Genomic DNA, 72,089 nt, shown 5'->3' on the forward strand with positions numbered 1-72,089 from the left:
TCCTTAGGCTTCTTTTGTTCCTGAAACCAATGTCTTTTCTATCTCCAGTACTTTTCAGTTTGTTTTTTCTTTCAAGAAACCTTAATCTTATTTACACTCTTAAAATTACCAATTTAGTGTCCTTTATCATAGAAAACTTCTCCAATATCTAAAGTGCCTCCAAGTTTTGCTTAATGTCACTGTACTCTATCTTTTTTTCCCAGTGGATCTATTTTCATCTGTAATTAGTCCTGACTTTATTTATATAGCTTTCGATCTTATCCACTAAACTAAGACTTAGGAGTCCAGAACTACATATGTTCATCTTCTTCTTTGCTACTTCCTCAGTGCCAATTATATAATCAGTAATATTTTGAATATATTTCTAAATAGGTATCATCTGATGACTAAATTCTTTAAAATATATTATCTGTGAGTTTTGGTCAATTTCGAGTATTTTTGCCTTCAGGAAAAACATCATGGGAAATAGAACCAGTTTCTAACTACCTATAGAAAATTAAAGTTAGGAACTTATTTCAACTTTTCCATGTTAAGTAATTTCCTACAAACATTTGATTGACTAGTCGCCATCTTTCAAATAAATAGTAGTCTGTAACCAAAGATACAATGATAAGAGCAACATGAATCTGTACTAGTTGATTTGTTCTTTTTTATCATCTCTCTGCATAATATTTTAGAGAGACTTAAGCCTCATAGTTCAAAATCAGTTGGAGAGATTCTTATAAAGAATTCTGATTAGCAAGGATTGGTTTGCTTTATTTTTGGAAACCATCCTTCTGCCCATAAAGATGAAGTGAAATAATTGCAAGTCTCATCTAGAGCCAAAAGTTTGGAGTGAAGAAGGAGCAGTTGCCCAAACAGAGGATGTAGATTCTTGGGCAAAAGGGGGAAGAAAGACATTGCTCAATCAAAAACTTTTCATTATAAAATATTATGCATTATCCCTTCCAAGTGCTGAGACTATTCAGAATAGGAAATGAAATATATCTACCAAAACAGCAGTGTTGTTATCTACATTTAAACAGAGATTTGCCAAAATCTCTTATTACATTTTTACAGAAAGATGACGGAATAATAGCTCGAAAATAATTAGATATATTCATAGCTGGCAGGGACTCCTAATTACAAATTGTTAATAAAGATTTCTAGTGAAGTGTCAGAGGGCTCTACCTATGGCTCTTAAGCGTTCCTACAAGTATGAATGATAACCTTAATAGGTGTTCTTGGCTGTAGGTTTGTTATTGTTAAATAAATCATGCCACTCCCTTCTGGCCTGCAGAATTTCTTCTGCAAAGTTAGCTGATAGTCTCTTGTGAGTTCTCTTGAATGTAACTGGTTGCTTTTCTCTTGCTGCTCTTAAAATTCTCAATGTTGCCAATTTAATGATTGTCTTTGTTTGGACTTATTTAGGTGATCTTATTTGGGATTCTGCTTCTTGGACCTGGATGTGTTTTCTTTTCCAGGTTAGGGAATTTTTCAGCCATTATTTCTTTAAATATTTTTTTCTGCTGTTTGTTTTGTCTCCTTCTAAGATACATATCAGTTCAGTTCAGCTCAGTTGCTCAGTCATGTCTGGCATTTTGCAACCCCATAGACTGCAGCAAGCCAGGCTTCCCTGTACATCACAAACTCCCGGAGCTTGTTCACACTCATGTCCATTGAGTCAGTGATGGCATCCAAACATCTCATCCTCTGTCGTCCCCTTCTCCTCCTCCCTTCAATCTTTCCCAACATCAGGGTCTTTTTCAAGGTGTCGATTTTCATATCAGGTGGCCAAAGTATTGGAGTTTCAGCTTCAGCATCAGTCTTTCCAATGAATATTCAGGATTGATTTCCTTTAGGATTGACTGGCTTGATCTCCATGTAGTCCAAAGTACTCTCAAGAGTCTTCTCTAACATCACAGTTCAAAAGCATCAGTTCTTCAGCACTTAGCATTCTTTATAGTCCAACAGTCACATCCATATGTGACTACAGGAAAAATTACAGTTTTGAAAAGTGGACTTTGTTGGCAAAGTAATGTTTCTGCTTTTTAATATGCTGTCTAGGTTGGTCATAGCTTTTCTTTCAAGGAGCAAGTGTCTTTTAATTTCATGGCTGCAGTCACCACCTGCAGTGAGTTTGGAGCTCAAGAAAAGAAAGTCTGTCACTGTTTCCATTGTTTTTTCATCAATTGGCCATGAAGTGATGGGAACAGATGCCATAGTCTTAGTGTTCTGAATATTGAGTTTTAAGCCAGTTTTTTCACTTTTCATCTTTCACTTTCATCAAGAGGCTCTTCAGTTTCTCTTCACTTTCTGCCATCAGGGTGGTGTCATCTACGTCTCTGAGGTTATTGATATTTCTCTCAGCCATCTTGATTCCAGCTTGTGCTATATCCTGCCCAAAATTTCTCATGATGTACTCTGCATATAAGTTAAACAAGCAGGGTGACAATATAAAATCTTGACGTACACCTTTCCCGATTTGAAACCAGTCTGCTGTTCTGCATCTGGTTGTAATTGTTGCTTCTTGACCTGCATACAGATTTCTCAGGAAGTATCTATAATATGAATATCAATATGCTTGATGTTCCAGAAGTCTCAGACTATACCCACTTGTAATTTTTTTTCCAGCTTGGATTATTTCTACCACTTTGTCTCAGTGGTCTTTAATTAAAATGATTGAATTCTAGTGTTTGATATCAAATTACTAAGAGATACTTTGACAATAGACTCCAGTGGGGTTCAAGTTTGGGAACGCATGTACACCCATGGTGGATTCATGTCAATGTATGGCAAAACCAATACAGTATTGTAAAGTAAAATAAAGTAAAAAAAAAAAAAATAGATAAAAAAAATAAAGAAAATAAAATATCTTCGTCGTTAATTGATCAAATCACTTTAATGAAAGCCAGAAGTAAACGCTTATTCCAAAGTAGGTACTTTTTATTATTTTCTGGTATTTTTAATATAAAATTTTAGTCTAATTTGCATTTTCTGTCTTCAGAGTGAAAATTTGAGACCCATTGTAGAATAAGTAGCAGAGTTTTTTTTGTTTGTTTTAAGAACAACCAGAGATACGCCAGGAATTTTTAAATACATATGCTTATCCATGAAATAGATGAATTTTGTGCAATATATTATATGCAGGCTGCTGATGAACTAAACTTTATTCAAAAGTGGGTAAGGTAACTGTCACGAGTTCCAGAGCTTTGCATATAACAACCCAAGTTCTCATTCTAAAAATGGGAGGTTTTAGGGATATGTGAGAGTCCTGGGCTTCCCAGGTGGCTCAGTGTGTAAAAAATCCTAACTCAGTGTAGGAAACACAGGAGACACATATTTGATCCCTGGGTCAGGAAGATCCCCTGGAGGAGGAAATGGCAGCTCACTCCAGTATTCTTGTCTGGAGAATCCCACGGACAGAAGAGCCTGGTAGACTACAGTTCACGGGGTTGTGAAGAGTTGAACATGTCTGAGGCAACTGAGCACATCATATCTGAAAATCTCCTTTGTGGAAGAGGCCATAGTGTTACCAAACCAAGTTCATTTGCGAGACACGCAGTGAAGCCAATTGCTGGAACTCTGAGTGTTGCAGCAAAGAGTTTATTTACAAAGGCAGCCAAGTGAGGAGATGAGGGGGGATCAAGTCTCTAATTCCAGCTTGCAAAAGTGGGAAGCTTAGGATTTTTGTGGGTGAAGAGTATAAGATGATCATAGGTGAGAAGACAGAAGACAGGAGGTAGGGAAAAGGTGAGGTAATCTGTGTTCTGTGCAGGAGTATCTGAGACACATGCTGTTTCTTGGGATGTATGTTCAGAAACGGTGGCGCTTCGCTGTGAGGGTGGAGTTTTTGGCCCTCCAGTGTCAGAAGGTCATTCATTTGACACTTGTGCAAGCCTGGTTCTGTGATCCCAACTAGTCCTGTCCAGCGCAAATTGGACAAGAGCAGACTTCAAGCTTCCTGAAAAAGAACTTAAGCCCCGCCCTGCCATTGCCATAGTTATCATACCTCAGATGTTATCTATACTACCTGTGAAGTTTGGAGGACATTAAATTTACAAAATAATAAACATGAGCTTGCTCAGTGAAGGCAGGCTATAAGCAGAGTGTTTTCTAAGAGGCTGTTCCTTTATCTGCTGGTCTGTAAAAGAAACTCAAAAGATGTGTTAGTCACCAATTTCTGTTACCCTTTTGGAGCACTGTTTCAAGTTATTTATTTATTTATTTTTAACCCTATTGAGGATGTTTTCAATAAGTTTTAAGCACCATCACTTCAAGTGGGAAAAAATAGTGTACATTTCAGGTGGAGCGAGATGTAACAGCATCACTAAAAGAGTTTTTATATAATAATTAGGACAGTTAAGAGTTGCTGAGTATTCCACAGGGGGACCTTGATAGTCAGCAGCACTTAAGTGCTGATTTTGTGGATATTGTACTATATATTCTTAATACTCAGGTCTCTGCAATTCTATGACTAGTCCTAGTATATGCTGGAAACAATGTAAGTGAGACAAAGAAATGATTAATGTATAGATCATTTCAGCCAGACATGCAGTTCCTCATTGATTAAAGCTTTGTTGTCACCATCTAGAAACGGGTTAACTCATCATTGAAAATTACCTATCCTAAGTTATCTCTTCTTGATTTTCAACCATCCATCTCTAATTGATCTTTTTTAAAATTTATTATTATTTTTTTTTATTTTACTTTGCAATATTGTATTGGTTTTGCCACACATCAACATGAATCCACCACGGGTATACACGTGTTCCCAATCTCGAACTTCTTAAGCCCCTTGGTTCTAATAAACTGTGGTACAACACTGGCTCTAAGTGAAGCTATCAAGAATCCTGGCTCATTCCAGTTACCAGCTGCCTGATCTTGGATAAGTAAGTTAATATCACTAATTTCAATTAGAGCAATTGAGGAAATAGTCGGTTCATAGTCTCAGGATTGTTGTGAAAATGAGTAAGATATATCTGTATGTAAAGATTACAGTGCCCAAATTCTTTAAAACATAGTTAATATTCCAAAGAGATTAATCTAGCATCTGTGTAACCTGGTAAAATAATATCTGTTAAGTTAGACTTATGAATGTTGTCAGGATACATATGTATAGCATGTTTTTTTAGTAACATATTGTTATCTGATAATTCAGAATTATCATAAAGTGATAACTTCAAGTGTTTGAATGCTGAGTGTCACAGAAGATACCACATATGCCATGTTTTGGAGTGTGTGTGGGGTGCTTTCAGTATTTTCAAAAGCAATACGTTATCTTTGGAGTTTCAACGTTGCTTGTGATAATACTAGTTATAAGTACAATTAGCTAGATTTGTTTTACAGTCCTAAAATCAATTTTGAAATCATTCCAGTTGGTTCATGGTATAAATTCCATAAAATTTTGACTTGAGCTGTCTGAATATACTCGTTATAAATGTTATATCAATCAGTATATATATTTATATATATATATATAAAATTGGAAATGTTTACTACTGCCATATTTCTATAGTGTCTTGTTGTATAAATCTAAAATAAGTCAGCAAAAATGAACAAGAAGACAAAAATACAGTGCTGTTCATTACCTCAGTAAAACATCTTTTCCTGGTTTCTTTTTTTTAGTGTAAATTTATTTATTTTAATTGAAGGTTAATTACTTTACAATATTGTATTGGTTTTGCCATACATCAGCATGAATCCACCACAGGTATACACGTGTTCCCCATCCTGGACCCCCCCTCCCTCCTCCCTCCCCGTACCATCCCTCTGGGTTGTCTCAGTGCAGTGCACCAGCCCCAAGCATCCAGTATCATGCATTGAACCTGGACTGGCATTTTGTTTCATATATGATATTATACATGTTTCAATGCCATTCTCCCAAATCATCCCATCCTTTCCCTCTCCCACAGAGTCCAAAAGACTGTTCTATACATCTGTGTCTCTTTTGCTGTCTCACATACAGGATTATCGTTACCATCTTTCTAAATTCCATATATATGCGTTAGTATACTGTATTGGTGTTTTTCGTTCTGGCTCCTGGTTCCTTAAGTCTGCAAAAATAGCTCGATCCTACCATTGATAGCCACTCAACCTGTAACTTATCTTCAGGAATACTGTATCACTCTTCATTACCCAATACGCTGCTGCTTTCATATGGAACTTGTCAGACTGGTAGAGAATGAGTTAATATGCATTGTATTTCTGCTCTAGTCTCTATGCTAATTCCTATGAAAAATTTAAAAATAAAAACTTTCAACATTTTTGAAATTCTGAACAATAGGTGATGTTCCCACTTTGCAGATGGATATAATAATCAGAGAAAAGATAATTGAGTTCACCTTAATGAGGGTCAGAGAGGTTTTGGAAAAAGGTCTTTCTGATGTTAATGTCCTCCTTTTCTTACCACTTTCCTACAGCCCGATGATGTTTCAAGTAGTACAGTCATCAGTGCTTCACATTTGGAAATTGCATCCCTAAAAACTTAAATGTATGAAGCCCCATTTAAATGGAGCCCCTAATGATTGTGAGCTCCCCAGTTGGCGCTAGTGTAATGAACCCTCCTGCCAATGCAGGAGACGTAAGAGGCTTGGTTTTGATCCCTGGGTTGGTAAGATCCCCTGGAGGATGGCATGTCTATGCACTCAAGTATTCTTGCTTGAAGAATCTCAGGGACAGAGGAACTTGGCAGGTTATAGTCCATAGGGTTGCAAAGAGTCCAACATGACTGAAGCGAGCTAGCATGCATGTACCGTGTTTGTACCGGAACTCCTGTGGAATATTATTCTACCATCCTATAAACTATTACTCTAAAATACTACCAAATATTATTGATGTTATATACATTTCACTTCATGTTATACATAATCTGCTACAGTCATGTATGTTCATGACTAACTCTCATTGTAGAAAATTTGTTTACATGTATTAAATCATGAAAGTGAAGTCGCTCAGTCGTGTCCGACTCTTTGTGACCCGTGGACTGTAGCCCACACCAAGCTCCTCCGTCCATGGGATTCTCCAGGCAAGAACACTGGAGTGGGTTGCCATTTCCTTCTCCAGGGGATCTTCCCGACCCAGGGATCGAACCCAGGTCTCCCACATTGTAGGCAGACGCTTTAACCTCTGCACCACCAGGGAAGCCCATATTAAATCTTAGGGGCAACTAAAATAACCTTGAACATAGCCAATGCATGATTAATTTTTTATTGCATTTTAAGATTTTTGTTCCTTCTGATTCATGGTCAGAACTTTTAGACTTCATACTTTCCCATTACATATTTGGGCTAGCCATTATTGGATGAAATGAAAAGCAAAATACAATAGCTCTGGAATAACACATTTTTACACAAAATTATATCTTCTGTTCATGAAAACATATTGTGATGAGTAGTTATCCTAGAAGTTTCATGAACTCAAAAATCAAGATATTTATTGAAACATTAACTATTCTCTGTGTTTCCAAGGACAACTAGTAAGCATCAGCAGTTATTTGTGCATGTTTTCTTTCACAGAGGTTAGAATTGATTCACAGCCATTGCTTGGAAAACTAGAAAATAGATATTCAGCATAAACAGAATGAGTTTCCAGAGGGTTTTTAATCTGTATTTTTTTCTAATTGTATGATTCTACCTTACTTGAAAACAAAAGAAAGCCCTCTTAAATGTGTCATATTTTAGTGTTTCAGGGAATAAATAAATCTGTAGCTTATCTTTTGACCCTCTAATAGCTTTTTTGAGGCATAATGACATACCATCAGTTTCAGGTATAAAACATTGATTTAATATTGGTATATATTGTGAAATGATCGCCACAATAAGTCCAGATACATCCATCACTATAGTTACAAAAATTTTCTTCCTATGATGAGAGCTTTTAAGATTTACTCATTACAACTTGCAAATATGCAGTTTATTATTAGTTATAGTAATTATGCTGTACATTATACCCCCCATGACTTTATTTTATATCTAGAAATAAAGTCTTTATCTATTTACCTTCCTCACCCATTTCCCCACCTTCCACCCCTCACCACACCCTCTGGCAACCAACAATCTGTCATCTGTAAACTTGGCTTCAGTTTTTATATTTTGGAATCCACATGTAAGTAATATATATATATATATTTATGTCTGACTTATTTCTCTTAGCATAGTGCCTTCAGGGTCCATCTGTGTTTTCGCAAATGGCAGATTTTCAGTCTTTATGAACATAATTTTCCATTGTATATCTACTACATTTTCTCTATTTACTCATGGGCATTTGGGTTTGTTTCCATATCTTGGCTATTGTAAAGCTGCAGTGAACATGGGGGTGCAGAAATCTTTTTGAGTTACTGTTTTCATTTCCTTTGATTACATATCTACAAGCGGAATTAGTAAATCATATAGTAGTTATATTTTTGGCTCTTTGAGGAGCCAAGGTGTTGTTACTCCTAGTGACTTCACCAAGTTACATTCCTTCCAACAGCACACAAGGGTGTTTCCTTTTCTCTACATCCTCACCAACATTTTGTATCCCTTGCTTTTTAGTAATAGCCATTCAGAGAAGTGGGACATGATATCTCGTGGTGATTTTTGACTTGTGCTTCCCTGATTAGTGATGCAGATAATCTTTCATGTGTCTGTTGGCCATCTGTATATCTTTGGACATATGTATTCAGATCCTCAAAAAATCAATACAAGATGGCAGAGTAGAAGTATAGGCACTCATCTTTTCTTGTGAGATGCCCACAACTAGCTGCTGAACAGCCATCAACAAGAGAATGTTGGAACCCACCAAAAAAAGATACCCACATCCATGGAAAAAGGAGAAACTGCAACGAGATCGTAAAAGGGGCACAGTCAGTTGAAATTAAGCCTCATACCCGCCACAGACTCTGGGAAGATACAAACAGAACGTTATGTGCGCTAGGACCCAGGAAAAGGGACAGTGACCCCCACAAGAAACTGAGCCAGACCTGACTGTGAGTGTTTGAGGGTCTCCTATAGAAGCATGGGTCAGCAGTGGTCTGCCGCAGAGACGGGGCACTGGCAGCAGCAGTCCTGGGAGGCCCAGTTTGTGGCATAAGCCCTCTTGGAGGAGGTCTCCATTAGCCCTACCACAGAACTGCCAGGTGGATGATCCACAAACTGGAGAATAATTATACCAAAGAAGTTCTTTCACTGTTGTGAAGGTTCTAATTCCCGCAACAGACCTCTGCCCATTTTTAATCAGATTGCTTGGATTTTTGTGTGTGATTTATTATATTAGTCCTTGATGTATTTTGGATATTAACTCATTATTAGATATCATTTGCAAATATTTTCTTTGATTCAGTTTGTTGCCATTGTATGATTTTCTTTTCTGTGCACAAATCTTTTTATTTGGCATTTATTTATTTATTTATTTTGCTTGTGTTGCCTTTGCATTTGGGGTCAGACCCATCCTTTGCATTTCTAGAAATGGCTCACTGCAAAGAATCATCTTCTCCTATGACTTAGATAAGATTCATGGATGCCCTCCTGTATGCTTATGAGATGACCTTCAATTTGTGTTCTCTGCCTTATAACTATTTAGCTGAACTGCTTGTCCTCACTGATCAATAGGAATAGAATGCTTGTCAGCCAAGTTTGGTTAATATTCTCTCTTTCTTCTAGGATCCTGAACTTCAGCTCGTTCACTTAGCATGAGCCAAAAAAATAACCCTTCTGAAAATTGGCTGGCCTTAGGGGAAAACATTCTCTGATTTGAGGGACTACCCTGTCATCTCACTTCTCCACACTGAGTTTTTTCTAGCTTTGTTTACTGCTTTCTTTTGATAATTTGGAACTGTGGTGCTGGAGAAGACTCTTGAGAGTCCCTTGGACTGGAAGAGATCAAACCAGTCATTTGATCTTCATTTTTGGCCATGTAGTGAGACCATTTTTTTTCAGTCATCTAATTCACATTTCCTAATGAAAATCAACCATGAATATGCATTGCAAGGAATGTTGCTGAAGCTGAAGCTACAATACTTTGGCCACCTGATGGGAATAGCCGACACATGGGAAAAGATTCTGATGCAAGGAAAGATTAAATATAGAGGAGATGGAGGAGAAAGGGTCGACAGAGAATGAGATGGTTGGATGGCATCATCAACGCAATGGACAGGAGTTTGAGCAAACTATGGGAGACAGTGAAGGACAGGGAAACCTGGAGTGCTTCTGTCCATATGGGCACAAAGAGCAGGACACGACTTAGCAAATGAACACTGACAACAACAGAAAACCTAGGAAAATACCACCAGATAATTGGGCATCTCTATGTCAGTTAACTTTACTTAAGGAGACTGATTTCGACAATAATTGCAGGCTTTGTCTCACCACAAGGACATAAGGGTTTATTATGAAATTGTCTTCAATTAATGGAATCATACATAATTTTATCTTAACTTTGAATTTAGAATAGTGATGTAATTGTGCTTTTAGGATCTCTTTAAATACATTTTAGATAATGTGATACTTTTCTATAAACTTTTTTCAGCTTTTCTAAATATTTTTCTTGGTTTATAGATTTTTGTATACTCTAAATACCAGTTCTTTATTTCAAGACATAGCAAATGTATTCTTTATTGCCTGGCCTATATCATCTTTTAATATAATTCTTAATTTTGAAGTAATCAAATCTAACAAAGACCCCACATCTTTTGTACATTTTAGGGATTTTAAATGAATTTCACTGTGATGCAAAGATGATTTTCAGCTTTGCCTATTAGGCCACAATATATCCTTTTTGTATTTAAGTCTATAAACTTCAGGCTCACTTGTATTATGTGGGAAAACACAGGAACTTCATTTTTGACCATGTAGTGAGACCATTTTTTCCAGTCATCTAATTTACATTTCTTATCATGCTAATTATAAGTTTCCATGTATATCAGTTCAGTTCAGTCGCTCAGTCGTGTCCGACACTTTGCAACCCCATGAACCGCAGCACGCCAGGCCTACCTGTCCATCACCAGCTCCTGGCCCACACCCATGTCCATCGAGTCAATGATGCCATCCAACCATCTCATCCTCTGTAGTCCCCTTCTTCTCCTGCCCTCAGTCTTTCCCAGCTCCAGGGTCTTTTCCAATGAGTCAGCTCTTGGCATTAGATGGCCAAAATATTGGAGTTTCAGCCTCAACATCAGTCCATTCAATGAACACCAAGGACTGATCTCCTTTAGGATGGACTGGTTGGATTTCCCTGCAGTCCAAGGGACTCTCAAAAGTCTTCTATGACCCAGAGAGATTATGGGGAGGGAGGTGGGAGGGGGGTTCATGTTTGGGAACGCATGTACACCCGTGGTGGATTCATGTCAATGTATGGCAAAACCAATACAGTATTGTAAAGTAAAATAAAGTAAACAAACAAACAAACAAACAAAAGCATCAATTCTTCGGCACTCAGCTCTCTTTATAGTCCAACTCTCACATCCATACATGACCACTGGAAAAACAATAGCCTTGACTTTAGCGACCTTTGCTGGCAAAGTAACGTCTCTGCTTTTTAATATGCTGTCTAGGTTGGTCATAACTTTCCTTCCAAGGAGTAAGTGTCTTTGAATTTCATTGCTGCAGTTGCCATCTGCAGTGATTTTGGAGCCCAGAAAAATAAAGTCCGCCACTGTTTCCACTGTTTCCCCATCTATCTGCCATGAAGTGATGGGACCAATGCCATGATCTTCGTTTTCTGAATGTTGAGCTTTAAGCCAACTTTTTCGCTCTCCTCTTTCACTTTCATCAAGAGGCTCTTTAGTTCTTCACTTTCTGCCATAAGGGTAGGTGTCATCTGCATATCTGAGGTTATTGATATTTCTTCTGACAATCTTGATTCCAGTTAGTGCTTCCTCCAGCCCAGCGTTTCTCATGATGTACTCTGCATATAAGTTAAATAAGCAGGGTGACAATATACAGCCCTGAGGTACTGCTTTTTCTATTTGGAACCAGTCTGTTGTTCCATGTCCAGTTTTGACTGTTGCTTCTTGATCTGCATACAGATTTCTCAAGAGGCAGGTCAGGTGGTCTGGTATGCCCATCTCTTTCAGAATTTTCCACAGTTTATTGTGATCCACACAGTCAAAGGCTTTGGCATAGTCAAGAAAGCAGAAATAGCTGTTTATATATTATGTTTTAAACCTATTTCATTAGAAATATATATATTAGGAATATTTTAGAAAAAATAGTGATTATTTCTATTTAATCCAAAACTATAGTGTTTACATAGCATCATCTTTAGAATGTCACAATACATGGGTGGTCCCAAACTGCTTTCCTTGCCGCCTTTTTGAAAGTTCAGTTATTCTTTGACTTTACTGTATAGATTTTCAACATTAAGTTTCTCAGATTACCAAATTATAATGTCATGCAGGTTAATTTATACATTCAGTGAGAATTGACAAAAAGAACATCATACATTAATCAGAACCAAGAAAACCATACTTTTCCTTTTATGATCTGCTTTTTAGCTTATAACAGATTATTTAAAATTTTCCCTTTAATTTCTATTACATTGTTTTTCTTTCCAAGAAAATATTATTTCATTCTCATGATAGATTAATCATTACAATATTTCCCTAAAACAAACTTTCCTACATCAATATTCATGGATCACTTGTATAACAATTTAAAAATATTTTTGTGGAATTTGTCATGTTACAGAATAACAGTGCTTATCAAACTAAATATGAAATTAGAGAAAAGGACAAGAATCACTTATACTATCCCTGAAAGCCACTTTTAATATTTAAATTTCATTTCCATCATTTTTTTTCTTCTGTATATTTTCCAGTGATTTAGAAGGTGCATTTTTTATATTTTTCTGAGTTTTACATCTTTAAAACTTTCAAATTCTGTAATCTGTATTTGTTTTATTATCAAGACAAAGATAACATCTTTTCAGGTTTCACATGCTTAAATTATAGAAAGTGCTGTTTCTGAAGTGAATAGATATATGACTATTTATATTCTACATATTTTCTGAAGTAGAGTTCTGATAAACAAGATGAACAGCCTCAGATTATGTTGAAAGGAAATAGTTAATGTATTATAAATATGCAAAGTCTCCTATCTGGGGCACAGTTTATCATTGTTTTTATTAATTTAATGTGGAAAATGGAAATTGTTAAGAAAGCTTATTTTTTCTCTTCCTTGTACCCATAAAAGCATTGCATTCAAACCAGTGCAAATCCTCTCATATGGATAAGAGATTATCTGATTATGTTATTTGCAGTGGATCAAATAGCATTAAGAAAAGACAGTTTATCTCTTTGATTTTAGTAGGCAAATTATATTTATTCATGTATGTATATATATATGAAAATTGATAGGGGAGAATTGTGAGAGATTTGTTGCCAATCTCAGTCAGTAAAGTTTTCTCTATCTTCCCACAAAATAAATTGATCTGTTTGTTATGTTAGTGTAATGGAATTCTCACAGAGTACAGTTTTCTCACTTTCCTTTACTTTGTAATATGTTTAAAGTTTTTATCCACCTATTTATGCATTGAAAGTGCAATCTGGAGAAATTAGGCCAGTAACCTGAATGGAGTTGTAATTTAATTTAATATGAGCATTTTATGTCTGACACACTTTGTGAAACTAACCTGTGGTTTCCAAGAAATCAACAGTACTAAATCAAAATCTTTAAGCATAAAATTGCTTTATTAATTCTCCTTTACTAATATTGCAAACAATAAAGTTTTCAAGTATTTTCTTCTCCAGCTCTCATTTTCTATTTCTGTGCTATAACAAAAGAAAGTCTGAGAGAGACATCATGAAAACATGCATAGGAATTCTAATAATTATGTAGTATTTTATCAGGTTAAGTGTTACTTATCTGAGTCCTGTCGTGTTGTGGGTTGAACTGCACCCCCTCCATTAAAAAAAAAAAAAAAGTCATGTTTGGAAGTTCTCATTCCCACTACCTAGTAATGTGATCTTATTTAGAAATAGAGTCATTACAGATACCATTAAGAAGGGGTCATGCTGGAGTCGAGTAGGGACCTAATCCACTGTGACTGGTGTCTTTATAAAGAAAGAGGACCTTTGGAATGAACACACATGGGGAGAATATCAGATGAAGATTGGAGTTATAATCCACAAGCTAAGGAACTACCAGAAACTAGGAGGGAGGACTAGAACTAATGCCTTCACAGGTGACATGGCTGTGCTGATGCTGTGAGTTTTGAAATTTAAGTCTCTAGAACTGTGATACAATAAATTTCTGTTATCTTAGCCACCAAGTTTGTCATGCGTTGTTACCTGAGCCCTAGCAAATTAATACAGATTTTGGTATTAGAGATTAGGGAAGTGGTCCCCAACCTTTTCGGCCCCAGGGACTAGTTTCATGGAAGATGTTCTTTCCACTGACTTCAGCACTGGGGTGTGGAGGGAGGTGATTCAGGATGATTCAAGCACTTTACATTTATTGTGAACTTTATCTCTACCACCTAAGATCATAAGGCACTAGATCCCAGAGGTTGGGGACCCCAGGATTAGGGAACTATTCTAACAAATATCTAAATGCTGGCTTTGGATTTGGGTAATGGGTAGAGGCTAGAAGAATTTTAAGGTACACGGCAGAAAAATCTTAAATTTCCTTGAAGAGATGGATGCTACAAATAGGAATGTCAGAGATGCCTCTGTTAAGGTCTCAGACAAAAATGAGAAATGTTTCTGGAAATGTTCTTTTTTGTAAAGTGGAAGAGAACTTGGCTAAATTGTTTTCTCCCATTTGATGCAAAGTGTATCTGATGGTGAAATGGTTTCTCATTACCACTCACAGTCAAATAAGTGAGGAGAGAATAAAAATGGAATTGTTAAACAAAGAAACTGAACTTGAAGATTTGGAAAATTCTCAGCCTATACATACTGCAAAAGAAAGAAAGCATGATTTGGAGAGACAGGCAAGGGTATAGTTTGATGAGGTCCTGAAGACAGTAGGCTTTTGACACGTGGATCCATTCAGCCATCTCAGGAGAGATGGCTTAGAATGAAGGAGATACCTGTAGGATAACATGCAAGAGCAGTGTGGGACCTCTGGGAGTTTTGACCCATGAAATGGGCCCTTCCTTGTGGCTCAGATGGTAGAGAATCCGCCTGCAATGTGGGAGACCTGGGTTAGATCCCTGGGTTGGGAGGATGCCCTGGAGAAGGGAATGGCTCCCCTCTCCAGTATTCTGGCCTGGAGAATTCCATGGACTGTAAGAGTCCATGGGGTCGCACAGAGTTGGACATGACTGAGCGACTTTCACTTTAGGGCTCTCCATCTGTGAATTTGTGTTGACCTTTAAGAAAAGGAGGAACAATGCAAAGGAGACTCCTCCTTGGTTACCAAAAGTGGGGCTTCCTGGTTGGCTCCAGCAGACAGAGCCAGGACTGACATGATGTGAACAAACTAATTGCAAAAGTTTATAAACTCTCATTATCTCAGGATACTCCTTTTTAAGAAATACCATTCAGGGTACTTTTTATTCAGAGTACTGGGTGCCTTTGTATTAGATATAGGTTAGGAGGAAATGTTTTGGTCTCTTGTGCAGGTACTTCCTCTATCAGCAGATGGGAAATAGCTTTAAAACCTAGAGCTAGGATTATTCTAGATAGCAGTAGGAGAAAACAGTTAATAGTTAATCTTGAGATGACTCAAGTTAATATACTGAACAAAAGGATTTTGAGTGTATGAACAATGACAATGTAGAGCTAGAAATATTGGATATCAAAACTATTTTTAAGGTTGGGGTGAAATGAAGATTTTAAGCATTGAATGCAACAACAAACTTAATTGGGAACAGAAGTTTGGGAACAGAAGTTTTGCTTAAACCTGAGGGAGGAAATGCTTCCCTTGGGAAGCCTGTGTTTGTCACCGTTATTTTTGTCTGAGGTATGCACAAGAAATACACACTATAAATTAAAATGCCGGGGAACTTTCAACTGAGTATTAAACCTCATTTTAAGGTGACATTTAAAGCTCATACAGCACAAATTAGAAAGGAGATAGCACAGATGGCTATTCAAAAAATAAATGTAAAATATATTTAAAATATCTGAATTACTGTGTGTTGTTATATCATTGAGTAACTTTAAAATAAAAGCTCAAGAGCAATACTTTGATTTGCTGGCTAAACCAAAAAAAAAAAAAAAAAACAAAAACATTTTTCTTCGAGTCAAAAATATAATAATTAACAAAAGTTTGTTCCAATTAAACACGTATAAAAGACTACACTAAATATATATAGCAATATCCAATGCAGTGTCAGTCTGTGGACTAAATTTTGGATTGAAGATCCATGAGGAGTCAAGGAACATTCTATGGTATAAAACTTAGAATAAAATTTTGCAGTGTACTGAGTAATTCCTCAGGATTCATCACTAAATTTTCACAGGGCATCATGAATTTATCTAGCTAATAGGGTATGTCTGAATATTTTAACAACTCTTTTGGGGGGCAGTTTCTAAGGATTGTGGATCTGTGTAACTTTAATTCTAGAGTGAAGCTTAATCTTTTCTTCTGAAGGACTTTTATGAAATTTAAAGGGACCATCATCTGACAAATACATAGTTTAACAGTACTCTTTATATTACTCACATGCTTATCACCGTAAGTTAACCCTTCAAAGTTGATAGACAGTATCAGTTCAGTTCAGTTCAGTCACTCCAGTCGTGTCCGACTCTTTGCGACCCCATGAATCACAGCACGCCAGGCCTCCCTGTCCATCACCAAATTTTGGAGTTCACCAAAACTCACGTCCATCCAGTCAGTGATGCCATCCAGCCATCTCATCCTCTGTCATCCCCTTTTCCTCCTTCCCCCAGTCCCTCCCAGCATCAGAGTCTTTTCCAATGAGTCATCTCTTTGCATGAGGTGGCCAAAGTACTGAGGTTTCAGCTTTAGCATCATACCTTCCAAAGAAATCCCAGGACTGATCTCCTTCAGAATGGACTGGTTGGATCTCCTTGCAGTCCAAGGGACTCTCAAGAGTCTCCTCCAACACCACAGTTCAAAAGCATCAATTCTTCCGCGCTCAGCTTTCTTCACAGTCCAACTCTTACATCCGTACATGACCACTGGAAAAACCATAGCCTTGACTAGATGAACCTTTGTTGGTAAAGTAATATCTCTGCTTTTGAATATGCTGTCTAGGTTGGTCATGACTTTTCTTTCAAGGAGTAAGTGTCTTTTTAATTTCATGGCTGCAGTCACCATCTGCAGTGATTTTGGAGCCCAGAAAAATAAAGTCTGACACAGTTTCCACTGTTTCCCCATTTATTTCTCATGAAGTGACGGGACCAGATGCCATGATCTTCGTTTTCTGAATGTTGAGCTTTAAGCCAACTTTTTCACTCTCCACTTTCACTTTCATCAAGAGGTTTTTTAATTCCTCTTCACTTTCTGCCATAAGGGTGATGTCATCTGCATATCTGAGGTTATTGATATTTCTCCTGGCAATCTTGATTCCAGCTTGTGCTTCTTCCAACCCAGAGTTTCTCATGATGTACTCTGCATAGAAGTTAAATAAGCAGGGTGACAATATACAGCCTTGACATACTCCTTTTCCTATTTGGAACCAATCTGTTGTTCCATGTCCAGTTCTAACTGTTGCTTCCTGACCTGCATACAGATTTCTCAAGAGGCAGGTCAGGTGGTCTGGTATTCCCATCTCTTTCAGAATTTTCCACAGTGTATTGTGATCCACACAGTCAAAGGCTTTGGCATAGTCAAAGACTTTGGATAGACAGTATGACTCATGCCAAATGTTTTTTAGGCAAAAATTTTGTAAAATGCTAACGTGATTTAGCTAATTTACCAAAGGCCTTGGGAGCTTTTATTCATTCTGCCTCTGTTGTGAGGATACTAATTAGATGTGTCTTATTTCAGTAGGTTTAATTTCAATAAATTCCTACTTCAAAATTAATCTTTTGTCTTGGTTTCATCCTTGTTTTCTTTTTAAATTGTACCGTTACTTTCCAATTTTAGAAATGTCATTCTAATTAAGGCACTAGCCTAAATAGAATACATACTATTTGTTCAATTAGTAAGATATATATACATATGTTAAAAAGTTGAACAAGGAAATTATTGTCCTATATATTTGGATAATTGCTTGCATAAATAATCTTTGACAGCTTACTGGTGGAAAATAATCGTGATATAGCTGGGTATTCACTTGTTGATTTTAATACTTTTAATTTGAGTCATTAACAGTAAAATACTAAAAGTATATATCCTAATATTTTTAAAGGTTTTCAAACTTTTTGGAGATGATAAAAATATTTCAACAAAATTCTATTTTCCTCTTAATGTGTAAACATTATCTATCACTATACATATCTCACATAGTCCTGCATTTTAAAGATACCCTATACTTCATGATTGTTGCTAACATAAAGACTTAACTATGATGTTCTGTGTTGCAATTGAACCAATTAACTTCTTGCTAAAGAAAATTTGAGATATCATTTGTATCTATTAAAAATTATTCTGGTTTTGTGGGTCTGTTAAGGACATTAGAAGTTTTCATTAGTAATACAGTCAGATTTCCAAAGTTACTTAAAGACTTAAAATTTTCAATTCATGAATGTTTCACAACTAAACTAAATATTCATTGACATACTCTATCTTTCAGTATCAAATGTAACCTTTTATTTAAAATATTGACACTGTTTTCAAATAGTTTTGAAATTTTAAGCTAAAATGAAAATCTCCAGGATTCCTAGGTATGAATTGAACTATTTGACCACTGGAAAAAAATCAAATTAATCAATGTTATCATGTGTATTATAGTTTTTAGTGATTAATAGCATTTTTGTTAAATTATTAACTACATTAGCTGTCTCATTTTGCTATTATCTTCCTGACAGAGTTTAATTTGGCTTAACTTTTCTGCAGAGAACCAGATAGTAAATATTTAATTTTTTGGACACATGTTCTGTCATATCATCAACTCTGCTGCTGTGTAAAAGAAGCCACAGAGAGTACACAGATAACTGAATGTGGCTGAGATGCAGTAAACCTTTATTTACCAAACATCAACCTGGTTTGACCATGTGGGGCCATTTGCTGATACCTGATTGATAGTGTTTTAAGTGTGTAATATATATTTTCAGCTTCCTGATACCTATATTACTTCTTTTCAATATGTCTAAAACTGAGATTCTTTTTTTTTTTGTCCTTTTTTTTTTCTGCTTTAACCATCATCATTGTCCGAGTACAATAAAAAACATTCTAAGTCAATTTATCTTTTTTTCTCAAGCATACTCATTCAATAAAGCATATTGAACATTACTGCAACTCCAATTCATAGCTTCATTTTTCTCTTGAACCCTCTCTAATCAGGGTTCTGTCTACCCATTCTACAAATTGCTTTCATTCTGGTCAACAGTATTCACTGAATTCATAAATCCTGTGGTCATTTTCAGGTCTCCTTAAACCTGATCATTTGGTATTTGATGGAGTACCCTGCTCATTCATTCATTCCTTCTTGAAACACTGTTTTCCTTTGACTTTCAGCATCTTGAACTTCTTTGGTTTTATCCCGATATGACTGCTGCTCTTCTTGACCTCTTTTCCCTGACTTATTAATGTTGGAATTTCCCCAGAGCCAAGACATTCTGTATTCAATGAAAGTCTGTATTTTTTTTTTTTCTTTCATAGTATGGAATGCTTAACTGCTGTCTTTCCCTTTTTGTGTAATATCTGACCCACTTAAATGTTTTAAATGATACTGAAAGTTAATTTTTTGTGAAAAATAGGGAATTTTAATAAAAGCAAATAATTTATTATATATTTAATAAGATGTTTCAATATCATACAATAGAAAAGTTGCTTTCACAATAGGTAGCAGTAAAACTTTAAGTTGAGCTTTTGAAGCTATTCTGCTAGTTGCCAATTTTAAGATTTTTAATGTTAATCATATTGTTGGTGAAAATATACAATCTTCTTTAAATCTAATAAATTACTTTGACAATTATTATTTCCAGAAAAATTAAAAGATATGATTACATCAATGTTATGATTTTTTTAAAAAACATGGCAGGGTCTATAGGTGAAATTTTGAAAATTACATATTTAATGGTGTGGCACATAATTTATAAAAAATGACTGTCACGTTATTTCCATATATGTTAAATCTGTTCCCTACCCTTATATCTGGGAAGAGCCTGCTTTGAGACCAATAGAATGGGGCAGAAGTGAAACTCTCAGATACAGACTTCAACCTTAAAATTAACACCTGGTAGCATCCACTTACTCTCTTGGAATCCTGAGGCACCATGGTGAAGAGGTCCAGCAACATCCTGCTGGAGAAACCACTTGGAGAGAGAGTTGTCTGGGCCTCAGCTGGCACCTCAACGCTGGATATTTGATGGGAGACTTTTCAGATTCTTTGATCCTGTTAGAGCCTCTGGAGGACTGCAGACCAATGAGACACCATAAACAGTGAACCAGAACAACTAGTTAGCTGAGACCAGACTGCAGAATAATATGTAAATATTGTATAGACTATGACATTTTTGACAGGCTGTGATGGAGCAATGGATAAGATGATAGCATTGATATCTGATACAAATGAGTGCCTTTACTAGAATACTTGAGTCTTTAATCTGTCAAATAGCATGTTGATTCCTTAGAATGAGATGTTCACAGCAAATGCTCTTGTCAGTGTGAAACAAGCTCTCTAGTGTGTTAAAAACATTAAGTACTTTCTGAATATTTCTAAAGTTTTAAAGCTGTACCAGTAGAAATATGAGTCAGATACATTTAAACAGTTACTAATAGTCATATTTTAAAAGCTGAGTGGGTAAAATTTATCTTAGAATATAACTTAACCAAATAGATTAAAATTTTAAGAATTAATCAAGAAACTCAGAGATATTTTGCATGTTTTGTCTCATTTTAACTTAGGACCTTTAAAGAGGTGATTATATCCTGGTTATGTAACGTGCCATCCCATTCTGAGGTACTGGGAATTATAGCTTCAGTGGGAGAATTTCAGAGACACAGCTCAGCCCATAATATTACTTTAAAGATGATTCATCCTGATGTATCCCACCTTAATCCATCACCTCATAGATCGTTCTTTCTTTGCTTTTAATTAACCTCCTACTGCAAAAGCAATAAATGTAGCCCTCTGTGATTCACTCAGTTGTTCGATTCCTATACATGTATAAGAATATTAGAATTGTTAACCTATATCTCTGTGTGAAACACTTTATCAATTAAGTATGCTTATGTACAGTATCTTTTGCTTTAAGCGTCACAAACTGTACATTCTGAAGTTACTTAGACCAGTGTCTTTTCCCCATCCTCTTCAGAGAGGCTATTTCATCACTTGTACCCTTAGATTCTTACAGTTTGAATTTCACTGTCACTTCCCCTGATTTCCTGAATATCCTTTACAATTTGCATGCATTAAAAATTACTCTCTATGCTGTGAAGTTCTGAGCTTTGACTTAAGCAGTAGTGTCATGTTTCCATCATGGTAGCATATGGAATTTTTTTCACTATCCTAAAAATTACCTTGTGTCTCACATATTAGACCTTTCCTAAACCTCTGGAAATCACTTTTTCTCATTGCTGTTGCTATAATTTTACATTTTCCAGAAAGCCAGATAAATGGAATAATACTGTGTAATATTTCCAAGATGGTTTATTTCACTTAGTAATATGCATTTAAGAACCATCCTTGATTTTGCATAGCTTGATAGCTCATTTGCTTTTATCGATAAATAGTTTTCCACTGGGTTGGTTTTAGGGCTCTAGTGCAGTTATTCTGTGTGATTCTTGTTTGGTGGTTTTAATCCTTTTTTGTATGCTTAACTCAGTTGAACTAGAGGAGAGTTATGAATCAGGATATTCTTATTGACTCTATGAGTTTTATAAGTGATATATAGTACAGAAGAAATATGGGATCTTTATACAGAAAATGCTTTTGGTAAACACAGACTATATTGAATAGCTAATTGACCAACATTATGCTAGAAAAATAATAGTTAATAAAATCTTGGCCCTCATTGCCTTACACTTAGGTTTAGTATTTTAGCTCACTTTATCATAATCTTATACAGTATTCCTGGCACCCTACTCCAATATTCCTGCGTGGAAAATCTCATGGACGGAGGAGCCTGGTGCGCTGCAGTCCATAGGGTCGCTAAGAGTTGGACACGAATGAGCGACTTCACTTTCACTTTTCACTTTCATGTATTGGAGAAGGAAATGGCAACCCACTCCAGTGCTCTTGCCTGGAGAATCCCAGGGACGTTGGAGCCTGGTGGACTGCATAGTCCAGTCTATGGGATCACATAGAGTTGGACACAACTGAAGCGACTTAGCAGCAGCAGCAGCATACAATATTCAAGAACATTGTGATCTAGTATAATTTATTACTCCCTTTTCATTGCCTCCTTTCTAAAAGCACGTGTCAGGCCCTCTCAATCTATGTTGCCCTTCAGTCTCTTTGTTGCTCCTAAACATACCCAGAGCGCTATCATTTTCACCTCTATTATATCTCTCATCACAGTCTTATTTTTTTAAATGTCACTAAGATTGCAAAGAACTGACTCATTGAAAACGACCCTGATGCTGGGAAAGATTGAAGGCAGGAGGAGAAGGGGATGGCACAAGATGAGATGGTTGAATGGCATCACTGACTTGATGGACATGAGTATGAGCAGGCTCTGTGAGTTGGTGATGGACAGGGAGGCCTGGTGTGCTGCAGTCCATGGGGTCGCAAAGAGTCAGACACGACTGAGTGACTGAACTGAAGATTGTTAATATCAGAAATTGGAGAAGAGAGATACCATGAAGTGTAGTTTTTTGGAAAATTCCTTAGAGATGGCAATATCATTTGGGCCTTTAAGAGTGATTAATTTTGTGGTAAACAAACTGGATAGGAGGTGGGTATTGTCAATAACATTCCAAATTAGGATAGATATACACATAATACTAATTATATGCTCATGTTGAGAGTAAATAAATCAACTTTCATGTATAGGAACTTCATGTCGAAAATGAAAAGGTTTATGAGTTAAATGATGCTGATATCAGTTGCAATAGCCAAGTTGCAGTATCAGTCACTACTAAACCTGAGAGAGTGTGGGGCCTCCCTCAGATCCTCAAATAGTAAATCCAGTCTCAATAATCAGCTAAACAGAAAATTGTCTCAGTCTATTTTGAAAGGGATACTGTTTCTAGCACTTATAGCTTGTTATATACGAAAGTTCCTTATTCATCTCTTGTTAGCCTTTCTGCTGCTGCTGCTAAGTCACTTCAGTTGTGTCCGACTCTGTGCGACCCCATAGATGGAAGCCCACCAGGCTCCGCCATCCCTGGGATTCTCCAGGCAAGAACACTGGAGTGGGTTGCCATTTCCTTCTCCAGTGCATGAAAGTGAAAAGTGAAAGTGAAGTCACTCAGTCGTGTCCGACTCTTCATGACCCCATGGATTGCCGCCTACCAGTCTCCTCCGCCCATGGGATTTTCCAGGCAAGAGTACTGGAGTGGGTTGCTATTGCCTTCTCAGGTTAGCCTTTCTAAATTTTGACAGTTTAAGACTTAATTTTCTTATCAAAGAGGAAGAGCACAAGGTGCGCTTGGAAAGGCGGCCGCCTGCTCACCCGTTAAGCACCGAACATTAGTAGAGGACCTGCTTCTGGGTCAAGGTTTCATACATAGCAGAGCAGCTCCCTCACTGCGATCTATTGAAAGTCAGCCCTCAACACAAGGGTTTCTAGAGAAATAAAAATGTAAAAAGGAGGGATAAATCTGAAATAAACAAACACATTATATAAGAAAAAAAGAACAAAAAAATTTAAAAAAGATAAAAAAGAGGAAGAGCGAAACTGAGATCAGAGCCAATGAGTGTTATACAGTTGACTTTCTATTAGATTGTGTGTTGCTTCCAGTGTTTATAAGTCCTCTTCCATTCCGAATTGGTGGCAGACAGCTGGGTCTACTTTGGGGCACGAGCATTATGCTGAACAACCACATGTAATTCTATGTTGTGTTAGGTATCCAGAGTATTTGAGACATGAGAATGATGATGATAATAATGATTATTTTTATGTAAATGCTTTAGCATTAAATTTGCATATAATAATCTCTCTTTTATTCTCATCTAATTATAGACTTTTGATCAACTGGTCTCTGGCAGTGGAAATTATCTTCTCTAATTGGCTTCAAATTCACACTGCCTACATATGTTGCCTTTTTGTCTCCTCTCACAGTCTACTTTATATATTTTGTCAGGGTTCTTTGTCAGGGAAAAACAAATATTTTAAAATATGTAAAGAATCATTTGAATATATCAGCAGAGTGGCCAAATTTTACATATCTGCATTTATGAAGATTCACTCAGAATGAAATATTACTAGCTATAAGTTGTTGTTAAAGGTTATACTATATGTATTAGAGTTCTCCAGAGAAAAGGAACCCATAGGTGGAGGCCTGTGTGAATATATAGATATATCAAAACATTTATACAAACATGCATTTATGAATATAAATACATATGGAGATTTAGTATAAAAAATTGGCTCATTTTTGAAGGTTGACAAGTCCCAAGATCTTACAGGCTAAGTCTGCAAGTTGGAGACTGTACACTGTAAACTTATACAGTGTTATATGTAAGTCATATCTATAAAACTGGAAGGAAAAGGAGAAGAGAAGAGAGGTATTAGAGTTCCCACATATCTTTACAAAAGAAACCCCTGGATTAAATACACAATAAAATTAATTATAGCAAGGGGGAAATTAGTTTATCATTCTCTTTGGCTTTGCAGGAATATCTCTTACACTTTATTTTCTGTGGGACCTTATCCTATTTATTTTTCAGACAGTAACTTGAAATAAGATTCAGATCTTTTTAAACTATTCTTATGTTTAAGAAAAGCTATTTTTTCCCATTGTAATCAGAAAGAAGAACATACATCAGGGTGACTCCAAAATTACCTCATAATTACTGAAATCTGCCTGCTGTCTTCACTTTATTTTAGTTCAAACTTCTTTCCAGTTCTCTCATTTTTTAGGCCTTCTTTATGTGAATTTCCATACAGAAGTTTGTCCTCAGACTCAAGCTTTGTCTAAGAGAGAAGATTTCATTAGCTGTTTCCATTAGTTTGTATATCTCAGATAACCCCTGTACTGCCAGATCATTTAAAGGTTCTTTTGTAGCTGTAACTTAATTGGAGCTCACACACGCATCACACTCCCATTTTTCTGCAGAATTCAGACTGGCCACTTGTTTTCCAGTTGACAGTTAGGATGTTTTACAACTCTCAGGGCCTGTGGAAGTTTCTTTGTGTTTTCTGTTTCTTCTCTTACTGTTGCTACTACCATACAGGTTTTGTGTGTGCTTGGATTTCTTCCTCATCTATTACAGTCTTGACTCTAATATAAGTGGAAATCTTATCCTTTAAGTTTGTTTTATATGTTGTATTTAAGTTTTTTTTTTTTTTTTAACCTGTTATCCCAGTTGCTCTGTTTGTTCTGTGGAAGTGTATGTGAAGACTCAAAATCTACAGAATTTCTCATCATAGAATCTTAAGATTTTTAAATTTGTATGAAATAGATTAATGTTTACTGACTGAATATTTCATGGCAGGGATTATGGCATATAATAAGCACAGAAACTTGTTGTCCTCTTATGATGATAGACAATAGCGATTATGGTGTTTGGTTATGGTAGGATACAATGCACATAAGACAGACACCGATTCAGACTGGGGTGTTTGTGTGCAAACTTATAAGAGGCATTACTCAGGGAGGAAGTATCTTAACCAGATTCTAGAGGAAGCAAATATGTAAATTAATGGTGTAGAAAGGTAGTTATGCAAAAGCCTTAAGAGTAAAATTACATTTTGTAGTAACTGTAGTTCAATGTGATGGATGTATGCAAACTGAAGTGTTTATATTTATCTGAAGAGAAATGAAAGGCTACTTAAAATGTTTAGCAGGAGTGTAATATAATATTTTAAAACTATTATCTTAAAGTATGGCAGTCTGAATATAAAGCTTTTATTGAATCTCTTGTGGGGATAATAGGTAAGCGGTTTGTGTATGTGCATGGTAAGTTACGTCAGTTGTGTCTGACTCTGCAACACTGTGGACTCTAGCCTGCCATGCTCCTCTGACCTTGGGATTCTGTAGGCAAGAATACTGGAGTGGGTTGCCATGCCCTCTTCCAGGGAATCTTCCCAATCCAGGAATGGAACCGGCTTCTCTTATGTCTCCTGCACTGGCAGGCAGGTTCATTCCTAGTGCCACCTGGGAAGCCGAGGCCTGTGGTTTACTCAAATGTGTTTAATAATCTAAAATAAGCATGACCCTAAACAAGATGCTTTCACATTAAAAGAAAAATACTCCAAGAAAATTCCCCTGTAAGATCTGTCCATCAGGCAAATGTAATGTAAATAGCATGAGCAAAGTTAAAACAGAAATAAAGTTCATTAATTGTAATGAGCAAACAGTCCTTTATGCAGTAGCAGACACAAACATTAAACACATTCTAAACGCTTACATTTTAATTCCTATCTTAGAAATTTTGCTGATGGATGCATTACAGAAAATATCTCTCAGAATTTTGATGCTTTTTCTAAAATATTAAGGCATTTTTTAATGTACCTACATGTCACTTGCATATTTTGACTTCTTTATTTACCATTTTATTCATAAAGATTGTTTTGAATCTATAAGCAACTTTTGTTTCTACAAACTAGATTCATAGAAAATTATTTTTATTTCTGTTTATTTTATCTAGTAAGCTTAACATGAAACTAAGTCCTATAAATCTTATTTTCTATAAATTCTTATTATCACTTGGTTAATTTCACCCTTGCCATACTGACTGTCACCTTAGTTTAGATCTTAGCATCCCTTTATGTTAGGGCCCCACCCATATTTTCAGTTCTCTTCTGCTAATAATACCTTTCATCCAATGCCTATCTCCCAACTTCTAGTCCAAGAAGATGACTTTCCATAGTCATTATAAAATGACCCTTTTCTTCACTTCCCTGGTGGTCCACTGGCTAAGACTCCATACTCAATACACGGACCCAGGTTCGTTTTCTAGTCAGAGAACTAGATTCCACATGCTGCAACTGAGACCCAGAAGAGCCAAATAAATACTTTTTTAAAAAATGGGTTTTTTCCTCTTAAGTGTTTTGCTTCCAAAGGGAAATGATAGCAGATATTACTAAACAGTATTATACTCATTTCTGTTTAAGCAACTGAAAAAGAGTAAAGAATAATGTACTGAACATCAAATCCTGTTGAATTTTAACTTCCAGTGTAACCAGTCGTGTTTAATTTCACTGAGCTTCTGATTTTATTTGAAAAGTAAATAGCATTTTCAAGGTCACTTGGTATAAAATAGTGAATGTAAGACTAAAAACTTGATTACAGAACCCAGAGACAAACTCAAAATGTATTCCAAGTCAACTACACTGAACCCAACAAGATTTAGTTTTCCTACCATGGATAAGCTGACCATATATAGCTGCAAGAATGCTTTATTTCTGGTTTTCATCATATTAGGAATTTTAGGATAGAGCAAAGAGGTTAATTCTGGCTTTTCAGTTGTAAAACTCTATAATCTTGACAAAACTATTAATGTCTCTAACCTGGTTTCCTAGTATACAGTAATTGTGACACTAAGATTTATCATGAAAGAAGAAATATAAATTGTTTAACAATTGCCTAGCATACTACTTGGCTCATATATTTGAAGATAATTAAGCTTTGTCTTTGCAGTTCCCTTAAAATTTCAAACAATAACTCAGATTATTCCAGTTCTAAAATAAGAGCATATAGTCAGTCAACCAGTTCCCTATTTTAACACATATAAAAATCTATGCTATGAAAAATTGTGGATAGGCAGTTTTGGGTTTTGAGTTGAGGAAATGTGTCATGAGTGCCAGTTAACTGAGGAAGAAAGTGGCCAGATTCCCTCCTCCTCTTCTTTCTCTTATCTTAGTTTATAGTAACTTTATTGTCAATATTTTATGGTGTTGGTTTCTGTGTTCTCAGATGGCATGTGTGTATCTTCAAAATATAAAATGTCTTTGATCTCCCTACAAAACACACTCACAAACATACACATATTTCTCCTGGGAGAAGTTGACATTTGATAGCATATCCTGAAAGTAGAGGTGGTAACTTGAATGAAAAACACATTTGGAAAGAGGTTGTGTATGGAAGATATCTCATTTATATTTGAGTGTGACTATTGTTAAAATAAAGTCTTTTAAATTTTGGAAATAGTACTAGAAACAGGAAAAATATTGTGGTTTAAACATTTGCAATCAATGTAGAGGTATGAAATATGTCAAAAATGGGCTGGCAAGGAAATAGCAGCTGGTTGTTAAAAAGACAATTTATTCTTTGATCTAAACAATTACCTACATGAAAATATGCCAAACCTTATCAACACACCCCTTTTTTACTTCCTATGACAGCTGCTTATGCCAGTTGGGTCAGTGTCAGAAGAAAAATCAGTCTCCATGAAAATAATTAATTCCTCACAAATCCAGTCTTGTTGCCCCTTTGACTGATTGTTGAAGAGTATCTTTCATATACTTAGAATCCAGAAAAAGGAAAACAAACAACCCACCACTAGAATCTCCGAAATCAATGGGCAAGTCAAAAATTCACAAAACAAATGTTATATACGCTGAGAAACTACTGTATGCCTTCTTCCATGAGTTTTTGAATGCCCCTGGTTTAGAGTCAATCTAGTAAGATGCTTTTGCCTTGGCACGAGCTCAAATTCTAAATTATAAGAAGGCTCTGAACTTGACCAAGTATCTCAAAGAAGAAAAGGAATATTTACCATGGCAGAGAGTCATTTCAGCTGTAACATATTATTAGCATGTTTGAAGATGATAAAGAGCTATATCCTGTGATTGAGGTAACACTAATGCTATATCTCATGAAAGTAGATGTTTAGTGCCATTGGATGGAGAAGGCAATGGCAACCCACTCCAGTACTCTTGACTCGAGAATCCCACAGATGGAGGAGCCTGTTGGGCTTCCATCCATGGGATCCCTAAGAGTTGGACACGACTGAGCAACTTAACTTTAACTTTTCACTTTCATGCATTGGAGAAGGAAATGGCAACCCACTCCAGAATTCTTGCCTGGAGAATTCCAGGGACAGAGGAGCCTGTTGGGCTGTCGTCTATGATGTCGCACAGAGTCAGACATGGCTCTTGCGACTTAGCAGTAGCAGTAAAATTCTCTTTCCCCTGGGTTAGACTATTAAAATTAGGCCATTGTATAGGAAGTCTGGGAAAGAGCAGAAGGAGTGATTTCTGCAAGTCTGGAAAGATCCTTGTCACAAACATTCTCACAAGGAATGTTTACATTTCAGTTCCAGTTCAGTCACTCAGTCGTGTCTGACTCTTTGCAACTCCACAAACCACAGCATGCCAGGCCTCCCTGTCCATCACCCACTCCTGGAGTTCACCCAAACCCATGTCCATTGAGTCAGTGATGCCATCCAACCATCTCATCCTCTGTCATCCCCTTCTCCTCCTGCCCTCAATCTTTCTTAGCATAAGGATCTGTTCAACTGAATCAGCTCTTTGCATCAGGTGGCCAAAGTATTGGAGTTTCAGCTTCAGCATCAGTCCTTCCAGTGAATATTCAGGAATGATTTTCTTTAGGATGGACTGGTTGGATATCCTTGCAGTCCAAGGGACTCTCAAGAGTCTTCTCCAACACCACAGTTCAAAAACATCAATTCTATGGCACTCAGCTTTCTTTATAGTCCAATTCTCACATCCATACATAACTACTGGAAAAACCAAAACCTTGACTAGACAGACATTTGTTGACAAAGTAATGTCTCTGCTTTTCAATATGCTGTCTAGGTTGATCATAGCTTTTCTTCAAAGGAGTAAGCATCTTTTAATTTCATGGCTGCAGTCACCATCTGCAGTGATTTTGGAGCCCAGAAAAATAAAGTCAGCTACTGTTTCCCCACCTATTTCCCATAAAGTGATGGAACTAGATGCCATGATCTTCGTTTTCTGAATGTTGTGCTTTAAGCAAACTTTTTCACTCTCCACTTTCACTTTCATCGAGGCTCTTTAATTCTTCTTAACTTTCTGCCATAAAGGTATTGTCATCTGCATATCTGAGGCTATCAATATTTCTCCTGGCAATCTTGATTCCAGCCTGTACTTCTTCCAGCCTGGGGTTTCTCATGATGTAATCTGCATATAAGTTAAATAAGCAGGGTGACAATATACAGCCTTGACGAACTCCTTTTCCTATTTGGGATCAGTCTGTTCCATGTCCAGTTCTAACTGTTGCTTCCTGACCTGCATACAGGTTTCTCAAGAGGCAGGTCAGGTGGTCTGGTATTCCCATCTCTCTCAGAATTTTCCACAGTTTATTGTGATCCACACAGTCAAAGGCTTTGGCATAGTCAAGAAAGCAGAAATAGACGTTTTTTCTGGAACTCTCTTGCTTTTTTGATGATCCAGCAAATGTTGGCCATTTTATCTCTGGTTCCTCTGCTGTTTCTAAAACCAACTTAAATATCTAGAAGTTCACAATTCATATATTGCTGAAGCCTGGCTTGGACAATTTTGAGCATTACTTTACTAGTGTGTGAGATGAGCGCAGTTGTGTGGTAGTTTGAACATTCTTTGGCATTGCACTTCTTTGGGACTGGAATGAAAACTGACCTTTTCCAGTCCTGTGGCCACTGCTGAATTTTCCAAATTTGCTGGCATATTGAGTGCAGCACTTTCTTAGCATCATCTTTTAGGATTTGAAATAACTCAGCTGGAATTCCATCACCTCCACTAGCTTTGTTCATAGTGATGGTTCCTAAGACCCATTGACTTCACATTCCAGAATGGGGCCACCCAAGATAGACGGGTCATGTTGGAGAGGCCGGACAGAATGTGGTCCACTGGAAAAGGGAAAGGCAAATCACTTCAGTATTCTTGCCTTGAGAATCCCATGAACAGTATGAAAAGGCAAAAATATAGAACACTGAAAGATGAACTCCTCCAGTCTGTAGGTGCCAAATATGCTACTGGAGATCAGTGGAGAAATAACTCCATAAAGAATGAAGGGATGGACCAAAGCAAAAACAAATGGAGGTTCGTGACATTGTACAGGAGACAGGAATCAAGACCATCCCCAAGAAAAAGAAATGTAAAAAAGCAAAATGGCTGTCTGAGGAGGACTTAACAAATAGCTGTGAAAAGAAGGGAAGGGAAAAGCAAGAGAAAAGAAAAGATCTACCCATTTGAATGCAGAGTTCCAAAGAATAGCAAGGAGAGATAAGAAAGCCTTCCTCAGTGATTAATGCAAAGAAATAGAGGAAAACAATAGAATGGGAAATGTTAACATTAGGTGGTTTGTATTCAATTTATAGTTTGACAAATTTACAGAAAATTTTGAAGCAGTATTTCAGCCTTCCAAAACCAAACTATATGCAGCTTAAGACTTTTAGTGGGTGGGATCTTTGATATATTTGGGTGGCAGTACATACTAAGATATGATATCAATTGCTAAATATGTATTCATGGTTAGGTTAGAAAATACGTTTGGAATGCATAATGTATACTAGTACTTTTTCCCTCTATTTTTCCTATTAGTCAAGACCTCAAAAAATAACCTTAATTCCTTTTCTCAATCATAGCTGAGAAGATAATGGCTTTGAGAACTGTCATGCTGAGATGACATCAGCTGTGAGATTAAGGCTTTATTAGAGCACATATCAGAGCTTCCTTAGGTCAGGGAACTTGTATATTGTAGGAAAATAATAATTTTAAGGAAGAGCAAGAATGAAATGAAGATGTATATTAATTTGAGAACTGGAAAGAATAGTGGGTCAGCAAAAACAGAAAGTAATTTGATTAAAGTTAATAAAGTTGTTGTGTGTCATCTTTCTACACATTTATTATATCTCCATTGTAGAGTAGAAGGGCAAAACTACTCATAATGCCTTCTATATGGTTACCTTTATTACAGGAACTCCTAGCAGAATTTGTTTGCTTTTTTATGTCGTGATAGGTAAATCTCAGTGCTAAAATATATGTATTATATAATATGTAAATATATTAATTCGGAGAAGGTGATGGCACCCCACTCCAGTACTCTTGCCTAGAAAATCCCATGGATGGAGGAGCCTGGTGGGCTGCAGTCCCTGGGGTCACGAAGAGTCAGACACGATTGAAGCGATGTAGCAGCAAATATGTTAATTAATAATAAATGTTATATCTCATATTTATGTTAATATACATTTTAGCACTGATATATGTGTGTGTATATATATATATATGTATATACAAGTAAATATGTAATATATATATATATATATATATTTTCCGCTAGAGACAATACACCTAAAAAATTGACTATAGGTAGCTGAATATCTTTTTTATATAGTCTTCTAGTTATCAGTGATATATTCATGAAGCAGTTAAGATTTTTAAATTTTCTAAACTGCAAAAATAGAACAGTAATATAGGCTCGATGCAGGATACAGGATGCTTGGGGCTGGTGCACTGGGATGACCCAGAGAGATGGTATGGGGAGGGAGATGAGAGGGGGGCTCAGGATTGGGAACACATGTACACCCATGGTGGATTCATGTTGATTTATGGCAAAACCATTACAGTATTGTAAAGTAAAATAAAGTAAAAAAAAAAAAAAAGAATAGTAATATAGGTACCCTCTGTCTTATATCGATCATTTGGAAATCAGATATAATAACAAATTATGTGGGAATTTTTCTAGATCTTGTAGTTTAAATTCTCATTTTCAATTTTTGCTTTTGTTTCGTGTGTTTTTGTTGTCCTATCTGAAAAGTTGTTGCCAAGATGATGTCATGGAGTGTTTTCAGTTTTCTTCTATGAGTTTTATGATTTAGGACTTATATTTAGCCTTTAATTCATTCTGATTTAATTTTGAGTCATGTAGGATAGGAGTTAAATTTCATTCTTTTGCATATTAATATTCAGTTTTCCGAGAACCATTTATTAAAATGACAATCTTTCTTTTTTTCCTTTTGACTTTCACATCATTGCTGGATTCTAAATTTTCTCTTGACCAGGTCATTAAAGGTATTTTATTTAATGATTTACTCAGCTTTTGGCAGTAATAAAATGCACTCAATTAAGTATGTACTTGAAAAAGTTTTGACAATTGTATGTACTCCTATAATCATCACCACAATTGAGATTTCTAACACCAAAATATTTCTGTGTACTTCACTAAATATGATCCCCTGGGTATATTTTGATGTTGTTCTCTTCCTAGAGGTAATTGTTTTCTGATTAATTTTTTTTCTGAGTGCCATCTACTCTGATTTCACAACTTTGTATATTTCCATTCTAAGTTTGAATTTCTGACTTTCAGTATCCTGTCATATCTTTCATTTCTTATTTAATTAATTAAAATTAATTAATGTTGAAGCCATGAAATTAAAAGACGCTTACTCCTTGGAAGAAAAGTTATGACCAACCTAGACAGTATATTCAAAGGCAGAGACATTACTTGGCCAACTAAGGTCCATCTAGTCAAGGCTATGGTTTTTCCTGTGGTCATATATGGATGGGAGTTGGACTGTGAAGAAGGCTGAGCGCCAAAGAATTGATGCTTTTGAACTGTGGTGTTGGAGAAGACTCTTGAGAGTCCTTGGACTGCAAGGAGATCCAACCAGTCCATTCTGAAGGAGATCAACCCTGGGATTTCTTTGGAAGGAATGATGGTAAAGCTGAAACTCCAGTACTTTGGCCACCTCATGCGAAGAGTTGACTCATTGGAAAAGACTTTGATGCTGGGAGGGATTGGGGGCAGGAGAAGAAGGGGACGACAGAAGATGAGATGGCTTGATGGCATCACTGACTCGATGGATGTGAGTCTGAGTGAACTCCGGGAGTTGGTGATGGACAGGGAGGCTTGGCGTGCTGCGATTCATGGGATCGCAAAGAGTCGGACACGACTGAGCAACTGAACTGAACTGAACTGATTGTCTTATTAGTGTTCTCACCTTTGTGGTTGGATTTTGGGAAGTGTTTTTTATTCACTAATTAGTATTGATTAGCTCCTTCTGTTTCACTCTTATTGTGTCTTTTTATGAATGATGCCTGCCATTTTGAAAAGACTATCTTTGCCCTATTGTATATTCTTGTCTCCCTTGTCAGGTATTAACTAGCTGCATATCTGGTAGGTTAATTTCTGGGCTTTCTATTCTGTTCTACTGGTCAGTGTCTTTTTATGTTGGTACTATACAGGCTTCCCTGGTGGCTCAGATGATAAAGCGTCTGCCTGCAATGTGGGAGACCCGGGTTTGATTCCTGGGTTGGGAAGATCCCCTGGAGAAGGAAATGGCAATCCACTCCAGCACTCTTGCCTGGAAAATCCCATGGATGGAGAAGCTTGATAGGCTACAGTCCATGGGGTCGCAAAGAGTCGGACACGACTGAGCGACTTCATTTTCACTTTCATACTGCTTTGCTATGTGCCTTATAGCTTGAAAGCAGGTTTTATATACTTGACAGTTACCTAAAGAATATGTTTTAAATGTTCTCACCACACACAAATAATGTTAAAAATTGTCTCTAGCATTTACTATGACTCTCTGGGTCTTCTGTGGTTCCATATGAATTTTAGGATAGTGTTTCTATTCCTATAAAACTTCCATTGGAATTTTGATAGGGATGGCATTGAATCTATTAATGGCTTTGGATAGCATGTACATTTTTAACAATAACCTTCCAATCTGTGAACATGGGATGTGTTTCCATTTATTTGTATCTTCTATTGTTTCTTTCATCAGTGTCTGGTAGCTTTCAGTGTACAGATCTTTCTTATCCATGATTACATTTATTCCTAGGTATTTTTTTCTCTTATGCTACTGTACAGCAAATGAAAAAGCTTCTGAATGTCAAAGGAAATGATAAAATGAACAGGCAGCCTATAGAATGGAAGAAAATGTTTGCAAACCATATTTCACAGGAGTTAATATCTAAAAATATATAAGCAAATAATGTAGCTCAATATCAATGAAAATATAATTAAAAATAGGCCAATAGTCTGAATGGGCATTTTTCCAAATCAGGCATGTAAATGGAAAACAGCTACATGAAATATCACCTCATGTCCATTAGAATGGATATTATATATATATAAAATATATAGTTATATATATAATATGAGATATAGCAAGTGTTGGTGAAGATGTGGAGAAAACAGAACTCTGTTACACTCTTGCTGAGAGGGTAAATTGGTGTGGCCACTGTGGACTATAGTATGGAGTTTCCTCAAAACATTAAAAATAAAATATCATGTGGTCCAGCAATTTATCTTCTGGATACATATTCTAAAGGAATAAAATCACTTCTTTGAGGGAATATCTGCACCTTCAGGTTCACCATGGCATTATCCACTATATCCAACTATGTGGGAACAGTCTTAGTGTCCACTGACAGGCAAATGTTCAAAGAAAGTATATACTATCACACATATGGTGGGATATCTGTCATTCAGCCATAAAAGAATGAAACCCTGCTATTTGCATGGGTTGACCTAGAGAGTGAAATAAGTCAGAAAGGCATATAGTGTATGATATTTCTTAGATGTTAAAACAAAACAAAACAAAACAAAAACTCCTGGAAAAATACAATATAGTTGTGGTTACCAGGACCTAAGTGTTGAAGGAAATAGATATTGGTCAGAGGATACAAATTTTTAGTTATAGGATGAGTAATGTTTTGGGGCTCCAACATGTAGCATGGTGGCCATAGTTACTGGTACTGTATTGTATACCAGAAAGCTACCTAAAAAGTAGATCTTACATGTTCTTAGCACGTTAAAAAAAAAATTGTAATATGAGTTGAAGGGTGTGTTAACATTATTGTGATGATCACTTCACAGTAGATACATGTATCAAATCATCATGTTGTACACCTTAAACCTGTGATGGTGGTGGGTTAGTCACTAAGTCATGTCCAACTCTTGTGACCCCATGAACAGTAGCCTGCCAGGCTCTTCTCTTCATGAGATTCTCCAGGCAAGAGTACTGGAGTGGGTTGCCATTTCCTTCTCTAGGGGATCTTCCCAACCCAGGAATCAAACCTGGGTCTCCTACATTGCAGACAGATTCTTTACTAACTGAGCTGTGAGGGAAGCCCTCCCTCCTTAAACCTGTACAACATTATATATCAATATGTCTTAATAAAATTGGAATATCTATACAACTACATGGCATCACTGACTTAATGGACGTGAATCTGAGTGAACTCAGGGAGTTGGTGGTGGACAGGGAGGCCTGGCAGCTGCGATTCATGGGTCGCAAAGAGTCGGACATGACTGAGTAACTGAACTGAACTGAACATGTCATTTATATATAATATTTTAGAAGTAAAATTTCTGAAATTTGTACCTTAGCCTCTGTTTCTTGAAGTCTTTTTTAAGAGCTTCAATGTGTAATTTTAAGAGCTTTACTGATCAAGAAATCTTCTCTCTCTTATTCTTCACTCCTTTGTAAGCAATACAATATTCAGTTCAATTCAGTTGCTCAGTTGTATCCGACTCTTTGGGACCCCATGAACTTCAGCAAGCCAGGCCTTCCTTCCATCACCAACTCCCGGAATTTATCCAAATCCATGTCCATTGAGTCGGTGATGCCATCCAACCATCTCATTCTCTGTTGTCCCCTTCTCCTCCTGCCCTCAATGTTTCCCAGCATCAGGTACTTTTCAAATGAGTCAGCTCTTCGGATGAGGGGGACAAAGTATTAGAGTTTCAGCTTCAACATCAGTCCTTCCAATGAACACCCAGGACTGATCTCCTTTAGGATGGACTCGTTGGATCTCCTTGCAGTCCAAGGGACTCTCAAGAGTCCATTCTAGAACCACAGTTCAAAAGCATCAATTCTTAGGCACTCAGCTTTCTTCACAGTTCAACTCTCACATCCATACATGACTACTGGAAAAACCATATCCTTGACTAGACGGACCTTTGTTGGCAAAGTAATGTCTCTAATTTTAAATATGCTATCTAGGTTGATCATAACTTTCCTTCCAAGGAGTAAACGTCTTTTAATTTCATTACTGTTACTTAATGATAGGGATTGACAGTTTTCTGCCAGGCAATTTGGCACAGTACCTGGTATTGTATAGTAGTGAGCTGATGCTGGGAGGGGTTGGGGGCAGGAGGAAAAGGGGATGACAAAGTATGAGATGGCTGGATGGCATCACCGACTCAATGGACATGAGTTTGAGTGAACTCTGAGAGTTGATGACGGACAGTGAGGCCTGGCATGCTGTGATTCATGGGGTCGCAGAGTCGGACACAAATGAGCAACTAAATGGAACTGAACTGAATAGTTTAATATTAGTAGCGGTTTAAAAATTAAAGCAATAAGGCAGTTCTATTTGCAACTTTTTAAGGAATCTCCACACTGTTCTCCATAGTGGCTGTACTAGTTTGCATTCCCACCAACAGTGTAAGAGGGTTCCCTTTTCTCCACACCCTCTCCAGCATTTATTGCTTGTAGACTTTTGGATCACAGCCATTCTGACTGGTGTGAAATGGTACCTCATTGTGGTCTTGATTTGCATTTCTCTGATAATGAGTGATGTTAAGCATCTTTTCATGTGTTTGTTAGCCATCTGTATGTCTTCTTTGGAGAAATGTCTATTTAGTTCTTTGGCCCATTTTTTAATTGGGCCATTTATTTTTCTGGAATTGAGCTGCATAAGTTGCTTGTATATTTTTGAGATTAGTTGTTTGTCAGTTGCTTCATTTGCTATTATTTTCTCCCATTCTTAAGGCTGTCTTTTCACCTTGCTTATAGTTTCCTTTGTTGTGCAGAAGCTTTTAATTTTAATTAGATCCCATTTGTTTATTTTTGCTTTTATTTCCAGTATTCTGGGAGGTGGATCGTGTAATCCCACTGCTGGGCATACACACCGAGGAAACCAGAATTGAAAGAGACACATGTACCCCATTGCTCATTGCAGCACTGTTCATAATAGCCAGGACATGGAAACAACCTAGATGTCCATCAGCAGATGAATGGATAAGAAATCTGTGGTACATATGCACAATGGAGTATTACTCAGCCATTACAAAGAATACATTTGAATCAGTTCTGATGAGATAGATGAAACTGGAGTCAATTATACAGAGTGAAGTAAGCCAGAAAGAAAAACACCAATACAGTTCAGTTCAGTTCAGTCGCTCAGGTCCCCTTCTCCTCCTGCCCCCAGTCCCTCCCAGCATCAGAGTTTTTTCCAATGAGTCAACTCTTCACATGAGGTGGCCAAAGTACTGGAGTTTCAGCTTTAGCATCATTCCTTCCAAAGAAATCCCAGGGCTGATCTCCTTCGGAATGGACTGGTTGGATCTCCTTGCAGTCCAAGGGACTCTCAAGAGTCTTCTCCAACACCACAGTTCAAAAGCATCAATTCTTCGGTGTTCTGCCTTCTTCACAGTCCAACTCTCACATCCATACATGACCACTGGAAAAACCATAGCCTTGACTAGACGGACCTTAGTCGGCAAAGTAATGTCTCTGCTTTTGAATATACTATCTAGGTTGGTCATAACTTTTCTTCCAAGGAGTAGGCGTCTTTTAATTTCATGGTTACAGTCACCATCTGCAGTGATTTTGGAGCCCCCCAAAATAAAGTCTGACTTTGTTTCCACTGTTTCCCCATCTATTTCCCATGAAGTGATGGGACCGGTTGCCATGATCTTTGTTTTCTGAATGTTGAGCTTTAAGATACTAACACATATTTATGGAATTTAGAAAGATGGTAATGATAACACTGTATGCAAGACAGCAAAAGAGACACAGATATATAGAATGGACTTTTGGACTCTGAGGGAGAGGGAGAGGTTGGGATGATTTGGGAGAATGGCATTGAAACATGTATACTATCATGTATGAAAGAATCACCTGTCTATGTTTGATACAGGATACAGGATGCTTGGGGCTGGTGCATGGGGTTGATCCAGAGGGATGATATGGGGTGGGAGGTGGGAGGGGGGTTCCAGATTGGGAACTCATGTAAACCAGTGGCGGATTCATGCCAATGTATGGCAAAACCAATACAGTATTGTAAAGTAAAATAAAGTAAAAATAAAAATTTAAATAAAAAATTAAAGCAATAATATTTCATGTGCTATGAAAAGTATATGGAACTCAAATTTTGTCCATAAATAAAATTTAATTGGAACACAACCATATTCTTTCACTGATGTTCATCTGTGACTGCTTTCCTATTATAGCAGCAGAGCTTAATGTTTATAACAGACTCCATTGTCAGTTTTCCTTGCTAGCAAAATAAATTGCAGTGAAGCAGTTATAACCGCACAGCATTTTGAGTGTCATATTTATCACTCTATTCTAGTTTTTCTCCATTACTTACACATACTTATCATGTGATAACAAGAAAAATGTGTACTTTGAATGTTCTGCTTTCAAAGTACAGTTGAATGACAGTTATTCTTTTCTATCAGGGAGCACACAACTCACTATATTTTGCAAGGACGCTGTAGTAGTCTTAAAAAAATAAAATGTCATCTAAATTATCAAAGATTCAACACAGTATTCCCAGCTCACAAGAAGAAAAAGAAAAATTAGGACATTTAAAGTGAAGTATCTCATTATGGAAGAATTTCTTTACATTAAAAAAAAAAAGAATCTGTAACCAGTTTTCTGAATAGGCAAATAATAAAAGCCATTTACTGCTAGTGAATTATAACTGAATTATATTATTACAGCAACTGAAGAAATGTATCCAAATAAATAAGACTGTGAGCTTTGTGGAGAGAATAGTTGCAATGAGAACTGAGGATGTTAAAACCAATATTCATAGTCAGTTTAGAAGGGCGAATATCTTTATTGGTTTTTCTGGGGTTATCAAGTTGATGCTAAGTTGAAAGCAAAGAAACTTTTTAAACAGTCTATGTGGAGCAACTCAAAATAAATAATTTCCAAGTACACGAGAATGTACTGGAATCTGCTGTGTTAGGACTGATGGTGGTAAAAATATTTATGAAGCAGGAAAATGATTAACATTATGTTATAATTGTAGTAGTAGGATCACTGGAGAAATAAAGTCTGATTGAGAAATAAAAAGCAAAGTTTCCTCTCATGTTGCAGGGAGCAGTAGGTCAAATTCTAGAATTCTATGTGCATGTGAGATTTTTAGAGAGGGCTCATGCTTGAAGCTCTTACTTCTGCTTACTTTTTCCATAAGGTAAGAAGAACATGGACATAAACAGAACCAGAGTGTTTTCTTTCTAAAGCTTTCCTCAAAGCAGAAATGGTAATAAGTTGTTATGAGGCTAGCTCTCAGGACTTTTATTTATTTATCAAGGTCAACTTCCTATTGACACTTGGAACTCAGAAAGTCTTATTTTGCTCTGTGCCTGGTGATGGGAGGTTTGAACTTGACAGAGAAACACCTTCCAGAAGTTATTCAAATAGTAAATGTAATTTTATTGTGCCTTTGGAACTCAACATAACATTTTGAGAGTTGAAAAAATATGGATTGAAAAATTGAAAAGATATGATTCAGATATTCTTAAGTATTGACTTATTCTGTTCATAACGTCAGTGTTTTTGCAACCAAGCTGTATTAAAACTAATTTTTATAGGTGACTTTCTATGAGGTTTAGGAGATGAACTTTTGACAAATGGTAAGGATCCTGTTACTTTGCCACTGATATTTTCAAAGTTGTTGTAATTCTTAAGGCTATTCAATTTTGAAATCATTTAAAACTTACCAAGAAAGTGAGGGAGCTCATTGTATTATGAATTTATCTGGGAATTGTAGTTGCCATTATGAAAAAATGAAAATGTCTACTGCCTATTCCATCAGTTAACTCTGAAGTAGAGAAATGGTGCAAATTTCTCAACTTCATCAGATAGTTTCATGGATTTTAAGTCGTATAGTTGATATGCCCAAAATTACCTTCATATATTTTTAGCAGCTCCAATCTAGGTTGCCAGACACTAAGGTCTTTTTTTTTTTGGAAATTGTGGTTTGCCAAAATACATTTATATTGCCACTGTAAATTCAGAAACAGAATATGTATTAATGGTTTATAAAGCATATTGTAATTCTACCAAGTAACAGATCAGACACCAGTGTTTAATGTAAACAAAAGCATCTATGACAAGTTTCAGGCTACTATTCTGCAGGATCTTTGAATTTTGCATAATATATCTTTTCCAGCTTACTTGTATATTTAAATTTTGAATACAAAACAAGACAGATATTCAAGGGCATTTAGCTATTTCTTTTTAGAGACTGCCATGGTATAGAAACTATTGTATGTGAAAAAAAAATGAATTTTACCATAAAATTACTTTAGTTGTCAGTATTAGCAAAGATATAATACTGAAGATCAGCTGAGTGAATTAAAACTGGATTAATTAAAGAACACAAAGCTGAGTAAGGTCCTAATGATATTTATAAATATCCATTTTTTAACATAGGGGCAGTGCATTAATGAAACATTTCTATATGCTGGGAAATCTATGTCAAAACATTCATGAGGGACCTGCTTTCTGACAAGTTTTATATAGGATTCAGTTCTAGAGTTTTGTTCTTGAAGATAAAAATTCTTTAAAATATCTTAATAACCAAAGCTTTCAATTTTTAGAACAGATGTTTACATGCATGCTTCACTGCATAGTGAATAATATGACAAATGCAATTACCTTTCAAAATGCTGAAATGCTTGCTATGCAGAAATATGAGCATATAAGAATTATCCACCATTACAAATTATTGTCTGATCTGCGTGTAATGCATATGTATTTTTTCACATCACCTGCAGTAGTGTCCTTCTCATAAATTCAGTTGTATTAGTAGCATCTACTTTAATACCACTGACTACCTAGGAGCCTTATATTCAGCTTATTACTAATCTCTGAGAATGTTAATGCTGTTAAGAACAGAACAGCTGTGAAAGATTTAAAAACTTCAGTTTCCTAACTTCAGAGGAGGGAGAAATTCTATAAACTTTAGTAGAGCAATTTATCAATGTGATGTAAAGTTTAGATATTTTGAACATTTTTTGTGATTGGTGTATAAAATAATGCCAATGTATTGATAATTGGTTTCTTTGTTAATAACATGAATAAGTTTTTTATACTCTATAATTCCTTGAAATATTTGTATGTTATAGCCTAGGAATGGAGAAGGTGACGGCACCCTACTCCAAGTACTCTTGCCAAGAAAATCCCGTGTATGGAGGAGCCTGGTGGGCTGCAGTCCATGGGGTCGCGAAGAGTCGGACATGACTGTGAGACTTCACTTTCGCTTTTCACTTTCATGCATTGGGGAAGGAAATGGCAACCCCCTCCAGTGTTCTTGCCTGGAGAATCCCATGGATGGGGGAGCCTGGTCGGCTGCCGTCTATGCGGTCGCGCTGAGTCGGACACAACTGAAGTGACGTAGCAGCATAGCCTAGGAAAGGTAACCTAGGAGTAGAATTGTATACTTTGATGGATTTTCCTGTGATACAAATTGTTCAGCCTTTATCACAGTTTTCATTGAAACTAATAATTATAAATGAGTTCTAATTGGTGAATGGTAAGGTCTTCATTGAATGAATCTTCTTCCTTGGATTATTTTTATATTTAAATTTATCTCTAATTAATTGATTTCTAAATATTATGGTTTTCTGAGCTAAAATTTTGTTCTAATATTGGAGTAGAATCAAACCAGTACCATAGTGTCTTGATTACTGCAGGTTTTTGAATTGTAATTTTGCATTGTATATTTTACATTTTGCATTATAAGTCCCATATTAGCTTTGATGATTCTTCTTTTTTCCTTTTTCTCAAACTGGATAATTTCTATTGACCTGTCTTTGGGTTCACTGATTCTTTCTTTGGTTGTTCACGTTTGTTGCTGAGCCTAATTAGTGAATTTTTTTTCAATTATCATAATTTTCAAATCTGTGATTTGTTTGGATGGCTTTTGCATCATATTTTGTTTTTTATAGAGATTATATCCTTAAGCTCTTTAAACATATTTAAATAAGCCAATCCCTTAATATTTTGAATACTTTAAAAATGTGGTTTAAAGTCTTTGATTTATAAGTCTTTCTTTTGGGCTTCCTCCTGGACATTTTGTATTTAGTACACTTTTCTCTTATGTATGGGTTATACTTCCTTGTTTATTTTCATGATTTATATATTGAGTGACAAGTGGACATTTCAAATAATGTCCAGTAAATGTAAACTCTTTAACTTAGATATCCTCCTTTCTCCAGGGCTCTCCAGGGTTGCTGTTTTTTGTTGTAACTGTTGTAGTTTGTTTGGTGGGTAATTTCTCTTAAATAATTTAGTAAAATCTCTATCTTTGATATGTGTGGCCACTAACAACTATGCTTGGTTAGTTTCATGATCAGTTAATGATTGAACAGATGTTTCCTTGACACCTGGAACAGTAAAATCTCCCTGTCTCTGTTGTGGGCCTGAGTTGAAGGCATGCTTTTAATAATCAGCTTGCCACTTTAACTCTCTGCTGTTGTCTTTACTTCCTGATTTCACAGAAACCAAAAGTCAGAGGTGTAAGCTTAAGACGTTTCCAGGTCTTTTGTGAACATGTATACAGCCCAAAGCGTGTGTTTGTCCATAGTGATTTCTAGGAATGTGTTAGTTTCCAAGCCCTTTTATGGGCATCTCAGTGCTTAGCTTCTTTTGGTTACTCTTTCTTTTGCCCCAACTTTTACCTTCACATCAGGAATCTGTGATGTCATAATATGTGTTGAGTGTTTTTTGTGGAGAAGCTTTCAACACTGGGCAATTTCTATCAGGTATAAAAATGATAAACCTTAAGAAAAGATGTTTTTTGAGTGGATTCTTCCAGGAAACCATCAGGTGGGTTAAAAAAAACTCTCTTTGTCAATGTATCTTTGAGAGAGCTCAAGTTCCTGTCTTCTCTCTCTAGTGCTAGGAAAGCAAATTGTTACTTTTTAAGGCTGACACAGAGCTAGAGAATGAAGAACAGAACTACAGTAGGTGAAACTGTGACAAAACAATATTTTCCCAAGATTCAACACTATTTTTATTGAATAAATTGATTTCTGCTAGCTTTTGATTAATTTTCAATTATGAAAAATGGATGATGCAGACTTTTCCCAGGTCTCTCATTGCTTTTCTGGATGGCCAAAAGTTTTGAAGTTCTTATTCCAAATTTCCAGACTTACTGAAGCAGAACATCTGTAAAAAAGTATCTTAGTTGATTAAGATGCAAAATCTGCTTTTGAATTAAAGATCAGATTTCATGAGGATAGCTTTTGAGTAATGACTTCCAATAATTATTCTCAGATTATGAGTAGCAAATATAAGAATAGAAAACTGAAAGCACACTTGATAAAGTTTTCTTCCCAAAGGTAAATTTTGATATGTAGCAAAGCATACAGAAATATTTTAATATAATCTTTTATGTTCACATTGAGTTTAAGTATGTAGCTATTCTGTTTTGTGTTTTGGAGGTAGAAGAAATAGACATCTGTCAGCTTCAAAAGGTGACTTTTTAATGACATTTTGTAATCATGAGGAATTCATATAGGCTAGCATTGAAGAAGTCACCTTCAGAAAAGAAATCAAAGCTTTGAAAACTTTATTAGCTTTGAAAGAGACATTAAAGGACAGTGGGGCAGTAGAAGCTGTGGCACATTGGGATCAGATTGGAAGCATAACTTCAGTCTGAGTAAAAGAGCAATTGTGTGAAGTCAGCTTTGTGAAAAGCCTACAGTGAAGTCAACAGGAGCTCTTTTGTGAGCTAACAGCACAAAGCAAAATCAAATGTTTTTAATTGATTTTTATTTTTGTTAATGTCATCTCGGTATCACTTGCAAAACTTGTCAATTCTAGATTTCCATTAAATTACCAGAAACACTTAGGTACAGTGGGACAACCAACAGCAAAATGGAAATGAGAATAAAATTAAGCTAAATAACATATGTAACTGGTGTTATACAATGAAAATTCATCTCAATGGTTTTAAAGCCAATGGAAACTCTCTTAGAAAAATCCAACTCAGTCATGTTGATGTTTAACTTGCCAGGCCAAAAAAAAAAAAAAAAAAAAGAACAAAAAAACATGCAATGTAAAGTATGTAGTATCTGTTTTTCCCTCAAAGTTGCTATGATTTACAGACCCCGGGTTTACTTTTCAGGGCAATCTGAATATCATATTCCCACAGTTCTCGTAAATCACTGCTGCTGCTGCTGCTAAGTCGCATCAGTCGTGTCTGACTCTGTGCGACCCCAGAGACGGCAGCCCACCAGGCTCCCCCGTCCCTGGGATTCTCCAGGCAAGAACACTGGAATGGGTTGCCATTTCCTTCTCCAATGCATGAAAGTGAAAAGTGAAAGTGAAGTCGCTCAGTTGTGTCTGACTCCTAGCGACCCCATGGACTGCAGCCTACCAGGATCCTCTGTCCATAGGATTTTCCAGGCAAGAGTACTGGAGTGGGTTGCCATTGCCTTCTCCTCATAAATCACTGGACATATCTTTATCTAGTCTATTGATAAAATTAGTTACAGAATGAGCATACTTGCAGCTTTAGACCTTCCCTGTATGTCTGCCCCTCAGAAAGGGTCTCATGCCATCCTACCGCCTCTTCCCCAAAGTCACACAGCTGTGTCTTACTAGTTGATGCTTCCTTGCCTGCTTGTTGTCCCCGCTGGGCCTTTTTCCATGCTCCTACTCCTCAATTAGGGTAGGAGGTCTCTTATGGGCTTAGGCCCAGGACAGTTTTACGAAGTACTTTTCTTCCTTTTAACCTTCCCTCAGCTACAGCATGCCTTATCCTTGCCCAGAGAAGTGAAAAGGTGTGTTGCCTATAATGTTTGAAAAAATAAATGAAGATTATACTTCATTGGTTAAGTGTTAAATAACTTTTGGTTCTTCTGTACATAACATGAAGAGAGAACAAGCCATTCTTTATTATCTAAAGCTCTTCTTGCTTTTTGAAGTACAGTTGCTGCATGCATGTGTGGTAAGTTGCTTCAGTCGTGTCCAACTCTGTGTGACCCTATGGACTGTAGCCCACCATGTTCCTCTGTCCATGAGATTCTCCTGGCAAGAATGCTGGAGTGGGCTGCCACTCTCTCCTCCAGGGGATCTTCCCAACTCAGGGATCAAACCTATGTCTCTTACCTCTGCATCAGCAGGCAGTTTCATTGCCAATAGTGCCACCTGGGAAGCCTACAGTTGCTGACTATAGATGAATTTATAAATGTTAAGTTATGGGTTTTCTTTAAATAATTATTTAGAATGTAGATATTTTCATTTACTAGCTAGTTACCAAAGACACAAAACTTACTTCACTAGTTCAAGGGGATGAAGCACAAGCTGGAATCAAGATTGCTGGGAGAAATATCAATAACCTCAAATAGACGGATGACACCACCCTTATGGCAGAAAGTGAAGAAGAATTAAAGAGCCTCTTGATGAAAGTAAAAGAGGAGAGTGAAAAAGTTGACTTAAAGCTCAACATTCAGAAAACTAAGATCATCGCATCCAGTCCCATCACTTCATGGCGAAGAGATAGGGAAACAGTGGAAACAGTGACAGACTATTTTCTTGGGCTGCAAAGTCACTGTAGATGGTCACTGCAGCCATGAAATGAAAAGACACTTGCTCCTTGGAATAAAAGCTATGACCAACCTGCTACTGCTGCTGCTAAGTCACTTCAGTCATGTCCGACTCTGTGTGACCCCATAGACGGCAGCCCACCAGGCTCCCCCGTCCCTGGGATTCTCCAGGCAAGAACACTGGAGTGGGTTGCCATTTCCTTCTTCAATGCATGAAAGTGAAAAGTGAAAGTGAAGTCACTCAGTCATGTCTGACTCTTAGTGACCCCATGGACTGCAGCCTACCAGCCTCCTCCACCCATGGGATTTTCCAGGCAAGAGTACTGGAGCGGTGTGCCATTGCCTTCTCCTAGACATCATATTAAAAAGCAGAGACATTACTTTGCCAACAGAGGTCTGTCTAGTGAAAGCTATGGTATTTGCAGTAGTTATGTATGGATGTGAGAGTTGGACTATAAAGAAGCTGAGTGCTGAAGAATTGATGCTTTCAGAACTGTGGTGTTGGAGAAGACTCTTGAGAGTGCCTCAGTCTGCAAGGAGATCCAATCAGTCCATCTTAAAGGAAATCAGTCCTGAATATTCATTGGAAGGACTGATGCTGAAGCTGAAACTCCAGTATTTTGGCCACCTGCTGTAAAGAATTGACTCATTGGAAGAGACCCTGATTCTGAGAAAGATTGAAGGGAGGAGGAGAAGGGGATGACAGAAGATGAGATAGTTGGGTGGCATCACCGACTCATTGGACAGGAGTTTGAGCAAACTCTGGGAGTTGGTGATGGATAGGGAAGCATGGCATACTTCATTCCATGGGGTCTCAAAGAGTCAGACATGACTGAGCAAGTGAACTGAGTTCTAGAATTTGCCATCTAACATTTCTTTTTAAATTAACTTTCTTAATCTTTTTGTTCTCATCTATTTATGTGCCTATCTTCATTTGATTACTACATGTCAAACATGTTGCTGTAATTAGAAACTTAAATAAACTATTTAGTATCCGGTGGCTAAGAAAGAAAAAAACAAAACTGCCTGAAATGAAGATGTGGGTTTAATCCATGGATTGGGAAGATCTCTGGAGGAGGAAATGGCAACCCACTTCAGTCTTCTTGCCCAGGAAATCCCATGGACAGAGAAGCCTGGTGGGCTACAGTCTATGAAGTCACAAAAGAGTCAGTCATGAGTGATTATCTGCATTTGAGATCCATATGTTCTGTCATCTGTATCTATTCTAGTAATAGTTTTTTATGTCTTTTCTGGAGGTATATATTTATAAGATCTTCAACACAACCGATTATATTTTTTAAGTGTCGGTCCTATAGTTTTTCTAATGCAAATTTTATCACTATTTCACTTTTAAGCTCCACAAATGATTTCACTCTCTTATTTTGGTCTGATAATGAATTATATTTTATCTTCCAATATTTTCACCTCTGATTTCACGCATCTTAAAATATGATTGATATCTTTTATTGTTAGTGTATAGGAATGCAACAGATTTCTCTGTATTTATTTTGTATCCTGAAACTTTACTGAACTCGTTGATGAGCCTTATGAATTTTCTGGTAGCATCTTTAAGATTTTCTATGTATAATATCATGTCATCTGTTAAGAGTGCCAGTTTTATTTCTTTTCCAATTTGGGTTTTTTTTTTTTTTTTTTTTTTCTTCTCTGATTGCTGTGGCTAAGATAGGCAGCCAGTAGCTCATATATATTTTGGTGATCTCTTATATATTTTAAAGAAAGTTTTGCTTCTTAAATTCCTATTATTTTATTCTTATAAGAATTTATATTAAAAAAGATATATTCTTATAAGAATTCTTATAAGAATTATATTCTTATATTTTATAGGCAAGATAATTTTCTTTCCATTGAGGGAGAGAAAGAAAAAAGATCAAACTGAGCCTAGTTTTTGCTAGAAAGTCATATATTTTTCTAAAACACTCTCCAATTGGTTTCCATTAGCATCATTCTCCAAAATCCTGAGGAGAAAGTATGGTTGATGTAAACTTTGAGAGCCAGTTCAATTATCTAACAGTCAGAGCAAATTGGCAGGCAGCCAGAGCCCTAGGAAGTCATTTAGATGAATGTTCATATAATTTATTCTCACAGTTTGGTGAAGATACTGTGCTGGAGGCCATGTTTTCTGTGAACCAGTTTTAGTTTGGACCAAGTAATCTCTTCTGTCTTGGTCCTTTAAAGCATCATGCTTTGTCTGGAAGAAGCCATGCCTCATCAGCAAGCAGTTGTCCAGTGGCATGCTTTTTGCTTGAAGGTGCTAATGTGAAAAATTAGGAGCTTCATAACATTGTGAAAATCATTGAGTCACAGCTATGAAAGACATAACACTGAGAATTCTTCTAATTCTTTCTATATCAGATTTCCAGATATATATTTGGGGTTCAGTATCCTTCTGATGCTACACAGCACTCTTGAGGTGGGGGAGGTTTGTAAGTACATGCACACTTATCTCCCTACAACTAGTTCTTTCTGAACTGCATGAACTTTCTGTAGAGATGCAGGCATTAACATCCTTCTGACACTGTACTGGTCATTTCAGTATCAAATGCCTGCCTTTAATTTACATTGTGCTCAAAAAAAATCACTTTCTCGGCTTAAAGATTTTATACCTTTTGGTCTTTTTGACACATCTTCTATCAAACTCTGTCATCTCTTCCAGAATTTCTGGATATTTCTTCCCATCTTGCATCAATCTTTTCTGACTTCTTTCATTGCATTACAGTGTCCCTGGATACACTTTTTCTAAATCCCTGTTTTTAGTCTCTCCACATTCTTTCTGGGAACATATTATGTAAGCATGATTGAAATACTGTACACAGAACATAAAAACACACTTATATATACAAACACACACTCACAAATGATGCCTTTAGACTATCTGTCTCTTCTAAGCTCCATTGCTTTACACTTATTCCTCCCTGCAAAATCATTGTTTGAATCTTCAGTTGATACCTTGAATGTCATGTCTGCCAAGCTTTTCCCAATAAGTCAGCATTTCTTTATTTTTGCCTTGAGCAGCACCACTTTCATAAATGAAACTGAACCATTAAGTCATAGAACAATAATTCTATGTCCTTTCTATTTATGTGATGACCAAATAAAACCAATTTCCTGATCGTCTATCACTCTGTGTGTGTGTGTGTGTGTGTGTGTGTGTGTGCATGTGTGTGTATGAGTTTCATTAATCCTGTGACTAGTATCTTAGAAATTTGGGCTTGCAATTTTTTAAACCATGCTGCAGAAACTATAACCTGTGTGACTTCCTTTTTTATCATACATTTCAGCCCCTATAAATTTGTTATGAGTTTCAATTTTGTTAAATACAAAATAAATGCAAATGCATTTTAAAAAATATAGATGCCTCCACTGAAAGAAGTATTTCAAGCAGGAATGCATATTTAGTGCAGATACACAGTTACCATTATAGCAAGTATGTTGATAAATTTCTCTCCCGTTTATTTCCAGATTTCCTTATTGAAAGCTTATTGTGTAACACTTTTACAACTTAACTTTCTCATTATGTATTTTGTAATATTTGTTTTCCAAAAATTAAATTTTGGTTAAAAAAAGGTCCGTGTCCTTTAAAACACTTTTGCTTGAAGCTAATTACAGCTGTCAAGTTTCTTAGTATTATCTGTGTGCTTATGTTTTCTTCATTGGTTTCTGAGATTCCTAAAACCAAAAAATTATATTTTAGACATAATTTCACACTCAACATATATTTTAGTGGCCGGTAAGTGGAATGTATTCGAGAAAGAACCGAGTGGTACATCAGCAGCATGAATCTAAAAAATGTCATTAAGCATTATGATGTGGACTGATCATTTAGTATTTTTCTTAACTATCACAATATTTATTAATCTTAGTATCTTAGTAAGACTAATACTCATAGTAAATAGAAAGATTTATGGGCCTATATCTTAATAATAGGAGAAGCAAAGATACCCTGCTTTAGGGAAGTGGCCCTTGGTTTTTTTATTTTGTTTTTAAGATGGTGATTGCAGCCATGAAATTAAAAGATGCTTACTCCTTGGAAGGAAAGTTATGACCAACCTAGAGAGCATATTCAAAAGCAGAGGCATTATTTTGCCAACAAAGGTCCATCTAGTCAAGGCTATGGTTTTTCCAGTGGTCATGTATAGATGTGAGAGTTGGACTGTGAAGAAGGCTGAGTGCCCAAGAATTGATGCTTTTGAACTGTGGTGTTGGAGAAGACTCTTGAGAGTCCCTTGGACTGTAAGGAGATCCAAGGAGTCCATCCTAAATGAGATCAGTCCTGGATGTTTTTTGGAAGGACTGATGCTGAAGCTGAAACTCCAATACTTTGGCTACCTTATCTGAAGAGTTGACTCATTGGAAAAGACTCTGATGCTGGGAGGGTTTGGGAGCAGGTGGAGAAGGGGATGACAGAGGATGAGATGGCTGGATGGCATCGCCAACTCGATGGACATGAGTTTGGGTGAACTCCAGGAGTTGGTGATGGACAAGGAGGCCTGGCGTGCTGCAGTTCATGGAGTCGCAAAGAGTCGGACATGACTGAGTGACTGAACTGAACTGAATAAGATTTCAGAGGGAAGAAAAAATTACATTTAATTTGCCACTGGCTTGTTAATCGGCTTGCAAAAATTTGAAGTTTCCGAACACTGCTGTAATAGTCACCCTATACCCTTTATGTTAAAACAATATATAGCATTGATTCTGTGAACAAGCAACCTGTTGAATAACTTTAGAAGATAATTTTAGAATCTAGTACTTGTGATTCTGAAATGTAAAGGTTGACTTTTAGTAATTATAAATCACTGCTAAATAAGATTACGTATAGTTACTTGAATCTACTGTAAAGTCTATTGTCTTCTGACCCCACTTACTCTAATTTTTCAACTTATGATTAAAATTTGAATTAAAGTTCAATGGGAAAGGTAAAATTTAATGTTCAATATTTCAAGTATGTTACATTTACTTTACTTTTAAACTGAAGCAAAGAAATAGGGAAATAAAACAGTTACTGTGAGTACTCACTAGGTTCATTTTAAAACAGGAAAGTTGAGGTTAAGTGAAAGTAAAATATCAGTGACCCTTCCACAGAAAAAAAAAATAACAAGATTAACTTAGTTAAAATCATTGAAAAACAGGTGGGGAACTGAGTGAGGAAAATGCTGATCTTAATGAGATAAACACATAGGATTGTTAGATTTACTTAGATAGAGCTATTTGCTGTCAAAAGTAAACATTATAGTCACATGGCCATTTGTCTGTCTTCTACCCTGTAGAATCTAAATAATCTTGTAATGTCATGGCATAGATACGTGATGGAATAGAAAAATTACCTGTCTCCTTGAATTGAAAATAATTCTAAAGTACATTTAATATCACCTTGGCTTCCCTGGTAGCTCAGATGGTAAAGCGTCTGCCTGCAACACGGGAAACCCGGGTTGGATCCCTGGGTCAGGAAGATCCCCTGGAGAAGGAAATGGCAACCCACTCCAGTAGTCTTGGCTGGAAAATTCCATGGACAGAGGAGCCTGGTGGGCTACAGTCCATGGGGTTGCAAAGAGTTGGACATGACTGAGTGACTTCACTTTCACTTTGAGACTTCCCTGGTGACTCAAACAGTATAGAATCTGCCGGCCAAGCAGCAGACACATGTTCCATCCATGTGTTGGAAAGAACCCCTGGAGAAGGAAATGACTACTCACTCCAATATTGTTGCCCAGAGAATTCCATGGATAGCAAAGCCTGCGACTACAATCCTTAGGGTTGCAAAGAGTCGGACATGACTAATATCACCTTAGGTTTCTCATATCAAAAAGAATGGAGTGCCTATATTTTAGAAAAGTTTCATATTACATGTTAAGTACTTTGAGAATTCTCTAGAGTCTATAATTTGAAAAGGGGAAAAATCACAGAATGAAATCTGGATACTACTTTAAGGTAGGGATGAAGAGACAAATAAGTTAAATATTAACAAGAGGCAGAAGTAATATACTATGAGATGACATAAGTAGATGAAATTAGCAGCAATATTTCAAGTCAGCTTGGGTTAATTTAGGCAGATGTTTGATTCCTGACTTTAGACACAAAGCAATATGAAACAAAAATAGGATTCTTGTTCAGTTCAGTTCAGTTGCTCAGTCGTGTCCGACTCTTTGCGACCCCATGAATCACTGCACGCCAGGCCTCCCTGTCCATCACCAACACCCGGAGTTCACCCAGACTCACGTCCATCGAGTCAGTGATGCCATCCAGCCATCTCATCCTCTGTCGTCCCCTTCTTCTCCTGCCACCAATCCCTCCCAGCATCAAAGTCCTTTCCAATGAGTCAACTCTTCGCATGAAGTGGCCAAAGTACTGGAGTTTCAGCTTTAGCATCATTCCTTCCAAAGAATTCTTGTTAGTCACAGCTAAACTTGGCCAATCACAAAAATATGAGAACATAAGGTTTTCAGGACCTTAAAGTTGTTTAATGGACTGCTAATTAATAATATCTTATATTTTCAGATATAGAAAACTCAAGTGCTTTTGTACTTCTTAATGAGAGAGCTAGTGTGTTTTAAAATCAGCTTAGAGACAAATGCAAAGTCTATATGAATAGATATAAGTAATAAGGGAAATGATATCAGATACAGGCCTTCAGCAAATGGTCTTCAGTGAACTGTGTTGTGTGTAGTCAGGAAATAAGGAATTTAAGCTTTTCAGTTCGCTTTAGCATGAGGTACATTGATCATAGAAACTAGGTATTTTATTTAACCATGTCAATGAGTAAAATGTATTTCTGTGTAATCAAATAGAAAAAAAACTTAAACCTCTATGGAGTGTATGCTTGCTTTGGTCAATAGAGTCCTGCAGTTTTTGCCAACAAAGCCATTGTTTAAAGTATGGTGAAACTGAGTAATAAGTTGTTCTATGCGTGACAGAGGGACAGTTTACCTATGGATTCTTTTATGGACTATTCCCTTTTAAAATGAGAGAAACCTGGAAGAGACAGCAATTAATTAAGATATGCATTTAAGAAATATGTATGTTTATTCTTATTCAGTTATGATTACGATTACTCATACCCGAATGATGAAGAGACCAGGTTTAAATGATGCCGATTAGAACTGTGAACTTACAATGTTATTATAAAGTGATGCTGTATTTAAATGAAGGAAGTTTGCATTCACATATAATAAATGTAAATCAGTTCTTTGGCTATATAGGATTTTATGAAGTCTCTCATTTTCTCTGAGTCTTTAGCATACTAGTGTATAATTATAATTTTTCTTTATTGTCAAGAAAACCTTGACACTCATTAAAGGTCCTTATACCTAAAATTTACTGAGAATCAGTACTCTTAGATTCGGTTATGTTTTTTGTAGTATAGAAATGAATGACAAGAGTTAATATCATACTAGATTAAAAAAACTTGTAAAGAGAATTTTCGGTCATAGACATATCTGAGTCCACATTACTTTTGGTTTAATTCTGGTTAATTGCATCAGGAATTACCCTCACATGTTGAACTTTCTTTTTAAAAAATTGTTCACAGAAAAGTACATATATATAAAGAGAAATCAATAATACTATCAGTGCCCATGTATCCATCACTAATTTCGACAGTCTTTAATTCATGTTCGACTTTCTTTCATCTGTATAGCGGCTACCACATCCTTACCTTATGTATTGCTGCATGGCTTTGAGGCTTGATACCAAATATCATATGACTTACTATGTTTATGTTTCATAATACATTTTAACTGGTTAAATTGCAATCCAAATTATAGTTGATGTCTTATGTAGTGTAATCTGTTAATAAGTCTAAATTATTTTTTTAATTGAGGATTCAATTTTTATCTTTCCTCATTGTCTTTGTAGTTTATTTGTTGAAGAAACTTGAGTCCTTCTTCCTTGTAGAGTTTCTCACAGCCTACATTTTGCTGATTGCCTTTATGTTAATGTAATTTTATACTCTATTTTCTATAAATTGTTAGTAATTCTAAGAATTTGCTTTAAATATATTGCAGGAATATTTCACAGGTAAATCTGTGTATTCTCATGAAGAAAGTGCTAGCCTCTATCTCCATTTTCTTGATGTTTCTAGTTTCTAATATTAATCACCTGATCAGTTTATTCACACTAGGTAATTTATGATATTCTAATTCCCTTCTCTAATATTTGATGTTCCTTTATAAAAAAGTTTCCTTCATTGTGTATAATTTAGTTACTTTGTGAAAAAATGCAAGTTAAATACTTAATTTTTCCCTATAAGATGGTTAGTTTTCAAAATGAGTTGATATCCTTTTAATAGATTCTTTAAAAATTTATCAATGTGTTGTTGTCTCTCTGTATCATTATTGAATTCATTGATTTTAACACATGTGTTGCAGTCTTTTGCGGCTGTTGTCGTTGATTACCCATTGATCATTAGGAGTGGAATTGCTGCCTAAGTCCTGCTGACAAAAGTGCACATAGTGTCAGCTCCTTTTTCTAGGATTAAGAGGTCCAGTAGACTCATTTGATGTGTGTGCTGCTCTCAAAAAGGATTCCAACATAATTTCCAGTAGTATTGATTGCTTTGAGGAGAAAACAGTAATTAGAGAACCAGATTTAGTGACTATTGACAGACGAAAGTACAGAACTTCCTAGGTAGTACCTCGTGACAATTTTGGGGGTTTCTACCTCATCAGAGCGTCAGAAGTCATTTTGTCTTTCTGAATTTTCCTCTTGTACATGAGTGATAACATACAGCTCTTCTGCTATTTATAATTTGGCCAAATTTCCAATTGTGAGGGTGGTTGGAGTACATTTTCATCTAATTTTGATACAGATATTATCTTTGGGATTTTTGTTTTACTAACATAGTTGCCATGATGTTCAGAGGAAGGGAACTTGGAAATATGAAACTGATATCTGCGTTATTTCCTTGCACTCCCTTTTTCTTAGTGAGAACTAAAAAGGTTAAAAAAAAGACAAGAGAATTTGAGCTAGAATATATTAATATCTACTCTTTTTCTTAAAAATCACATAATGAATATAAATTCATTGAGTACATTTGAGAAAAATAAAGCAGATTTCAAGTTCTGGTTATAATGAGGTAACCATACTTAACCTTGCTCTGTCACTGAACACAACTAAAAATCCTGAAGAAATACATGCAGCAGCTATCTGGGAACTCTGAGAACTAAATTGCAGTAGGCAGGTTGGGAATAAAGCTGAAACTCAGACAATGAATGGCCCATGGTGAATTACAGGAGCCTTTTTTTCCTTTCCTATATCTTCTAGCCTAGATACAATGGCAATACAGATCCTTAAGCTGCACACTGAGCACAGACAGAGGTCTTCAAATGAAATACTTTTTTTTTTTTTGGTTCAAGAAGTATAAAAGAAGGCTGCCATGAAACTTTAAAAGTGGACAAAAATCCCTTAGCTTTTTTTTTTTTTTTTTTCCAAGTCTCAATCTTATTCCTTTAAGCTCCATTTTTGAACTTGAAATCCAGTGGCAGGAAGAGTGAAACAGTATATGTTCCAGCATCTAAAATGACAAGAGGAAGGATTTTTTTTTTTTTTTTAATCTCTCCGAAGGCATTGAACCACAAAGAGGAGAGGGCTATTTCCTATTGCTAATTCTTTATTTTTTTTGTCATTTAGTCCTAAAGAAAAATAGTCATGGGGAATGTGCAGCACATAGGGATATTAAACTTCAGCTTTCTATCGAGAACTATGAAGAGCTGCTGTTAGGAAAGCATTGAGGAGAGAACAGAGGAAGGGGTTGTTGAGAATGGGATGGCATAAAAATCTGTGTAAATGCATGGGTTCACTTCTAATTTGCACATTTTAGAACCTAAATTTTGAACCACCATATCCAACTATTTGAGGAGTGAACTGACATTTAGACTGGCTCCTGGGTGGAGCACACGGAGGACAGGTTGGAATAGCACCGAAAGGTCATTCAGTTGAACTGACACTAGAACCAAAGTGCACAGAAAGTGGGTTAGAACATATAGTGTAAAATTTAAAAGGGTTGATTTTCTGCTAAAACAATAAAATAAAATCAAATCAAAAAATAAAGCCATATTCATACTCTTTTCTCCAAAATTTAAATAAGAACCATGTTCTGATAATAATTGAAAGTGTCCAATTTACGATCTGACATTACAGAACAGACAGAAACAAAGCCTAACAAATTCTCTAGGGAAAGATAATCAACAGATGCTAAACCCAAATGAACAAGATGTTGGAATTACAAAAGAATATTAAGATGAATTATAATATGCAAAGAGGTAAAGCAAAACACTCCTAGAATAATGCGGAGATAGAAATTCTCAGGAGGAAAATAGAATATATGATATACTGCCAAATGGAAATTTTAGAAATGACAAATACAACAACAAAGATAAAAATTTCTGTTGATGGGCTTAATAGCAAAGTAGAGATTACTAAGTAAGCATGAGATAAGATGACAGAAGATACCCAGTTTGGAAAATAGGCAAAAGCATAGAAATGGAATGAATGGAGACTTAAGGGTTCTTGCAGCAAAATAAATGACAAAATATCTGACATTCTTGTTTTTGCAGACAAAAGAAAGTTTTGAAGACTGAATATATGAAATCTGTGGGAACATCGAGAATATATTTTTTTGTTTGTTTCTGCATGGTTAAAGTTTCTGATCAACTAAAATTGAAACGTAGGTTAAAGAAAGGTTCTTGAAAGTTCCGGATCTGTATCTTTAATTTAAAAGGAGGATACAACCTAGAATAAAGATGTATACAGTGTTAGGCTTTCAGTCTTGTCGGACTCTTTGCGACCCCATGGACTGTAGCCCATCAGGCTCGTCTGTCCATGGAATTCTCCAGGCAAGAATACTGGAGTGGGTAGCCATTGCCTTCTCCAGGGGGATCTTCCAGATCCAGGGATCGAACCTGGATCTCCTGCATTGCAGGCAGATTCTTTACAGTCTGAGCCACAAGGGAAGCCCCAATCCTTTATATTCCAAAGAATTTTATTGCATTAGAGAGATAAGGTTTCTTTTTCTCAGGGGGATAGGAGAGAAACTTAATATCAGTTTTTATAGAAGCACCTATATTCATAAATTTGGGGTTCCTTTAGTGTAATGTTAGTTGCTCACTAGCATCTGACCCTTTGCAACCCCATGGACTGGAGCCTGCCAGGCTCCTCTGTCCTTGGGATTTTCCAGCCAAAAATACTGCAGTGGATTGCCATTCCCTTCTCCAGAGGATCTTCTGGACCCAGGGATTAAACTAGGGTCTCCTGCATTGCAGAAAGATTCTTTACTGTCTGAATTACAGGGAAGTCAATTGCTGGAGTACAAAATATCAAACTCAAGAAAAAGTAACTCAAATAAACTTATTAAAACTATTTAGGTAAAATGAGCTCATTAAAACTTTCATAATAAACTCCAGTTCAGGTAGTTTCACCGACAAATCCTATTAATTGGTTAAATAATAAATATTGACAATTATTTAAATTTTCTCCCCCAAATTAGGGAAACTTACTTCTTAACTTATTTTTGAGACAATGTTACCTTGAGGCTAAAACCACCATTTTAGTTTTTTATATTTTAAAACAAATATATTTATTATATACATAATTATGAAAAACATGTCAACTGATGAACAAAAAAAATTTGAAGAATTAAACTTCCATCCTTAATTTTATAACCGAGCCAGCTTTCAGAGAAGTGAACTTTGTTAACGTAGTGAGATCATCCAAAACGGTCCTGCAGCTATTATTTAGAAATCCCTCATTGCTTTATAGAAACTCAAATAAGTAAACCTTAACAGATGGAGGCTATATCTTACAGTAAAGTGGAGTCATTATGGTGACCAAAAGTGCATGTATCTCCTACTTTATTATTTCTGTATTGACTTTGTTACGGTATTGTTGAAAAAAGTATGTACTCAGATTTTGGAATTTTTTGTCTTGCATTTTGAATCATAAGTTGAAAAGCCATTCCCAGAGTCAATTAAGCTTAAACTTTTCCCTCCATGGTTTTATGTTTTTATATTTATCTCTCTTATAAATAGACTTCCCTGGTGGCTCAGGCGGTAAAGCGTCTGCCTATAATACGAGAGACGTAGGTTCGATCCCTGGGCCGGGAAGATCCTCTGGAGAAGGAAATGGCAACCCACTCCAGCACTCTTGCCTGGAAAATCCCATGGATGGAAGAGCCTGGTAGGCTACAATCCGTGGGGTCACAAAGAGTTGGACATGACTGAGCGGCTTCACCTTACCTTCAGTTCAGTTCAGTTCAGTAGCTGAGTCTTGTCTGACTCTTTGCGACCTCATGAATTGCAGCACTCTAGGCCTCCCTGTCCATCACCAACTGCTGGAGTTCACCCAAACTCACGTTCATCCAGTTGGTGATGCCATCCAGCCATCTCATCCTCTGTTGTCCCCTTTTCCTCCTGCCCCCATCCCTCCCAGCATCAGAGTCTTTTCCAGTGAGTCAACTCTGCTCATGAGGTGGCCAAAGTATTGGAGTTTCACCTTTAGCATCAGTCCTTCCAAAAAACACCCAGGACTGATCTCCTTTAGGATGACTGGTTGGATCTTCTTGCAATCCAAGGGACTCCCAAGAGTCTTCTCCAACACCATGGTTCAAAAGCATCATTTCTTCAGGGCTCAGATTTTTTCATGTTCCAACTCTCACATCCATACATGACCACTGGAAAAACCATAGCCTTGACTAGACTGAACTTTGTTGGCAAAGTAATGTCTCTGCTTTTTAATATGCTCTCTAGGTTGGTCATAACTTTCCTTCCAAGGAGTAACCATCTTTTAATTTCATGGCTGCAGTCACCATCTGCAGTGATTTTGGAGCCCAGAAAAATAAAGTCTGACATTGTTTCCACTGTTTCCCCATCTATTTGCCATGAAGTGATGGGACCAGATGACATGATCTTAGTTTTCTGAATGTTGAATTTAAGCCAACTTTTTCACTCCTCTTTCACTTTCATCAACAGGCTTTTTAGTTCCTCTTCACTTTCTGCCATAAGGGTGGTATCATCTGCATATCTGAGGTTATTGATATTTCTCCCAGCAGTCTTGATTCCAGCTTGTGCTTCTTTCAGCCCAGCGTTTCTCATGATGTACTTTGCATATAAGTTAAATAAGCAGGGTGACAATATATACTAAATTTACACATGGACTTGAAATTATTTCCGCTTACCTATCCCATTTCTCTAAAACCAGAATCATAATGTTATAGAGCTTTTTATAGCATATTTTAATGTTCAAATGTCAACGGTACATGAACCATGAATTTCTAGATGTTCAAACTAGTTTTCAAAAAGACAGAGGAACCAGAGATCAAATTTCCAACATCCGATGGATCATCGAAGAAGCATGAGAGTTCCAGAAAAACATCTGGTTCTGCTTTATTGACTATGCCAAAGACTTTGACTGTGTGGATCACAACAAACTGTGGAAAATTTTTGAAGAGATGAGAATATCAGACCACCTGACCTGCCTCTTGCAAAATCTGTATGCAGGTCAGGAAGCAACAGTTAAAACTGGACATGTAACAGCAGACTGATTCCAAATAGAAAAAGGAGTAAGTCAAGGCTGTATATTGTCACCCTGCTTATTTAACTTATATGCAGAGTACATCATGAGAAATGCTGGGCTGGATGAAGCACAAGCTGGAATCGAGATCGCTGGGAGAAATGTCAATAACCTCAGATATGCAGAGGATACTACCCTTATGGCAAAAAGTGAAGAAGAATTAAAGAGCCTCTTGATGGAAGTAAAAAAGGAGAGCGAAAAATCGGCTTAAAGCTCAACATTCAGAAAACTAAGATCATGGCATCTGGTCCCACCACTTCATGGCAAATAGATGGAGAAACAGTGGAAACAGTGAGACACTTAATTTTCTTGTGCTCAAAAATCAGTGCAAAATGTGACTGCAGACATGAAATTAAAAGACGCTTGCTCACTTGCTCCTTGCAAGGAAATTTATGACCAACCTAGACAGCATAATAAAAAGCAGAGACGTTAGTTTGCCAACAAAGGTCCATCTAGTCAAAGCTATGGTTTTTCCAGTAGTCTTATGTGGATGTGAGAGTTCGATCATAAAGAAAGCTGAGTGCTGAAGAACTGATGCTTTTGAACCGTGGTGTTGGAGAAGACTCTTGGGAGTCCCTTGGACTGCAAGGAGATCCAACCAGTCCATTCTAAAGGAGATCAGTCCTGGGTGTTCATTGGAAGGACTGATGCTGAAGCTGAAACTCCAATACTTTTTCCACCTGATTCAAAGAACTGACTCATTTGAAATACCCTGATGTTGGGAAAGACTGAAGGCAGAAGGAGAAGGGGACAACAGAGGATGAGATGGTTGGATGACCTCACCAGTTTGATGGACATGAGGTTGAGCAAATTCTGGGAGTTGGTGATGGACAGGGAAGCATAACGTGCTGCAGTTCATGGAGTCGCAGAGTTGGACATGACTGAGCGACTAAACTGATACTGACACATACAGGTTTTTTTTTTTTTTTTCACATACAGGTTTTACACAGTTTCTTAGTAACTCTAGATTATTTGTTTGCTACCATTGTATATATTATTTTTACATTATCTTTCTAAATATATATATTAGATATATGAGGTGTTTTGTTTAGTTTATATTGTATTAAACTTTTTTTCAATGTTTTTATTAGTTTTATCATTGATACCTTTGGAATTTTCAGGTTACCAGTCTGATCATTTGGAAGTAGATAAAATTTGACGTTCACCATTTCGTGTGATTCAGATTAGCTTCTTTTTATTGCATTGTCCAGTGTCTTCTGTGCAGTGCTGAGAGGCAGTAGAGATGGCTGATCCTCACCTTGTTTCTGATCCGGAAGATCTTCTAGTCTTCTGCTGTTTCTTCATTTAGTGAAAAGATGATTTCAGTTCTACAAATCATCTTTATGTGCAAGTGCACATGTATAATAATTTTAAGAAAATATTTGTAAGTTTCTATTTTCCAGTGTGCATGTATTAGAAATTAATGCTGAATATTTTCAAAGCTTTTCAGCATCTGTGGAAATAAATGTATGGCTTTTATCTCTAGATTTATTCATGTGGTGTAAGATTTTAATAGATTTTTAAAATTGAAATAATCTTAAATTCTTGGGGTAAATCATACCGATAGTGTACTATTTTCTTTATGTGTTGTATATAGCTTTGACATTTATTATTTCTGTATTAGATATTAAATGATTTTGGTATGTTTTTCATTTATACTATGTATATCATCTTCTGACATCGATGTTATGCTTGTTTTATAAAAAGTGGGGAGTTTGCTTTAACTTTTACTGCTCTGGAGTAATTAATAATGCAGTGGAAGTATCTGACATTAAACATTTGGTCGAAATTCGCTGAAAAACTTTCTGTGCCTTGTGCTTTCTTTGAGTGTAATTCTTTAATAACCTATGTTCAAAGGAAAGTTGTCTATTTAGACTCTCCATCTCTGTTTCTTTTTTTAGCTTTTTAAATAATGTCTTTTTATGCTTAGTGATGATGGAATATTTGGTACACTGTGTGATTAGGTGGCTTGTCTCTGATAGGGATGAATAAAGTCTTGACTTTTTTTTCACCATAACTGAGAGATTGTCAGTTCCCATACTTGTCCACAGTTAAGCTGGTGAACAGTTTCTTTCTATTCTTCCAAAAATATTGATTCAGACTGGAATGTGTGATGAAAGGAGATACCAATAATATTGGTATGTGATTTTTTGAAATATAGGTTTGTTATCTTTTGATATTCTTTGCACTTGCCTTATTGAAGATGAAAAATATATTTCATTTTCATACAAGATCATTTATAGCTACTGATTCTATATATGATCTGTGCAGCCCCTTCCCTGCCACATAATATCTGGCACATGGGTCTTTTCCTTGTCTACCTGGTGCTTGTCTGCATATTTGCCTGCCTCAGGAGTGAGCACAACTTTCCAGATCTGCAGGTGTACTAGTTACCTATTTTTCTGTAACAAATTATCTTCCAACTTAGCAATTTAAAGCAGGAAATATTTTTATCTCAGTTTTCTGTGGGTCAGGAATCCAGGTGCAACTTAACTGAGTGTTTTTTTCCTCCGTGTTTCTCATCAGGTTATAGTCAAAGTAAATCAGCCAAGTAGTAGTCATTTAAAGACTTAGGCCAATGTTTCACTTTTAAACTTATTCACCCGGGGCTTCCCTGGTGGCTCAGTGGTAAAGAATCCGCCTATAATGCAGGAGACCCCATTTTGATCCCTGGGATGGGAAGATCCTCTGGAGAAGGAAATGCCAGCCCACTCCGGTATTCTTGTGCCTGGAAAGTCGCATGGACAGAGGAGCTGAAGGGGCTACAGTCCATGGGGTCATGGGCATGACTTAGTGACTGAGCATGCATGCATACCTTAAAAAAACATGAAGACTTAGGCTAAAGTTTCACTTCTAAGCTCACTCACATAGTTGCTGGTGGTTTTCAATTCGTGTTCTGTTGGGCTGAGAGCCTCAGTTCCTCGCTATGTCATTTGGGCCTCTCCATAGAGCTGTTCGTTAAGTAGCATCTTTCTTACTCTATGAAAAAGACACACACACATATAGGACCCAGGATGAAAGCCAAAGCCTATTTATAACCTACTATTAAGATACCTCATAATCTTTAGCATGTTTTATTTTTAGAAACAATCCAGTAAGTACAGCCCATACTCAAGGAACTTTACTGAATACCAGGGGGTGGTAATCATTTAAGGCTCTCTTAGAGCTCACATTTGCCTAGAGGTCAAGCTTCTGAGTCTTTGTATCATTACCTCCTAGCTCTCTTCATAGTAATAGTGTATTTTGTTTTTTGGTTGCCAGGTTAAAAATTAATTTCTTTAGATTATGCTTTCTTCTTTTTCCCCCATGAGTGTATTAATCATTGGTTTTCTTTGTATGATTTGCCATTGTGAAAGAAAAAATATTTGCTAGTATATCCGATCTGCCAAAATAGCTTAGAAATATCTCAAAATATCATTGATATAAAGCAGTCTCCAACTATTATAATATGCTTGGCAACATAGTGAGATCTACAGGTCTGGGTCTGTTTTATCAGCACTGAACCATTAGACAGGTATATCATGAAAAAAAGTGATATATTGGGTTAAACTAATCACTGTCAGTTCTCAAGTTACTCCCAACTTTAAGTCCCTATGATTCCACTCCTGAAAGTTTGCACTATCATCTTGTATAAAATCCCTATGAGTCAAGAAAGTCATTGTTGACACCCACTTTAATATTTAGGTGTCAAACATCTGGCAACTGTTATATAGCTTTGTCTGTCAAGACCATTTTCTAGCTGATCTGAGACAGCTGCCTGATTGAGTGTCTGCCCTCTATTTTATTAACTTCACTCTTTTGGAACCACTTCCAATGACAAACCATGTCCTGTCATTTTCAAACTTCTCTGTGTCATTGTAGCTGAAATCTCCTGAATATCTACATGAAGATTTGTTTCTGCCAACCTAGACATATTTTCCAGATAAGACAAGAGTCTTGAACTGAAGTCTCTCAAGCGGTCATCCCAGATTTACTAAATGCAGATCAATACCTGTGGTGTCACAGAAAAGAGGATTGTGAAATAACAAAACAGTTGGCACAAACATGCAGTATAAAACAAGATAAATATCTAATTTCTAAGTTTTTAAAGCACTCATGCATTAAAAAATTTTGTTTATAAAACACAATGCTACTATTCAATTAGGTAAGCTTCTTATTTATACAAATAAAGGAAAACAAAGATGAGAAGGAAAATGGCTGATTCAGTTTTCCTTCTGATTCAGTAAGCTGTTGTTTTTTGTTGTTGTTGTTCACTTTGCTGGTTTACATCTTGTCTCGCTGATCCCTAAGCTTTAAAGTGGTTAAGTTCACTGTTTACCTTTTCTCTGCACATACTTGCTTTGTGATTTCATTTGTTCTATGATTCAAACACCATAGGTAGATTCCTGAAACCTAAAATAGCGTCTCAGACTAGACCTTTATGCTGATCTGCAGATTTACAAAATAAACTTGATATTCACTGTCTCTATTGGAATATCTGATAGAGAATTAAAAATTCTCCATCTGACTTAAAACCATGTTATCATGTGTTTAACCCCCTTTTCTTGCAGCTCATAACCAATCTGTCAGCATATCTATTTAAACTAACTCTATGATATATGGGGCTTCCCTTGTGGCTCAGTGGGTAAAGCATCCGCCTGCAATGCAGAAGACCGGGGTTTGATCCCTGGGTCAGGAAGATCCCCTGGAGAAGGAAATGGCCACCCGCTTCAGTAATCTTGTCTGGAAAATTCCAGGGACGGAGGAGCATGGTAGGTTAGTCCATAGGTTTGCAGAGAGTCGGATATGCAAAATTCAGTCATCTTAGCACCTCCTCTTCTGCCAACTCACTTAAAAATGTTTTCTACTTCTGTGAGACAATATCACTGGAAACTTGATAGGGATTGCACTGTACCAGTATATTGCTTTGTGTAGTATAGACAGTTAAATGATATTAATTTTTCTAATTGGTTAACATGAAATTTCTTCCTGTTAATATCATTTTCAATTTCTTTCATCATTTTTTTCTCTTACCAAGACAGTTGTCCCCATGTGGGGATCAGACTCCTGCTTCACTTTCTCCACCCTTGAGGTCAGGTCCAGCCCTACTAACGCTCCTGTTTTCCCCCCTAGTTCCTTCATCCTACCAAGTTTTGCATGCTTTTATATGTTCTTTTCTAGTGGTCAGGTACTCCGGACTGCTCTCAGCGGGTGGTCTGCAAGCGCTTCTGTGTCTGAAGGTGTATTCCTGATGTATCCATGGAGAGAGAGGCACTCTATGTCCACCTACTCCTCCACCGTCTTGTTCCTCCCCTTTTCATCATTTTATTTTAGTTTTCGGTATATAGATGCTTCATCATCTTGGTTAACTTCATTCTGAATATTTTTAATGCTATTGCAAATAAGATTGCTTTCTTTGATAGTTTATCGTTAGTGAATAGACAAGCAGCTGATATTTATGTGTTGATTTTTGTAACCTGTAGTTTTAATGAGTCTTTTATTAGTACCAATTTTTTTTTTTTTGTGGAGTCTTAGGGTTTTCTATAGATGCCATCTGCAAACAGAGTCTACTTTACTTCTTTTTTATTCCAGATGCCTTTTTCTTATTTAATTGCTCAAGCTAGGACTTCAGAACTTTGTTGCATACAAGTGGTGAGACTGGGCATCCTTGATTTATCCCTCATCTCACAGGAATAGCTTTCACCTTTTCACTGTTGAGTATGATGTTAGCTGAAGGATTTTCATATATGGCCTTTATTATGTTGAGATGTATTTCTTCAATGTTTTATTTGTTGAAAGTTGTTTTCATTGCATTGGTTTTCAAGTATGTAACATAGTGATTCGATAATTTATATTATGAAATTATCAAACTGATAAAACCAGGGATTATTTGTCACCAAATAAAGTTGTTACAATGTTATTAACTATCTTTGCTATTTTTACATTACATCCTTATGACTTACTTTACAGCTGGAAGATTTTTAAAAGACTTTACTTTTTAGAGTAATGTTAGGTTTAAACAAAGTTGAGAGGAAGGTCCAGAGATTTCACATAAATCCCCTGTCCTCACACATGCATAGATCCCCCCATTATCAGCATCACAAACTTGAGTAAAAATTGTGTCAAAATTTATGACTCTACATTGAAATATCACCTTCATCCAAAGCTCATAGTTTATATTAGGGTTCAATCTGTGTTACACATTTTATGAGGTTGGTCATATGTATATCAGGAGTACCTCATTATCTCATACAGAGTATGTTCAAAGCCCTGAAACTCACTCAAATCTACCTATTCCTCCTCCTTACCCCTACTGCCCATGTTGAGGGTTTTTTGTCATGTATAGATGTCAAATTTTGTTCAATGCATTTTTGCATATACTCAGATTGAGATTTTTATCTTTCTTTGTGTTAACATTATATATCATATTTATTGTTTCTAAGAACATCTCTATTTCTTCTAGATGGTGAATTTGGCATTTAATTATTTTGTTTTCACTTTTGCAAGGACCTTTATTACATTTGATTTCAAACAATTCTCTATACTCATTACAGATTGGCTATAACACCCACTCCCTGAAATTATCTTGTTGACACGATGACCAAGTGGGTAGCACTCTTGCAAACATTTTTTAAGCTATAATTGACATATATCATCATATGAGTTTTAGGTGTACAATGTTTTGATTTAATACACTTATATATTGCATGGTGATTGGCACCTTAGAGTAAGCTAGCACCTCCACCACATCATATAATTACTCTTCCATTCTGAGACTTAAAAAAAAACACATAGCCATTCGAAGAAGGCAATGTCACGCCACTCCAGTACTCTTGCCTGGAAAATCCCATGGACAGAGGAACCTGGTAGGCTGCAGTCTATGGGGTCGCTAGAAGTCAGACACGACTAAGCGACTTCACTTTCACTTTTCACTTTCATGCATTGGAGAAGGAAATGGCAACCCACTCCAAGGTTCTTGCCTGGAGAATCCCAGGGACAGGGGAGCCTAGTGGGCTGCTGTGTATGCGGTTGCACAAAGTTGAACACGACTGAATTGACTTAGCAGTAGCAGCAGCCATTATATTACTGTAAACTTCCTTTTTCAGATTGCATTAGGCACTAGTGGTGAAGAACCTGCCTGCTGTTGCAGGAGCCACAAGACATGTGGGTTTGGTCCCTGGATCAGGAAGATCCCCTGGAGGAGGGCACGGCAACCCACTCCAGTATTCTTGCCTGGAGAATCCCATGGACAGAGGAGCCTAGTGGGATACAGTCCATAGGGTCGCAAAGAGTCAGGCATGACTGAAGTGGCTTAGTTTGCATTAGCTACATCTCAAATTTTGATATGTTACATTTCAATTGTCTCAAGGGATTTTTTATTTCCCTTTTTATTTCTTCTTTAACTCATTGATCATTCAGGAATGTGCTGTAATTACTCACATAAGTAATTTCTACATATGTAAGTTTTTCATTTTTTGTTATTGGTTTCTAGTTTCACTCCATTATGCTCATAAAAGATACTCGATGTGATTCATTTGCTTTAATTTCCCAAAACTTATTTTGTTGCTCTCCAAAATGATCTATTCCAGAGAATATTTTATGTGCTCTTAAATATGTGTGTTCAGCTGCTGTTTGATGGAATGTTCTGTATAAATCTTTTAGGTCCATTGATATATAATGCTGTTAAAATGTACTGTTGTTGTTTTTTCTGTCTGAACAGTATCTCCGTTTCTTAAAGTGGGGTATTGTGGTTTCATACTATTATTTTGTTTCTATCTATTTCTTCCTTTACTCTCGTTGCTATTTACTTTCTATATTTGGGTGCTGTGATGTTGGATGTTTATATATATGCTGCTACTGCTGCTAAGTTGCTTCAGTTGTGTCCGACTCTGTGCGACCCCGTAGACGGCAGCCCACCAGGCTCCTCTGTCTCTGGGATTCTCCAAGCAAGAATACTGGAGTGGGTTGCCATTTCCTTCTCCCATGCATGCATGCTAAGTCGCTTCAGTTGTGTCCAACTCTGTGCGACCCTATGGATGGCAGCCGACCGGGCTCCTCTGTACACGGGATTCTCTAGGCAAGAGTACTGGAGTGGTTTGCCATTTCCTTCTGCAGTTTATATATATAGGTACCTTTTAACACTCCTCTTGATTTGTCCCCTTTATCGTTATTTCGTGACTTTCTTTGTTGTGACAGTTTTTGAAAGAACATCTGTTTTGTCTGATAAAAGTATAACCACTCCTACTCTTTTGGTTACCATTTACTTGGAATATCTTTTTCCATCACTTTACTTCCAGATGATATATGTCCTTAATACCTCCAGTTTGTATATATCCTTAAAATTAAATTGACACTCTCCTGGGGAGCATATAGTTGAATCCATTCAGACACCCAGTTGTAGAATGTAATCCAAATTGCTTTTAAAGTAATTACTAATAAGTAAGGATGCACTATCACCATTTTGTTCACTGTTTCTGACTATTCTGTAGTTTCTTTTTTTCCCCATCCTGTCTAGTGCTCTGTCTTAAAAATTTGAGGAGTTTTTGGAATACTGTGTTGTGATTCCTCTTTATCTTTTGTTTTATGAATACCATGAGGTTTACATATAACATCTTATTCATACAACAGCCTGCTTTAAGCTGATACAATTTCACTTTGACCATGTACAGAAACCCCATTATTTTACTTTTTCTGATCATTTTGTCATAAGTTGTGTCTTTCTATAGTTTGTATCCATTAACAAGTTATAGCAGCTATAATTAATTTTAATATCTTTTAACTTTTATGGCTAGTGGTAATTTACACACCACCATAATAGTATTAGAGTATTCTGGATATTTTCTTTGCCCATTATTTTTTTTTTTTTTAATTTTCATGCACTTAATTAACATCCTTTGTTTTCCCTGGAAGAACTCATTTTAGTTTCTTGTCTCAAGCGGTGATGTACTCCCTTTTCTGTTGTGTTTTCTTTTCTTCTTTTTTTTTTTTTTTTAAGTCTTATAGCTCATCCATTTCTGAAGGACAGATTTTCTGGCCATGGTATTCTTGGTTGGCAGTTTTTTGTTTAGCACTTTAAATATATTATATCACTTTCTCACAGCCTGCAAAGTTTCTGCTGAGAAATCCACTTATAGTCTTACAGAAGATTTTTTTTGTATGTGATGTTCTTTTGTCTCTTACTACAGTCAGTTCCCTCTTCAACTTAACTTTTGATAAATGATTAAAAAGCAGTTTTGTGAAGACTTCTTTACATCCAATTTACTTGGATTTCTTTGTGTTTCACAGAATTCTTGATGCTCATTTTTCTCCCCAGATTTAGGAAGTTTGGCCAGTATTTCCTTATGTTTTCCATCCATTTCTGTTCTCTTCTCCTCTGGAACTCACAATGTGTTTATTGGTTCGACTGTTATGTTATCATCAGTCCCATAGGCTTTTTTCATGCTTTCACTTTTGCTGTTGTTGTTCTTCTGACTGGGTAATTTCAGATGATCTGTCTTTGAGCTCACTGATCCTTTCCCCTTGTTGATTCTTATATTGAAGCTCTTTATTTAAGTAGCTTTATTCAGCCATTGTATTTCCAATACAATTTGATTCCTTTCCTTCAAAATTTGATAGAATTTGTTTCATTCCTTTTTGTAGTTTCTGTCTCTTCTTTGAGAAATCCCTGGTGGCTCAGCTGGTAAAGAATCTGCCTGCAATGTGGGAGACCTGGGTTTGATCCCTGGGTTGGGAAAATCCCCTGGAGAAGGTTTTGAACTTCACATCTTATTTATTTTTCTGCTATTTCCAAGTAGTTACTTCCTTAAACTGACTACTTTGGTTTCTTTGTTGGGCAGTAGATCTCTACTTCTTTAGCCAGCTAGTGGTGCTTTTCCTTCCTTTGGTTGTGTTGTGTGTTTCAAGCTTTCATGATCCATATAGCATTTTGGTGGTGTGTGTACTTTTGAAATAATAGTCACTTCTTCCATCTTTGTGACAGGCCTTGGCAAGAGAGTGCTTCTTTAATCAGTGCAGCCAGAGATTCTGTGAGGTAGGCACTGTGAGTAGTCTTGATGTTGTGGTCTCTTGGTGGTCAGCCCTGGTCACTTGGTCCATGACTGTGGGACTGAAGCCTGCATTTGCAGAAGCTGGTAAAGAACCGGGATCTACCTGAGCTGGTGTGGCACTGGAGTCCAGCAAGAACTTTCTAGAGCCAGATCCTGAAGGAGTGTGCCTTCAGCCAGGGTCCAGTGTAGCTGAGCTGAGACTGGAGCAGTCCTAAACCCCTGGATCTGCCCCTGGTGGCAGGCCTGACACTGGAACAGATAAGCTGTGAGGGTCTCTGGGGGCTGGCCTTGTTCTGTAGTGGGCCTGGAACATTGGTCCACAGGTGCCATCCAAGTTTTCGAATAGGCCTGAAGTCTGGGTCTACATAGGTTTACCTGGCTGGGACAAGACTGCAGCCTGTATTCATGACAGCTAGCCTGATATTAGAGAAGGCAATGGTAACCCACTCCAATACTCTTGCCTGGAAAATCCCATGGACAGAGGAGTCTGGTGGGCTGCAGTCCATGAGGTCGCAAAGAGTCAGACACAACTGAGTGACTTCACTTTCCCTTTTCACTTTCATGCATTGGAGAAGGAAATGGCAACCCACTCCAGTGTTCTTGCCTGGAGAATCCCAGGGACAAGGGAGCCTGGTGGGCTGCCGTCTATGGGGTCACACAGAGTCGGACATGACTGAAGTGACTTAGCAGCAACAGCAGCCTGATACTGGTGACCTCTGAAATGGGACTAGAGTCTGGGTCCATGAGAGGATTGGGTTTTCTTTTCTCTCTTTTTCTCACGGAGAGCTCCATGATGGGGAAGTTCTTTCTTAGACCCCTGCTGCATGGCTTTAGAGGAGAAGTGACTCAGGTCGAGTGAGACTCTACTGCCTAGGCTTCTCAGTATACCTTTTCTTGTTCCGTATGGGTGCTTTAGTCTCTCACCTGGAATCCAGAAGTATTATGAAGGTATTTCCTTGTGTGGATGGATCTTTATATCATTTTTTCTGTGAGCAGACACAAGCTGGAATCACCTGTTTTTCTATGTTATAGATGTTCCATCACAGAGTGTCCTCTTTTGAGGATCAAAAGAAACTAACACTGAAGACTTACTGTGTGTGTGTGCACAGTCACTTCAGTTGTTCTGCCTCTTTGTGAACACATGGACTTAGCCTGCCAGGCACCTCTGTCCATGGGAGTTCTCCAGGCAAGAATACTGGAATGGCTTGCCATGCTATACTCCAGGGGATCTTCCCAGTTCAGGGATCGAACCCACCTTTCCTGCACTGCAGGCAGATTTTTTACCTGCTGAGCCATCAGGGAAGCCTGAAGACTTATTAATACCATTTAAAAGATGATATCTCACATCGTATTGCTTTTCAATGATTATATATATAATCGTTTGGAATGAGAATAAAAACTAAGGTTCTTACACTCCACCTTTTCATTCCCTTCCATCATATTAATTCCAAGAAACAAGAATGACAGAGTTTTAGAGTAAAACAAATTAGGAAAAAACAAATGACCAATATAGCTTTAAACAAATTCCTTCACTACTGAAAACAATAATGCTTTCAGTAGAACTCCATTTATATGAAAATGCTTTCATCTTAGCAAATTGTGATGTGATAGCAATAGCTATAATAGGATATGTGGTAATTTCAGTAACAGATGATTGTGTATTTTATAATCTTTAAAATTGCCATGTTATTACTCAGAAATATGAAATGAGAACTAAATATACACACTTTGAATCTATAATCTCTACAGTAATGCTAATCATGAAAATACATTATTTACTATACTAATTCACCATACCTATTTGGACAATAAAATTGGGAAATATATTAAAAATCATTTGTAAAATAAGCTATAGTAATAAACATGTAACTATCCTTCTATAAACAAGGAACATCTTGAAACATTT

This window comes from Capricornis sumatraensis, chromosome 12 (genome assembly GCF_032405125.1).
Source record: "Capricornis sumatraensis isolate serow.1 chromosome 12, serow.2, whole genome shotgun sequence".
NCBI classification, from domain to species: Eukaryota; Metazoa; Chordata; class Mammalia; order Artiodactyla; family Bovidae; genus Capricornis; species Capricornis sumatraensis.